Consider the following 72,089-nt stretch of genomic DNA (forward strand, 5'->3'; position numbering starts at 1 on the left):
GGCGCGTTCCATCAGAAATTACCATTTTTACAAACAGAAAAGTTGCAAAAAAAAAAATTTATTTTAAAATCACATCTCATAAAAAAAAAAACAACTTATAAAAAAAGACGGATTGGAAAAGTAAAAAAGAAGACCAAAATAAAGTTATTCAGGTATTTTTACAATCTTTTTAAAAATGCAGAAAAAAAAAAAATTATTAAAACCCTCGAAATGCATTGAAGGAATTTAAAATTACGGTATAAAAGAAAAAAAAGAAGAAGATTGTTTAAAAGTTATTAAAGATTTTTTAAAAAGTTTTATTAAAGATTTTTTCTTTTAAGTTTTTAATTTAATGAAAAAAAAATTAAAATTAGTGAAGGTAATTTTGCATCGGGGAAAAAAGTATTTTTTTAGTATTATTAAAGAATATAACCCTAATTTTAATAAAATTTCCCAGAACCAAATTTTCACTTTTAAAAAATGTTATAAACCCAAAGCGGAATTTCTAAAAACTTTTTGAACTTGTGCCAAGAACCTTCAAATATTTTTTTTCCTTTTCAGAAAACAATTTTAAAACGTTATAAAATGTTATTTCTGTAAACAGTTTGATGGTGTTTTGCCCCTTGAACTTTTGTTCTTTGTTATTTAATAACAGTACTTTTTTAAAAAACCCAAATCACGACACGGTGTTAAAAAAGCCCCGAGTGGGCATATACAATTTTTCTTAATGATCTTTTAAAAAAACCTATGGAAAAAAACCCAATTGATGGATTTGTTTTGTTAAAACCCGCCCCCCCCCCCAAAAATTTGTTTTAAAAGACTTCAAAAAAAAAAACAAAAAGGGAAAGAAAACAAAGTTGGTTTAGATTATTTAGAAACCCCTACACAAAATTACTTGAAGAAGGGTTAAACGATGTTTCAAGAGGTAAAAAAATTTTTTAAACTTTGATAAAAATTTAAAAAAAATGCTTTAAAATCTTTTCAAAAATTAGATAATAAAAAAAATTCTAAATCTTTTAATTTATTAGGTCTTTTTTTAAAGATTTTTTTTCAAAAAGTATATTAATTAGATGGTTAAAAAAGGGTAGAAGAGATTATCCCAAAATTTTATCTTGCATTTAGGAGAAAAATGAATCCAGATAAAAATTCATAAAAGAAATTCTTAAAAAGTGTTAAAAAAAACTTGTAAAATTTTTGCGATGAATATAAAAATCCGTTTTTGGAAAAATTTTCAAAGTTTAGATCCTTATCTTCTTTTAAAAAAAAAAAAACTTTTTTGAATGGGACTTGGTTGTTATTAATGAAGAAGAAATGATGAAAGATTATGTGTTGCCCCAGACCAAATAATTACGAAACAACCCAAAAAAAGTTTTTGACCGACTGTGTACTAATGAAAAAAAAAATATATAAAAGCCTTACAAAGCATCAAAAGTTTTGGTTTAATGCTGGGTTTAATAAAAATGTGTTGTAAAGGGAAAAACCGGGGAAAAATGTGGAATTTAAAAATTTAAAGGGAAAAAGAAAAAAATTTTAAAAATTTTATTTTTTTTAAAAGATAATTTAAAAATTTTATTTATTTTATTTTTTTTTTTAATTATTTTTTTAATTTATTTTTTTAATCCTTTTTGGTTTGAAGTTTTTTTTCAAAATATAATATATAGGGGAAAAATGGAGATTACAAAACAATATTATAAAAAATTTGAAAAAAAATTACATATAGACAAGATCCAAAAAGAATCAATTTATATTTAACTATAAAGATCTTATGAATACTTAATCGAATTTAAAAATTTTAAAAGGGTATAAAAATAAATGTTGTTTTAAAAAAAACTTTTGAAAAAAATTGATAAAAAATGTAAAATAAAATCAGCTTATTTTCAATCAAAGGCTTTAGAAATTTTTAACACAAACGAAATAAAAAAACTTTACTCAAGCTTTTGATGAAAAATAAATAGAATTGGTAATTGGATTTCTAAAGGAAGTGGCTGGGAATAAGTCAGTTGATTCTTTATATAATGATATAAGTATCCCCTTTGGCTGCTTCAAGTTTTTTTAAAATTTACAAAAACCCATTCAAAATTTCAATGAAGGATTAATAATATAAAGAATGATGATAATGAAGTTTTAGTGGTTTTTTTTTGCTTAAAATTTTTCCCTAAAAAAAAAGCCTCTAAAAGGTTTTTTCAATTTAAAAAACATATAAAGATTTTTAAATTTAGGGAAATTAAAATTTTCCCTGTTACATTCAACAAATCCTAAAATAGAAGTTTAATTTGAAATATAATTTAATTATTTGGATATGAAGAAAAGTATTTTTCCCTTGAAATATAAAAATATCAATACGAAAGAACACTTGCCTGTTGCTAATTACTAATGATAAAAAAAATGATAAAAAATGATAAAAAACTGATGATGTGAAGCCCTCAAAAACTGAGCCCACTTATGTTTGGAAAAAGACTTTAATAGTTAAATGAAAAAACAAAAAAAAAATAAAAACAAGAAACATTTTTTGTAGATCTTGCCTGCCTTTTACTCAAGAAAGTATTTAATAAAACATTTTCCCAAATTTTTTGTTTAAATGGACCCAAGGGTTTGAAAATGCCAAAAGGGGAAGTAAAGTCAATTTTTAAAAATTTCATAAGGTTTTTTAGCTCCCTTTTGTAATTTATGTGATTTTGAATCAATAACTAAAAAATTTTTAAATGTTTTTACCATCAACTAAATTTCATTTATGAACATATAAAAATTTAATATGTTGTGGTTGGTATAAAGTTTTTTGTTGTTTTGCGATAATTATAAACCAACCCAGTTTTATAGAGGTCCTAAATGCGTTTTAAGTTTATTGAAAAAAATGCTTGAGGGGGAATATTGTAAAAAAATATTTAAAGAACTTTTAACAAAGTTTTGAGAAGTCAAAAAAAAGAAAAAGTGTTTTAAAAAAAACAAATTTTTTTCTCATATCTTTAAAAAAGAATATATAGAAGGTGAAGTGTCAGTCGTGATCGTCATAAAACGGGAAAAATTCGGGAAGTGCTCCTCGAATGAAATTTTAATTTTTTAAAAAAAAACAAAAAAAATTCCCTGTTTTTTTTTCAAAATTTAAGAGGTTATGACGGTCATTTTATTATGCAAAAAATGGGAAAAAAATTAAAAAAAAAATTTAATGTTATTCCTAAAAATTGGAAAGATATATGGTTTATGATTTTGACTTGGTTTTTATTGTTCATTCCATTTTTTGTCTCAATCATTGGAAAACCTTGTAAAAAATTCCAGAATTTAAATATTATTTCAAAAATTTTTAATTGTAAAAGCATTAATTTTTTAAAAAACAAAAGGTGTTTTCCATATGTTTACAGGATTCTTTTAAAAAATTCAAAGAAACAAAATTCCTTCTAAAGAAGAGTTTTATTAAATTTTAAAAAAAATAATATTTCTGTTTAATGAATATGAACATGCTAAAAATTTTTGGGAAAAAAAATTTAAAAAATTAAAAACAATGGGAGAATTTGATCTTATTTAAAAATGACGTTTTTATTTTTAGCTGATGTATTCGAAATTTTAGAAAACCTGTTTAGATTTAAAAAAAATTTAGACCTTGCTTTATTTTAGTAGTCCTGGTTTGTTTGGGATGAAAATGTTAAAATGACGGGAATTAGTTAGTTTTAAATAACTGTATTGATATGTATCTTTTTATTGAAAAAGGACTGAGAGGAGGAAAAAGTTTATTTCAAAAGTACAGTAAAGCAAAAAATAAAATATAAAGGTTTTAAAATTCAAAAGAAGAAAGCAAATACATATGTACCTCGACGCAAAACCTTTCCCGGTTGGGCTATGGTAAACCTTTACCCTTGGAAACTTTTTTTTTATACCCCGAAAACAATTTAAGAATTAATTGCAAAAGGAAAAAACAACTTTTTTGTTGATGTGATCTTGTTCCAAAAAAATTTACATAAACCCCACAATGATTACCCTTTGCCCCTAAAAAAATTAAAATACCAGACGTGGCTTTTGTTATAGTAAAAATAAAAAAACAAAATTTGAAATAGAAAAAAAGTAATGAAAAGAATTTGGGTTCCAATTTAATGAAAAAAAAAATTAGGTTCTTATAAAAATTTGAACTATATACACAATTGGGTTAAAAGTAACAAAAATACATAAAATATTAATTTTGGACGAAGTTTGGTTAAAAAGTATATTGTTTTAAATTCCCCCCAAAAAAGATTAAAGCAAAAAATTCTTTTGAAAAGGATTTTTTAAAGTTAATGAAAAATTTCTGTTTCGGTACGACGTGGAGAATTTACGAAGGGGTTAATTTAAATTAACTCTGAGAAAATATTTATTAAAATACATACCCAAAACCTTATTTGTTATTTTCAACGATTTTTAAATTTAAACCTTTTGGTATTCATAGAAAAAAGAAAGTTTGTTTTTAAACAGCCCTTGGGTATGTTGGAATGTGCATTTTTGTTTAAAAAATTTTTTTGTATGATTTTCATTATAATTATATTGGGAAAAAGTTGGGGGTAATTGTAAATTTATTGTTTACTGCCTGATTCATTATGTTATGAATTAAAAACCAAAGATGCATATGAGGATTTTTAAAAGGAAAAAGTTTATTTGATAATAGTGTTACGATCAACTCAAATTTTTTTTGAAATAATAAAAAGTAATTAAAAAATTTTAAAAGTGAAGCTGTGGTGTAGTATTGTTGTTTGTTGGATTAAGAAGTAAAATGTATTCTATTATTAGAAAATAAAAATTTAAAGTTAAAAAATGAAAAGGAATTTAAAAAACTTGTTGTTAAGAAAACAATAGTTCAAAAAAAATTTACAAGTTTTCTTTGTTTAATTAAACCCCAAATAATCACACTTTAAAGTTATTGTTCTGATAAAACAATCTTTCCCATTTTTGTTAAAAAAAACATCTTTATATGTTATGACGATAAAAGATTATTCTTGTTAATGGTATGAACATTGCTTATTTTTAAAATTTAAAAACTTAAATTAAAATTTTTTTAAATTATAGAACAAAAATTTTTAATGAATTTCGTAATTTTAAAAGAATTAATATAAAAACATATCCTTTTAAATTCATTTGCAAAAATTTAAAATAGAAAAGTTCTTTTTTTTCTATTTTTTTTTTACTGATAACTTTAAAGAATTACATTTCTTTATTTTTTTTTGAAATTTTTAGCTTTCCTTTTTAATTTATTGCATCAAAAAATATTAAGATGCAATTTTTTTTAATTGCCACATTTTCCCACCCTAACAAAACCCAGGCTACTTTTAATTTTTCCCCATGAAATAATCCCCATCGTTCTTGGGTTAACTTGTTAAAAAAAAATGGAGGTTTTCTTATTATTTGCTTTTATTTGTTTTTCTATTTTTTACTTTTTCTTTTTTATTAAATACCCCATTATTTATTTTTCCCAGTTAATTTCAGTTAAATAAATGCCCTTTTTTTATTAAATAATTTTATTGTTTGTTCTTTTACTTTTGATTATGAATTTTTAGTATTTTATACAATAAATCATCACGGTATTTATCTTGAAACATTTTAATGAAAAATAAACAAAAATACCACAAAGATATGTTTTGTCTTGATATTAAAACTTTTTGTATTTTATTTTTGGTTTAATTACTTAATTATTCTTTTGGTGGAGGAAGCAAACGGACAAAAGTATTATTATTTAATTAAAAAACCCCAAATGTGTTCCGGCCCAACAGAGTCGCCCAAAATTATAATTCCCCTTTCAACCTTTTCTTTTAATTTTAAATTAAATTTTTTTTTTAATAACCCCAAAAATTTTTTAAATTTTTTAAATTGGGTTTTCCCCTTTTTAAAAATTTAAAATTTAGATTTTGGTTTGTTTTAAATTTTTTTTTTTTTTTACTTGGAATTGTCTGTAAGGTCTCCGTTGAGAATCAATCTGTAGCCCCTTTCCCACTTAAAAGATGTAATCAAAGGTTTTCCCTAGACTAGCACCCACTACCAAAAAACCCCCCCGTCTTGTTTTTTTTTTTTGTGTTAATTTAACACTCCGATCCTACTTTATTGCTTTTTTTGATTAGGTGTAAGTATGGTGATTTCATATTTCTCTTACTTAGCTACTGAAATATACCTTTCAAGTATTTTACTAACACCGTATGGCTCCCCAGACAAAGCACAATCCCTAGAGGGGGCTAAATTTTTGGAGCTATTTTTGCTCCCTTGGAAAAATTGTTTTTCTAACAAACCGCAAAAAGCCCCAAAAAATCACCATTTTGACTTGTGGAATTTGTTTTTTGAAATTGTAATTTCTAATCCTTTTATTTGCAACAGCTTTTTTATTTGATTAATTTGTGTTTTTGTTAAAAATAAAGGGAAGTTTCCTTTTAATTTTTCATGTTTTAATCTAAAGTAGCGGAATTTATTTTTATAAACTTGTGCTAAAATTTTTTTTTTTTTCCTCTGTAAGGGTTTAAATTTTTTATTCAATATAATTTGATGTCATTATATATAATTTATTTTATTTTTTTAAACAAAACAAATTCATTTCCAATGTTTTTTTTCAACGTTTTTCCCCCTCTTATATACAAATTGCGTAAACCGAATTTAGCGCTGGTGGGGAAAATTTTAAATTTTGTGTTATTAATGTGTTTAGGGTCATCGTATTACTTCCTTTTTTTTTTCCCAAATTAAAATGTAAATCCAAATTTCATAAAAAATTTGATTTATTTAAGAGCTTCCAGTAGTTTTGTTTTTTTGTTTAAATAATAATTTTACATCATCTATATTTTGTATACTTGGTTTCGTTTTGGAAAAAAAAACCATTACCCAAATTCAAAACGCAGGAGCTCAAAGGCAATTTTCATTTCTGAGTAACTTTAATGTTCTAATTAAAAGCGGGTTTGTTGTTGTGAAATTTTTTTGTCAGGGGCTTTTTAAATAAACAAATCATGTTTGGTTTTGTTAACCAGCTGTTTTTCTAAAGGTTATATTATTTTTGTGTTTCACTTTATTGCACTCATTTCCTAAGGGGGTGACCATCTTGCTTTTTTTAAAAATTTTGTTGTAAAATTGATCAAAACCCAAATTCATTGAAAATTAAAAGTGGAAACCATGAAATTAAAATTTTTTTACAATTACTCTCCGATCGTGCATTAGCCAAAAAAATTTAACTCATATCGTCAGTGCAGTGTTATTTTGAATTTGACTTGGGGGAAAAAATTGTTTTTTAAAACCCCGAAAAATGAATATTATTTAAAGGAATCTTGAAATTTTCCTCTTTATTATCTTGGATTAATGTCTTTTATAGCGAAACCCCTATTAATCCGCTTGGTCATTCCTCTTTCAGAACGCAGTAGTTCTAAAAAAATAAATCATTTGTTCCAGTTGATTTTTCATATCTAGTAGTTAACCAACTCTTTACATTTTACTTTGTATAAATTTTTACAAAACATAAAATTTTTCCATTTTGTTTAACCCCTAAATGATCCTTTAAAGAAGGCCCTTATTTAATTAAAGCAATTTGATTATACTCCCCGCCCCTAATTTTCCCTTAGCAAGTTTTTTTCTTTTAAAAAAATTATTCAAAAAAAGATTTAAACAATCAAAAATATGAACTTATCATTAATTGTAAAGTGATTTCCGTTTTTTTGTTGTTAACATTATTTTCCCCCGATATTTAAAGCTGTATCTAATTGAATAGGAGTTAATTCAATCTTTCGCAATATTCTTTTGTTCTAAAAAATGTATTATTATTATTTTTTATTTTTTTTTTTAGTTTTTTTTTGTTTTTATTTTATTTTTTATAAATTTAATTGTTAATACGTTTTTGTTGGCTGAAGTTCCGCACGAGCTTTAAAATCCCGATCTGACAATTTCTATTTTTTTATATGAATATCCCCCTCTTTTTATTTTTTTTTATTCTTTTCTTGTAAATTCCCTTTCAATTAATTACCAACTGTGGAGCAGGTTTCTTTTTTAAATTTTTCAACAATTTTAGCTGCAGTTAAATTTCCCAAATTCTGTTCCAAATTTTTTTTTCCCTTTCAGTGCTGCTTTTCCCGCGTTTCCAAAGCTTTTTTTTCCCGGTGCATTTAAGATGCAACTCCCTTGAAAGCAATTTTGTTTTAAAATGTCAAAGATACCTGTTCCCTGTTGATTTTTCTCCTGTGTGAGATAAAAATAAATAAAAATTCCTTTATTTTTATCATAAACTTTTTGCATTATATAAAATAAAATTTTTAAAAAAGTTTTAAACAAAGTTTTATAAATTTTTTTTAAAATTAGTGTAAAAATTGTTTCAACCCATTAAAAAATTAATTTTTCTACCAAAAACTCTTTTAAAATTTTTTAAATTTAATTTTATATATTTATTAAATTTTAGAATCCAACTCTTTGTGGTTTTTTTGTAAATGGATAAGTTTGTTAAATCTGCAGTATTAAGATAGATAAAATTTACTAAATTCCATCAACAAGGAATTACAATAAAAATCACAAAGAAGTAAATTGTATCCAAGGTTGTTATATTTTGGTGTTTTGTTCCCATTTGTTTTGCTAAATTTTTTTTTTCTAAAACCAAGCAATGTAGAAAATTTTTTATTTCAACCAACTTAAAATTATCTGTAATTGAAATCAAAAACTTAAAACTACTTAAATCAAATTCCAAATTATTGGAGCAAATTTTGATTTATCAAATCCATATCCCATTTTTTTTTAAAGTTTCCCTAATTTTTATTAAAATTTTGTGTAATGTAAGAACCATTTGTAAATTGATATCTTTCCTTCTTTCCCTTATGTAACGATTTTTTATTTTCATATTCATACTAAAATTATGCCAAAAGTAGGTCATGTGTTTTACTATCCAAACCCAAAAAATAAGTTTTTTTTTTTTCTAAAATTAAAAAACGCTAAATTTATTGTAAAATCACCCGGTTTTTTTTTTATTATCTTTAACTGTTTTAGAACTTAATACTATTTTTTGTTCCATTTTATTTTTTCAAAAAATTCTTTTTAATTTAAAATCAAATTCAAGAAAAAAAATTTTTATTAAAAATTTCTGTTGTTTTGGTAAAAGAGAATTTATTTTTAAAGTCTCAAATTTTTTAATACCTTTATTTTTTAGTTTTATTATTATTTCCCGTTAATTGAAACCCCCAAATTAACTCCAAGTCTTTTAAACCAATTTTTTGGATTACTGGAAAAACGTCATACTTGTCCCTAATTCTTTTTTAAATTTTATAGTCTTTTATTTATAGGTAATCCGCTTTTTGTTAATTCTTTAAAAAATTTTTATTGAAGAAATTTAATGCTTTTTCTTATTTTTTATCTTTTATTATCAAATCAATTAAATATCATTATTTAGTGTTTTTACTTCTTTTCCGTTTTTTTCCTTAGCAATAATTGTTTTGCCATAAAATTTATTTAAGTTAAAATTAAAATTTCCTATTGTCCATTTGGTGAACTTTAATTTTGGGGTTTGATGTTTTATTCCCGGCCACTAAATTAGGAGCTAAATTTAAAAATATTTATCAACCCTTTTTTGTACTTTTCCAGTTCGTTTTGTTTATGTTTTTAAATTTTTTGTTTTTTCGTTTATTGGATCTTTTGATTTGATTTTAAGTATCGACCCTTTAGCTTCACAAAATTGTAGTAAACATTACCCCTTTTTTTTTGGGGTGGTCTTATTATTTTATTAGGGTTTGTTCATCTGCAGTAAAAAAGTCAAAAAATTTCAGGGCGGTTTGGAATAACCATTTCTTTTAAAAAATCGTATCCAAAAACCCGCTTCAAATCATTTATGTATTTTTTTTTCCCTTTTTTTTAAATTCCTCAACAGGGCTTCATCTTCGGAGACTCTGTAATTGGTTTTGGTTTTGGGAAAAAAACTGGGGTACACCCTGGGATGTTTGTATGTCTTTTTATTTCTCACCTAATTACGCTAATTTTTGTTTATTTTAGTAAGCTTTTAAAGATTGATAATTGTTCTTTTTGACTTTTATTTTTTCAGTAAATTTGGGTTTTTAAATTTCCGTATAATATCCCCATTGTGCTTTTCTTTTTTTTTCTCATTATTTCTTCTCTAAGATTTCTCTCTTTTGCCCAAAATAATTTTTTTCTTATTTCATTTATTAAGTTTTTATTGCATTTATATAAAAATGTAAGATAATGTAAAAAATGTAAATAATGTGATAATGAAGTATTGTAAAAAAATGTAAAATTTTATAAATGGAAATTTCCAAAAATGATACAAAAAATGTAAAACCAATAACTTTAAACAATTTTATCTTTTATGCCCGATTCATGTTTTTTTTATGTTAATATGTTTATCGTCAGGATTGGAAAAACAAATCTTAACATAATTCGAAAACCTCTTTTTTATGATAAATTATATTATATGCTAAAAACTAGAAAATTAAATATCAAGATTTAATTAAAAACTTAAACCCAAATTTTCAAAAAAAATTAAATTAGATCCAAAAGAATTTCTTGAATACAGCTGATCCCCACCCAAATGAACCCTTGTGAGAAATTGAATCAGAAAAACAAAAAGTAGTAATATTTGTGATTTTGTATGTGAAAATAAAAATGTTCAAAAAGAAAAAACAAAATACTTTATAAGGGGCGCCCCAAAAAAAAGTTGTGTTATTTTTTAAGTCAGTCTTACTATAAAACCCAAAAGGGTATTCGGATTAACTGTTTTCATTATATTTTATTTAAAATCCCGGGTTTAAAAAGGAAAAAAATGGTTTTTTTATTAACAAAATTTTGATCGTGATACTTTCGCTAAGCAAAAAATCAAAATTGATTTCTTTATATTGAAAAACCCAAAGGGGTTTTTTAAAAAAACTTTATGGTAATATATAAAATTTTAAAGGGAGTTTTTAAAGACGTAAAAAAAATAAAATGAACCCGCAGTATAAGTAAAATTAAATTTGAAATTGTTTTTAAATGTTAGGTACTAAAAAGCAATTCAAAAAAACTTAAAAAGGAAACGGGAAACGTATCTTCACAGAAATAAGGAACTTATAACCAATGAATAGAGTTTTGTATGGGAGGTAATGAAATAAAAACCTAGGAAAACCCGATAAACCCCAAAGATGCGTTCCAAAACGGTTTGTGTATAAAAAAATTCAAAGTGTAATAGATGACTATAACTTTAAAACATAAAAATATAAAACAAAAAAACTAGAAGAAAAAGTAAGAATATTGAGAAATTAAAAAAAGATTTTAAAAAATTTATTATTAATTAATCAAATTTCAAGGGAAATTTAAGAAGAAATGAAGCTATGTTGATTCTATTAAAGAATTTAAGAGAAAATTTATTAGACAGATGCAACATTAAAAAGAAGTTTTTCGAGTTTAATTTAAACATTTTATTCACCCAAAAAAAGAATTAAAAGTAGTATGATTAAACATGAAGAAAAAAAGACAAGATTATTGAGGGGAAAAAGTTAAAAATATGTATCAGTTAGAAATAGAAAGAAATAAATAAATAAATACTGAAAAATGAAAATAAGCAAAAGATTTTTTAGAATTAATTTCAAATAAACTTGGAAAATAAATTGATTTGGAAAAGGCACTTCACAAAGGGTGATGTCATGACACAGCATTAGATAACCTTAAAAAAAAAATTAATTCTAAAATGTGACTTTTTAAAAAAAAAATTCGAAAAATTGGGTTTGTATTGTTGACAACCGTTAATTTTTAAAAATAGCAGCTTAAGTAATTTACAAAAAAATTACAAGATGATATTAAAGAATTTTTAAAGCTAAAGTTGAAAAACATAAAAAAAGAACTGGACTTTGTGTTTAAAAAATCAGTTAAACAAGGGAGTTAATTATGTAATATGAAGCAATTAACATAATTAAAAATCAGCTGAAATTTTAGAAAAAACTTTTAAAAATGATTAATAATGTCGATGCACTCACAAATTTTAAATACGAAGATTAAGTAAACTTAAAGGGTTTTTTCAAAAAGATATTAGTGAATTTTAAAAATACATTTAATGATAATTTAAAGTAAAAAATTTAAAAAAAAAATAAAAGATTTGGGTTGTAGTTGAAATATCGCTAAACAAGGGAATCAATCACTGCTAATACTCAAGTTTTTACTGCTAATACTAAAACAAAACCCCCTAATGCGGGGAAGAAATTCCCCCTAAACCCAAAAGAAAAAAAAAAAAACAAAAAAAAAAAAAAAAAAAAAAGGAAAAAGAAAATGTTTTCTACGCTTCTGAAGGTTTACAAAACAAAAAAAGACTTGTGGTTTAGCTGAAATAATTTTTTCAACTTAAAAAAAAAGAAGGAAAAAAAGAAGAAAGGCTAGGGAAGGGGACATGAAGGTTTCTCTTTGATACTATAAAAAACTCTTTATGATTACGTAAAATGAAAAAGTATTTTTAACCCTCGTGGTGCCCGGTATATTTAAATTGAAAAAAATTGCCCTTGAATATTTAAATGCTTTAAATTAAAACCCGGAATTTTTGTAGTTTAAAAATTTTATAAAAACCCAAAACCCAAAATATAAAAATTTTTTGCACAAGATGTGGTTTTGAGTGGTGTGTTTAAAGTTAAAAATCCGGGTGTATTTAAAAGATATTTAAAATTTTTATTAAACGGGGGGGCCAGGCCCCTAGGTGAACCCCAAAAACGTTAAAAAACCAATATCACATTTTATATTTGGGGGGAATTTTGAATATCTACAATTCTTGGATATATTGTATTTGATAATGTAATTAAAAGTGAGGACTTTGACATGACAGTTAAAATTTGTATAAGAAAAAATTTTTTAAATTTTTCAAACAAGGGACAGTGATTTATATTACCTCATGCGATTCGGCATCTACAGAATAAAATTTTCGCTTTTGGGGTAGTTACATCAAATTCTATTATCGGATGAAACCAAAAAGGGCAGTGATTGATATATATCTGGGGTTAAGTTAATAAAAAACAAATTATCAAAACAAACAAAAAATTTTGTGGTTATTATTGTTTTTTTTTTATAAAATGTTACAAAAAAGGTTTTAAAAATTTTATGATTTATTTTATAAAACTGAGAGTAAACAATGTAAAACTAATTAAAAAAAATTTAATCATGCTTTGCCTATGGTATACTCAAAAGGTTGAGTAATTTTTAGTTGTTTGTATTAAATTTGTAATATTTGTTTAAAAGTTGTTTAAAAAAAGCAAAAGGCGCGTTCTGAAATTTTTTTTAACCCCGGGCGCCAGGTAGAAATTTTTACGTGCACACCGCGCCGGGGGGTGAACCCTTGTCTTTCCTAAAAAGACCTATTGTAGGCTCACCATACAGCTGGTTTTTCCTAAATCATAAACCTGCCGGTTTTTCAGCCCGAAACACCTTCAACCCCCTTTTTCTTGCCCCCCGAAACCCCCTTGAAAAAAAGGGGACAAAAACGAAGTAAGGCAATTCAGTGCTATTACACTTGCGGAAGAATTTTTTGTCACAACCAGTCAATGTCATAACAGCAGGCGTAACCTTAAAAGAAAGGCGCCAGTACACACCAACTGCAAGCTACCTTTAAAAGACAAAAGGGAAACGTCAGATTGACTTTCCCGGAATAAGCATAAAGAAAAATCGTCTCAAGATATAAAAGTTGAAAAAGGTTAATTAGTGTATATTCTTTATTTAATTTTGTTATGGTTTGAAAATTTTATAATTTTTTTTTTTTATGTGTTATAATTTTTAATTCTTTTTGTTTAAAAAATAACAACTCCCAAAGTAATTTTTTTCTTCCAATTTAAATTTAAAATATTTTATGAATTTCAAATTTTCAAAGGGGGATATTACTTTTTTTTAATAAAAAGGGGTTAGATTTGTAAAAAACCAACCTTATTTATTTTTTTATTTTTAGCATTTGGTTCCCGGGCTGTGTTTTTTTTTAGTTGTTATTTTGCATTTTGGTTTCCCCGGGCTGGTTATTTTTTGTTTGAAATTTTCTTGTTTATGGTAATTATTAAAGTTTTATTTGGATTGTGTACATTTTGTTATTTTAATGTCTTTTTAAAGTTTTTTTATTATGTAGAAGGATTTCAAAAAAGGAAGTAAAAAAGGTTTTTTAAAAAGAAATAAATGTGGTTAATTCAACCCATTATTTTTTACTTTCCCGTTGTTATATTTGGCCAAACTTATTCTACATTTTGTATCTCGGTGTAGTGTTTAAAGTTTTTAAGTGGAAACTATTTTTAAATAAAGACATATGTTTTCTTCATTTTAAATCATCTTTAATTAAATCATCTTTAGTTAAATCAGAGGTTTTTATTGGGTTTAAAACCTGTGGATTTTAAATTGTCCGGCATTGGTCGGTTCGGACCAAGGGTTAAAAGGTCAAATGGGGTTAGATTGACTTCGCACAAACAATTACTTTACTACTTGTTACAACTAAAGGCTTTTTGAAAAGTCATCCCAGGTTAAAAACATAGTTATTTTAGTTTCATATGGCTATCAACATATAAGCTAAATTAATAATTCTCTTGCTGGACAATCGAGTTGAACTAGTAAAATATTCTGCATGTCTTGATTAGTTTGTGAAATATATTCATCTTTTATTCGATACATTTTTGGCGAAATATACCATATAAGGTAATAGGAAATACTGATGATGCCACATTGCTTAAGGTTGGACTCAGTGTTATTATATTTCCTGGTCCTTTCGAGTTCATTCAATGTATATAGACATCAGAGTTCCGCTTTAGCTAAGAACATGAAGGGAGTTGCACTTACCATTACTTCTCATGAGTAGGTTCGATCACTTTGAGCCTCTACGGGTTTTTCTTTGTTGCGTTCTGTGCTGCCAATGATCTTCTTATAGATTTTATTTGATAGCGTATTAATTTGCGTCATGTCTCTTACAGCCGTATCTATAAAATTTGCTTTATTTTCTCGGATCAAATTGATTTGTTACAAATAAATATTGAACATGCGTTGGAAAATACCACCCTGTGTCGTTTAATAGCAACCAATGCCCGTACATCGGAATATTTTATATTTGCTCGATCAGCACTTTAGATACCAGATTCATTTCTCAAAAAGCCAAATTTACTGTAGTTTTGGATACCAACCTGAACAAACTTCAATTGTTTAATTAAATCTCACGAGTATCCCATATTCAATACTTTTAAAACATCAAAAGGAAAATGTGGATATTTTATTAGCCTCTAAACATTGCCGGAATACCCATGTGTATTATTAATTTTGAACTAGAACTTTTCATAGCTAGAAATATTTTCTATTATTTAATTGTAAGTTGTCATGTGATCATCAATTATTAAAACTAAAAGTGAAACAGACGATATATAAATATTGTTCATCAATCATTAACACATAAACCTCCGTTTTGGATACTGACTAGACATAATAGGAAGTAAAATGATATTTACAAATGATTTGTGATAACTTGACTGACAGACATTGCGCAGTAAATCTTCAAATATAACGGAAATATCGATAAATATTTTGTTTTAATTTTCCATTCTTAAACGTTATATGAGAATAAAATGGTTTGTAATGTGCAACACGTTATGTCATTTATTTGGAATATAGAATCGGACTGATATTTCAAACACTTAAATGAACAAAATCTATCACCAATGGTGCCGGATACCCAAAGACAGCAGCTTATTGTCACAGGAACAGGGATATTGAAAATATGATGCATTGTATTGTACAGGGGGAAAATGTACAAAGATGCATAAAAATGTTATGCAAAACTGTATAAAATCTCCGAATTTCATTGCTCTACATTAAAACGAAGAAAATAGGTCAGTAGGTTAAAATCAACCTCACTGAAAGTCAGTTATTGGATGAATGTTCAAAACTGTACAAGTGGTCCAAATTTTATGGCAATTACGGTTTTTATGGCAATGTCTTAAAAAAGAAGAAAGTAGGTCAGTAGGTCAATGTCACGGTCGAGGACCATGTAATCACAGCATATGAAATTTGTTAGAAAATTATTGAAGTTGTTTTCCAGTCACTACTGGATGCACATACCATTAAACATGGTTTAAAACCCTGTAAAATATCCATTAACGTAGGAAAACCCGTTAATTAAACCCATTAATTCTTGCATCACTTTATTTTACAGGTTTCACAATATTAATGGGTTACATGTAAAAATACCATTAAAACACCCATTTTTGACCATGAATCATGCCATTAAAAATTTAGTTTGGTAGCTAAAAAAGTTAATGGCTTTGAAAAAATAGTGAAATTCTGTATATTTTGAATTTAACAGGATTATTCATGGCCCTTAAATTTGATTTAATGCCCATTAAATGTTCAGGTTGTGTACAATTTCATTTAAGAGTAAACTTAATGGCCCTTAACAGCAATGTAATGCCCATTAAATCCTAAATTCTGTAAAATGTGATTCGTATATATTCTATTTTTGGTTTTGGCTTGCTGTCCTATTGAATGCTTATAATTCCAGTCTCATATTGTTCTAAAATGGACTTTAATCACAATAAATACATACTACGCACACATCGTCTATAATATATCATGATGTTATATTTAGTTGCATTAAAGTTATTTCCCTTTGATGCAGTTACGCCATTTTTTTCAAATGTTTGCCAAATTGTGTTCTTACAAAAAATCGGATTTATTTCAATGAAAGTCGGATGAAAACATATTTATTTATTTGATAACATCAATCTACAATATTTTGGTAAGGGTAAATACTTATTGATGCATGCAACTTTTTCTGTTCTTTGATTTTCTTGTCCAAATAATCAGCATTTGTATAAGAAAATGGGTGGGGTAAGGAATTTACATTATAAAATGTGTTCAGACTAGTTTAGGTTTTCAAATTTTCCAATCCTTGAGTAGAAACTAAGGTTTATAGAGAAGTGAACAGTCACACATAATTGTGAAGATTTACAGTCTGATTTAAATTTATTTGGGGCATGGGCAGATCTTCGTTTCAATGAATCAAAGAGTGTGGTACGCTTGATTGGAGGTGGAAGAAGCTACTTGTGATGCAATCCCTCAAACATTTGCTCTTAGCTGTTTAAGTGCATGCACTTGAGCACAAAGTACTGAAGTAGAGCTAAATTGTGATTGCCCATTGTGCACTGACATCAACAGTTGCTTTTTGAATACACCTGATGCCTAATGTCTGTACCATAAAAAACTTGGTCAGAATGTTTGTCAATACTATAATGTTGAATAGTTAAAACTTCCCACATGGTCACTTGATCTATTAAACCGGTACCTGTAAACCCTTCTCAGTGCAACTCAATACAATACAATATCCATTTATTTTCCCATTTTATGAACATATGACAGAATAAGGATACAATATAACAAATGTTTGAACGACGTTTGTTACATGTGTTTACATTACAAAATAATAAGAGAAAAAAGAAGAAAACAAATATTCTTCTAGCATTTTACAAAACAGTACAATATGTATAGATACTATTACATGTGTAGTAATACGTAGTTTAAATCAATACGGCAAATATTAATATGAAGTTGATCATCTTAAGATGTCTTATTCTGATGGCAAATTTTCATGGCCCTTAATTTGATATACAATTAAAATATTATGAACCCATTAAAATTAAATCTGACATATTTAATGTGACCATTAATCAATTTTTTAATAATTCACGGCCATTAACAGAGTATTAAAAAAATTAATGGCCCCATTAGTTCTTACTAATTAATGTAGAATTAAGGGTTTTTTAATGGCACATTAATTTCATGCCAATTAAAATTTTTCATGGAGTTTTAAGGAGCCTGTTAAACTTATTTTTATGGTTTATTTTTAGCAGCTTTTCATGGGCATCAAAGTCATTTTTAATGCATGGCATTAAAACTATGGTCATGACAATCCCCTTAAATAGTAAGAAGTAATGGGTGAATTTTAATGGTGACCTGTTAAATCTCTGTTAAAAACGTTTGAAAAAATTAAGGCCAATTTCACGACCATTTTAATGGCATGTGCATCCAGTAGTGAGTGTAACTCTATTTATATTTGAAACAAATAAAGGGCCATAACTTCATAAAAAATCATTCAAATGGAAGGTGTTTCGCACATGCACAACTGCACTTGGTACCGATGATAATAATAACAAGGTTTAATAAAATTCTGACATACAATTACTGAGAAATAGCGCGGACAATTTTTTCCATATACATATGAAGAAAAAATTATAAAGGACCATACGTATGTGACAAATCATTCAAAATATAGCGTGCTTTGCACATGCACAACTTGACATTTTACAAATAATAATTACAAGGTTTGATAAAAGTCTGGCATATAAGGACCGAGAAACAGCGCGAACAAATTTTATACATATACATATAAAGAAACAATTAATAATGGGCCACACTAAGTAAAACATTATCCAAATGGAACCCACTCTGAACTTGCACAACTAGACCTGGTATTGATAAGTACAAGGTGTGATTGAAATCTGGCGAATAATTGCTGAAAAATAGCGCGGATTTTTTTCCATATGTACATATAGAGAAACAAGAGGTGTTTGTTGACAGTGCGCTCGACTATTCGAAGAATTAATGTAAGTATGGGTTTGGATAAGTCTTGCACTATATGGCATTGTGCCATGATGGTAAGCAAGTGTTCAAAGTTTTAAAGTCATATATAAAATAGTTTAGACAAAATATGGAATGGTATGCGAAACTTAACTAATTTCTATGTCATAAAGGGCCATTACTGAGATAAAGTCCTTATCCTAGTTATGTAGTCTTGCCTATATATGTAGACTATGATGGACAAAGTTTCAAAGCCATATGATGGACAGGTTAGGAAAATATTGACTGGTAAGAAAATTTAACTGATTTCTAAGTCCAAAAAGGGCCACAATTCAGCCCTTGAAAAGTTTAAAAGCCACATTTCAAATAGTTTTGACAAAACGCTAATTTGTATGAAAACTGAACCAATTTCCAAGTCCAAAAAGGGCCACAATTCTGCCAAAATAACTTACAAAGTTATGTACTCTTGCCTACAGATCTTAAAAGCCAGATGTCAAGTAGTTTTGACAAAACTTGAGACTTGTACGAAAACTGAACCAATTTTCAAGTCCAAAAAGGGTCATAATACAGCCAAAAAAGCTGACAGAGTTAGGTACTCTTGCCTATAGGTGGAAATCATGATGATAAACAAGAGTTCAAAGTTTCAAAGTCACATGTCAAATAGTTTTTATAAAACACTGACCTGTACGAAAAATGTACCAACTTCCAAGTCAAAACGGAGCCATAATTCAGCCAGATAGCTGACAAAGTTATGTACTCTTGCCTACAGATAGAGATAGTTATAATAAATAAGTCATAGAAGTTTCAGAGCAATATGGCAAACGCTTTACAGAAAATATGAAATGGTACGAAAACCTTAACCAAGATTTGTAAGTTAAAAGGGGCCATAATTCAGCCAAAATCCTTGATTTACTCTTGCCTAAAACTGGACATGGTGATGGTGAACAAGTGTTGAAAGTTTCAAAGCTTTATCTCAAAGGACTTTGTCAAAATGTGGACTTGTACGAAAAACTTATGCAAGGTGTGACGCCGACGCCGACGCCAACGCCGACGCCGTGGGGAGTAGGATAGCTCTACTTATTCTTCAAGTAGTCGACCTAAAAACAATAACTAAGTGATCCAAAAGGAACTCGCTTCGCACCTGCGCAACTAGACTTTGTACTGATAATAATAACAAGGTTTGACAGAAATCTGGCAAATAATTGCTGAGTAATAGCCCGGACAAATTCTGTCTATAGACGGACGGACCGGCGGACGTACGGATCGAGGTACGGACCGGAATCCAGTATAGCTAGATGCTAGTATCTGGGATTATAATGACTGGATTATAAATAGTTTTTCTGCATATATTTTTATCCAACATATCTTAGTATTTATTTGTTATTACTAAAATCATTGCAAATGTATTTATTAACTAGATATATGTCCATAGGACATAGGCTCATCCCACTCCTGTCACTGTGCAAGTTTCACGACTCTAGGTGAAATATCTTTAAAATGTTGGCAACACAAACTTTTAAGAACTTTATGTGTATTTTTCACTTGGTGAAGGACCAAACTCTGGCCTTGCTGAGTGAAATCCGTAAGAGAATACCAGGTGCACAACTTCACATACTGTATTTTTAAAATACATTGGGCAATAAGTTTTACTTTTTGATTAAGTCAAGAGCCATAGCTCTGGTCTTGCAAAGTGGAATAAAAATACTTGATAGTATTCCTACAATGTTTTATGACTCTATTTGGTTTTTTTAAGATATACGTAACAGAAACTTTCAAGCATGTGTATTTTTCACTTAGCCAAGGAGCATAATTCCAGTCTGGTTGAGTAACAACTTTACATGCTTTATACAATCCACTTATATTCCTACTTTTTGAGGTTCATGCAACATAAACTTGTATTCCATTTATGCATATTTTTGAAAATCAAGGGCCATAACTTTGGTCTGACTGACAGAAATCTGGAACTAAATCCCAGGTGCACAACTTCACATAAAATTCCTGTAATGTTTCAGGACCCGAAGTCAAATACTTTTTTATATAATTATGTGTGACACAACTTTTATGCCTTTTTTGCATAGTTTGGACTAAGACAAGGGCCATAAATCTGGTCTAGCTGAGTGATAGCTTTAACAAAATCCACAACTGGTGCACAACTTTATTATTATTATTATTATACCACATTTATATAGCACTCTTTTCATGCACTTGTACACGTTCAAAAGTGCTTTACAGAATAAATTGCAAAAATACAAACAAATACGTATACAAAGATAATGCATTCCACATTAACAAAAATCATGAATGAAAACAAGTATAATTTAAAAAAAAAAAAACAAGATAAAAAAAATAAATGTATCGGTCAGTTAACAAAATATTGTACAAAAAAGTGGGTTTTGAGCAGGCTTTTGAAAGCAGCTAGCGTGTCAGCTTCCCTGATTTTGACAGGAAGAGAGTTCCAAAGCTTTGGAGCAGTGCACGAAAAGCTGCGATTGCCATACATCATGGTATTAGATTTTGGCATAACCAGTGACAGCGTGTCTTGCGATCTTAGGGTCCTGACCGGTTTATACACTTCTAGCATATCCCTAATATAGGCAGGGGACTGATTGTGTAACGCCTTAAAGGTGTGGGTCAGAACCTTGTACTGCACCCTGTATTTCACTGGCAACCAGTGAAGCTCCTTCAGAACCGGTGTTATATGATTGCGACGGGGCGTCTTAGTGATTACGCGAGCTGCAGTGTTCTGGACATGTTGCAACTTGTTAAGTGTGCTGTTTGGTATACCACTTAACAAGGCATTACAGTAGTCTAACCGTGAAGTAACCAGGCTGTTTATAAGGGTTTTGTGGCATCACTGGTAAGATACCGTCTGATGTGACCTATTCTGCGAAGTTGTGCATATCCAGCCCGGCACACCGAGTTGACTTGTTGTTCCATATCCATACCGCTGTCAAATACTGCTCCAAGATTCCTAACACATTTCGTGGATTTTATCACAGAATCACCGACCTTCACAGAAACGTCATCAATGTACTTGGAGTTACGCTTTGATGTCAATAGCATTACCTCAGTTTTGTCAGCATTGAGCTTCAGCATGTTGGAATTCATCCACGAGACAATTTCAGTCAGACAGCTCTCAATGCGGCGCAAAGCTTCACTTCTGGCCACAGCCTCTATCGGCTTAAAAGATAGGTATAATTGAGAGTCATCAGCGTAGAAATGATGAAGAAGTCCATGACGTCTGCATATGGCACCCACGGGTTTAGTGTACATGATATAGTTCTTTGGACCAAGCACTGATCCCTGGGGCACACTGTATTTCATCAACGTAGGCGTCGACAACTCACCATCAACGCATACAGTTTGACAGCGGTCACTAAGATATGATGACATCCATGCAAGTGCTTTGTGTGTGACTCCAAAATGATGTTCGAGCCGGTGTAACAGTGTTTGGTGATCAATCGTGTCGAAAGCCGCAGAAAGATCGAGTAGCACGAGGACTGTTACAGAATTTGATCGAGAGATGTGAGGATGTCATTCTGTACCTTTATCAAAGCCGACTCAGTTGAATGAAACTTTCTGTAAGCAGACTGCAGTCCCTCATGTAGCTCATTTTCACTCAAGTGCCGCTCAAGACGCGCATCTACTACCTTTTCTAAGATTTTTGAAATGAAAGGGAGGTTAGATACAGGCCTGTAGTTTTTGAGAATGTTTGGTTCAAGACCTGGTTTCTTAAGCAGGGGTCTTATCCTAGCACTTTTAAACTCTTTTGGTACATAACCTAATTCCATTGATGTATTTATGATGTTTGTTATCAGCGGCAAGAGCTCATCGAGACATTTCTTCAGAAGCCATGTTGGTAAAGGGTCAAGTTCGCAGGATTTGTTTGGAGATTTTTGTATAATTTGTTCTACCTCTTCTATCGTTGTAGGAGCCAAATCAATAAGACAGTTTGCTACTTCTTGGTGTTCTGGACAATGCAAGTCTACTGAATCACGATCAGTTTGGCTATGCGAAATAATATCATTCCTAATGTTCTCAATTTTCTCGATGAAAAAGTCACTAAACTTCTGCGCAAGTTCCTTTGGTGATGTGTTAGAGGGACGGGAAGCATCTTGGCTGTCTCCTAGTAGATTTTTGGTTATCTTGGCCAAACTTTTGTGGTCAGTGCCACACGACTTCACCTTATCAGAGAAGTAGTCGGTTCGGGCCTGAATTAGGAGTTTATTCATGGTAGCACATTGGTCCCTATAAAGTTTACGTAATGAATAAATATTCCTGTAATATTTCATAATACTGGGTCAAATACTTTTTGTTTTTTGTTTGTTTGCTTGTTTTGGGTTTAACGCCGTTTTTCAACAGTATTTCAGTCATGTAACGGCGGGCAGTTAACCTAACCAGTGTTCCTGGATTCTGTACCAGTACAAACCTGTTCTCCGCAAGTAACTGCCAACTTCCCCACATGAATCAGAGGTGGAGGACTAATGATATCAGACACAATGTCGTTCATCAAATAGTCACGGAGAACATACGCCCCGCCCGAGGATCGAACTCGCGACCCCGAGATCCGTAGACCAACGCTCTTACCTATTGAGCTAAGTGGGCGGGCTTCAAATACTTTTTGAGATACATGCGACAGAACCTCATAACATTTTTGACTAAGTTAAGAACCATAACTCTGGTCTTCCTGTGGGAGGTCCAAATCAAATCTCCTGGTGCACCACTTTCCGTGCTGAATATCAACCTGGTGAGGTTTGCGTTTAATCTGTGTCAAATACTTTTTTGAGATATAATCGACAGATATTCGAACGGCCGGACTGCCAGACGGACGGACAAGGGCGACTCTAAGTATCCCGTCCCTCTACATTTTCAAAAAAAAACATTTTGTTTATCGAAATATACTTAGTAAAATCCATAAAAAAAAGACATTGGGAGCATAGAAAGCAACCAAACAAAATCACAGCAGACGACTTTACCGAGTCTGTTCATGTGAGGAGATGAACCGGATTTATTCCACATGATATTGAAATAGATTAAAAGACTAGTATGTTACCTCGATATAGAAATGCTACAGAATAAAATAAATTGAAATAAACTGTACCGATTATAAGCGGTCGTACTTTGACAGATTAGATCTAACATTTATATAGCTAACCTGATATACATAGACCGTTCGTCTGGTCTGCTGAAACTGAAACTGAATAATTTGATTAAACGCCTATTTTTTACAATGACATATTCAATGGCGTTGTACATAATATGATAATAATGATAAAAATAATATTAATAAGGACAATGATAATAGTAACAATAATAACAGCCTTTTTTAACAAACAGCCATGACTGCACCCCTCACCTTGAGGTCATTTTAACCGGAAGTAGACTCAATAACAGCATAGAAAACAGTTCAGAAAATATAATTTGATATTAAGACAAATTTAGATTTTTTTGGTATACTATTGGTCATATAATGCATATATCTTATTAATTAAGCCGATATCTGTACGGGAAATTGACATTTATGCCCAAAAGACTGAATGTCGGAATATTACCATTTTCAATTTCCTGTCCATCTTTTCGACGCTCACTCTTCAGTTCAGACAGGTAAAGCTATATTAAATGAATAATTTATATGATCCACAAAACATTTTTCTTTTCTAAGTCGAATTATTTTTGCTGATTGTAGACCCACAGGGCACAGACAGCCAATATATATACTTGTCTTGAAAGGCAGTCTTGAGAAAATGTGTGAGTGTTATAATGATCCTATCACATTCTCCAGAAATAAGTATCCAAAAACAGTTTAGTTGCGTGTAAGTGTTTCTTTAACTTAGCAATATTTGAAACGCTATGATTTATGAAATAAAGTGTGCTGGAATTTGCATTTAAAGGCATGTAAACAGTGTTTGAGAAAGTACTTCATATCTCTATGTATCATGTCTTCATGTTCTTCGTCTTTCGCTTAGTCAGAATTTAAAGGAACACAGGCGTATTTTAAAGGTTGTCAGTCACTTATGATCAACATTTTATAATAGTTTTAATTTGTAGTATTTTCTGTTAGAGATTTATTTCAGGACAATATGACTCATTTCATAGAGTTAGAAATGTAAGTTTTATTATTTTAATGGCAGTTTGTAATTACTACCCTTTACTACGAGAATATTGAAACAAAATTTGACTGTTGCTTTTAGTTCCAATATAATTTCTAATGTTTCCATTTGTATTTGATAGATATTGGACTATTCCAACAAAGTGAACCAAAAGGCAAGTTTTAAAAGAGTGTGTAGTTTCGAAATTTATATATTTCATATCTATCTTGGTTGCACAACAGGTAAAGGGAGGCAATAATATCTTTACCAAGTTGCACTTATTAAGAATTTCGGCTTAACCTGCATTTATATTTTTATGTCAATGTAAATATTTAACAAGTATAATACAATAATTCTTATAGTAATATGATTACTCTGGCAAAATATATTATAACTTTATACATATGCCAGAATGAGTTCATCTTGGCTGTGCAACCGGGACAGGAAAACCAATATTCAGTGAAATTCCAACATTTGTTTAGCAGTCAATGAACATAAATTCTCATTTGTTAAACTTTCAACCTAATCCATTACTTAATCAAAATCTGATTAACCACCTTTTTTTAAACAACACAAACCTATTGTAACAATGGTGTCAGCTGAGTGCCCCTTATTAATTTAGCTTAAATTATTTGATATCAAATACAAATTTTGTTTATGCACGCACTGCTATGTAGAGAGAAGGCATATGTTCTTTGCAATATTATTATGACCCGAACAAAAGACATATTTGTATATAATTTACTGTGGGACTTCTCTGGCTCTATCACTCTGGCCAGATCACTTGCAAGGAATGAATTTCGCGCTGTTTGAACATTTGAACGTGTTTTTCATGAAAAAGGGTGTTATGTAAATTTGGTATATTGTTTGACACTCTTGTAGCTCTAAGCATTATAAGTGGAAACGGATATAAATATATAAGTCCTTTAAAGTCTCATAATACATTTGCTTAAAATGTGACTGCCGCATTTTTCGTCATGAACATAAAATACATTAATTTCGTTTCCAATAATTGTTTTCTCTTATACTTGTCAAAAGTTTGAATATTGATGTCCATAGCAGAAAGTTTTTAATTGAATGTGTTGTTTTTATTACTTCCCTTTTTTCTAACTACAAAAGTTCATGTGCAGTATTAGTAGCGATTTTCTAACCATGTAATTATGCAGACAGTTGATTCATCTGTTTTTAACATAAAATTTGAAGCCTTATGGAACTGTTAACATAAAAAAATACATTAAACGAAGAATATACTTCCTCTTAATGGCATTATACAGCTCTGGCCGAAAAAACAAGACTAATATCAAGAACAGCAATATTAAATATGGCCATGTTAGCCACTACTTTTACAATCAGAAATATCCACAAGGATTAGCTTTTGTCTTCTTGACTACTTCTTTTAAATTCAGATTTATATAAATAAATTGTAAGAGGCAAGTATGCGGTCGCAACAAAGACGGACTGCCTGCAACAAATACTTACAGCTGAATTTAGAATACCATATTATTTTTCAAGATCACTTGACAAATCTGATTACTCTCTTTGAAGAGCTTTTATATTATTAATGATTTCATTTATATTCTGTCTGGAAACTAAAAGGTTGTTACAATATACTTAATCAAACGAGTTTCCAAATAAGAGGTAGAGAAATGTACAATAAAACTTTTGGCCAGAGATCAAACTACATTACCATATTTTTCTTCGAATCGGACGTCCAATATAATTTGACCTCAAATTTTCTTTTAAGTTTAAATGTCAAGAAATATAGCCAGTAATGAGCGTATTGTGAAAATCGTTTGATTTGATCACTGCACGCGAATAGACGATATCTTGAGTTATACGTATGGCTTCTGCATTATCTGTTCAAACCCGTTTTTATTACATTACAAACTTTGCCAAAAAGTATTGTTTTTAATCTGACATAAGATTTTTTACAAGAAGTCGATAAACTTTATGTTTGGAAAATAGTTTTACTCATTGCACTTACACAGAATGTATTGGTAACCGATATGCGTATGTCACATGTTTTGGGGAAGTTAACAACTTATTTGCGACCTTATGCAATCTGACTAAAGTTCTTGATCTAATCGAAGATCTTAGAATGACCAATTCACATTCGTCTTATACATATTTTGGATTTCCAATATTGCTATATCTATTTTCGCAAATCTATTTTTATTTGAACCAATCATACTGTCAGATCGAATGTCAAAGAGTAAGAAAAATGTGCAGTTAGTCCAGGGCTGGAACCCGGTACCCCTCGCTTACAGAGCTAGTGCCCTACCGACTGAGCTAACCGGCAATCTGACACTTTCCAACATAAAAATTGTAAATATCAAAAACCAAGGCTAAATATAGATTTTTAAGCTTGCAAAATGTTGTAAGTAAGCCCTTTGATTGGCTAGCGGAAGGGTCGTCAGAACGAGGCTATCAATAGCTCGCCCACTGTGTTCCTTTGTTTGTTCGTTTTGTCCTAATATGTTGGCTTTGTGTGTGTGCGCGTGTATGTGTGTGTGTGTGTGTTTGTGGTGTACGCGTCTGCGTGCTGTGGGTTTCGTTTTGGGGAGGCTGCGTTTTTAGTACGTGGCATTCCCTGTTTGATATTTGTCTTTGTTTTTTTTTTTCAGATGCTAAGCGTAGCGTAATAGATGTATTTTAGTCAGACCTTATGTTAAAAATATATACTCCTTTCGCCTTTTCAATTACAAATTTGTATACACGGTACAGGACAACACGTGTCTCAATTCCTTTGGGGTTGGGTGCGGGGGGGGGGGGGGGGGGGGGGGGGGGGCAGAATATTACTTTTTATGACATTTCCTATATATATCTATATATATGTTCACATCGGCATTTCGAGAAAAATAACTTATTTTATTTTATATGCTTAACTACAATTGTTTCTGCCACTCATTTGGAAATATCTGGTAGACCAAATGATATTAATTTTCCATTTAATATAAACTTAACACCAAAGCTGTTCACAATTTAAACTATTCATATGCATATACGACCAAGGTCGTATCAGGCGATGTTTTGAAATGGTACTCTACTTTTTTAAGTATTCAATGTTGTTTTTGTCTAGTTTCTTTTTTTTTTTTTTGTTAGGTCGCACCGACACAGTTTAGGCGACTTTTCAGCTTTAATGATGGAGAAATTTCCCATGTGCCCCTCCGTGCATTATTCCATCACGGGAGGGTACTGGGTAAAACCACCGACCCTCCGTAAGCCGCCTTGATGGCTTCATCACATGAAGAATTCCACGCCCCGAGTGAGGCTTGAGCCCACATCGCTGAGGGGCAAGTGATTCAAAGTCAGCGATCTAAACCACTCGGCCAAGGAGGCCCTCCTATTCAATGTTACTGTTGATCCTGGTCCTTCAGGACCACAGAGTATATTGAACTTTAACTCGAAACCAAAATCTGCTTAATGCTGATGCGAAGGGGATCCAAGGATGTTGAACAGCTCATAACACTTTTGAACAGACTTAATCTGAGTCTGCTATTTTGTGCTACTTTCTATACTTTCAAAAAATATTCTTGTAGATTTAATTATATATACTTAAAACCTGCTACTTCTATTGTCCTGTCAAATGTACATACATCGAAATGCCAAAATCTAACCATAAACATGAGAGTAAATGTGTCTTGAGAACCAACTGTTAATATATTTGTTATATTTTTAAGCAGCCAAAATGTCATAGTTATACTATACAATGTCATCTGTACTTTTTAGGAAATATGTATTTGATTTGATTTTCCCGAACACCGGATGCTTCCTGGTAAAACCATAAATACTTCATGAAGTTAAAATTAGATTTTTCTGTCTAGACGTGCACTATATCTTTTCTCAAACCTCTTTTTTCGGAACGAGAGAAGGAACCATCCTCATAACCATACAATTTTAAGAATATTCTAGCAGAGGTTGCAAAACAATATACTAAAACAGGGCACATTCAAATATTTGAATAAAATAATAAAACGTGCGGATATGAATGTTCCACTGTCATTATGTATGAAATCAATTTTCTTATCATCAATCTGTTCCTTTTTCATACAAATATATACTAATTATACTACATTGATTATTCTTATGATTATTATACTTTAGGGACAAAGAAATGAATCATTGTATTTAATTAAGATCTGGAAGTCATTGCGTAACCTCATTTATAAACAAGAGTGCCAGAATGTCACAATATACGCCCGTCACAGCAACTTTCTTTACACTAGCACCTGTATTTGCAAATGGAATTTTAATTCTGTTGTAGTAATTATTGTATTTTTGTTTTGTTTTTCATAAAAACTCCTTACCAGGAAGAGATACCTTAAAATACACCTAAAAATTGAAAGTAGTATCTATGTTGTACCACAGAAAAGTGGTCTTGGTTTTTCCCTACGGTCAATTATAAAAAAGTTACAATATAAGTTATTTATAGTAACAACTAAGGGAAGTGAATCTTAAAAAAAAAAAAACCCTAAAAATTGTAAGTCCACACAAAAATCCTGACAAGGTAGAGATAGGTCAAAATACACTTCAGAATTGGATGTTACATGCATGTTGTACTACAGAAAAGTGGTCTCGATTTTTCCCTACGACTAGTAATGAAAAAGTTACAATACAAGCTATTTATAGTAACAACAAAGGGAAGTAATTCTAAAGAAGGGACCTGCGCATGACACTTCGTCTCATGATGGTGTACAATTGTGCCAAGTTACATCGAAATCCCCCCATGCATGAAGAAAAATGCTTCGGACAAAATAATTCTTGTATCTGACCTTTGTCCTCTAAGTGTGACCTTGACCTTAGACCTAGGGACCTGTTTCTTGCGCAAGACACTCCATCTTGTAGTGGTGAACATTTGTGCCAAATATATATTATATATCAAAATCCCTCCATGCATAAAGAAGAAATGCTCCGGACAAAGTTTTTTTGCGCAAGACACTCCATCTTGTAGTGGTGAACATTTGTGCCAATTATATATTATATATCAAAATCCCTCCATGCATGAAGAAGAAATGCTCCGGACAAAGTTTTCATACTTGTATCCCTTGACCTCTAAGTGTGACCTTGACCTTAGACCTAGGGACCTGGTTCTTGCGCATGACACTCCGCTTCATGATGATGAACAACTGTGCCAAGTTAAATCAAAATCCCTCCATGCATGAAGAAGATATGCTCCGGACAAAGTCATTCTTGAATTTGAAATTTGATCTCTAAGTGTGACCTTGACCTTAGACCTAGGGACCTGATTTTTGCGCATGACACTCCGTCTCATAATGGTGAACAACTGTGCCAAGTCATTCTTGAATTTGACCTTTGACCTAGGGACCTGGTTCTTGCGCATGACACTCCGTCTCATGATGGTGAACAACTGTGCCAAGTTTCATCAAAATCCCTCCATGCACGAAGAAGATATGCTCCGGACAAAGTCTATGGACGCCGCCCACTCGCCCGCCCACCCGCCCGCCAGGGGCGTTCCAATAATACGTCCCGTTTTTCAAACGGGCGTATAATTAGAATAAAAGGCGGACCCGGTAATCATATCCTAAAGAGCTGGTCCAGTATTCATATCTTAAAAAGCGGACAAAGTGGTCCATTTGTAACATTGTCTGTCTACGAAACCAGAGGTTGTGAGTTCGAACCCTACTCCTCCAACAAAAAATTACTAACATTGGGTTTAAGTGTCCCGTGTATGAGTGCTTTACACCCGGCAAACTGAAGAACTAGGGAAGCATCTTAATTAAATTGGAGTGTCTTCAGTATTTTGTGCTATCCTCTCACATACAGTACAGTAACTTACAATATTCTAAAAGAATCACCCAAACGGGTTACAGGTGGTGACTATAAATAAGCTTACATACGAACAGATATCCTACCCGTAAGTAAATTCATAAAACCGTCGGCATTAATAAACAACCGTCAAATATGCTTGAATTTACGTATATCTGAAATCATTGACAAATATCTTATTAAACAAGTGGACCACATTTTAGCCACATTATTTGGTAATTTATTGATTAACAATTGTTTAAAATTTCATCCAAAAATGAAAAATTCGCGAAAATGTCATCAAGTGATTGATTCTTCTTTTTTTCAAAAGTGTCTAGAAATCAAGCACTCGACTACGTCTTTTTTTATCTGCGAAACATTTTCTAAGAATATTATATATAGTAAGTTTTGAATTAAATTCTACATTGTAGAAAAATTTCATCCGAATATGCAGATTTGCCTTCAGTGGTATTATAAGCCATAAGTGGTATTATAAGACATGAAACGACGTTTTGTTTTTGCAATTTGTTTATATACCGACAAGGTATACTATATTATGCTTGATTTGTTGTTAAACGGTACTAGATATTACTTTAATATTGAAAACCTTTGTTACTTGTAGACAGCCGTTATAGAAAGCACTACCAAATCATTTTACCATAGCCCACAAAAGGGAAGAAAATTATAAATTAGATGTTTTCTTATGTGCACAAAGCTAATATCTCTTAATAAAGCCTTACACAGAAATTCTACGAGCATCTCCCATGTCAGTCTTCGTCTGCTGTTTGGAAAAATAATAAAATGCAGTGTGTCTCTTGTGCCTAATAATTTTTTTTGTGTGTAAATACATGTATACATTTATAAATACAATTTGTACAGTTCGCAAAGAAAAATCTCAGGAAATAAACTTAACATCTTCATTGCCTTGGTGTTATTGACAAGGGAATAATACCGCAATGGAGGAAAGGTGTGTCATTAGACAATTTGTTGGAAAAATTTGTGAGACGAAACATCTTGCTGTCCTTTTCATCATGGTATTTATACAGAACGGTATGAAAGTATGTAGTTACACATATTCATATTCGATATCGTGTAATATTTTCTATATATTATTATACTGACATATATACCAGTGTACATTGCTCCTTTCAAATAAACAGTTGGAATGAACTACTTTCAGTTTGGAATCCGGATTATAACCTAGACAATACAAATTTACGTGTATACTGTAAAAGCAGAAATCTTCGCGAGGGTTAAATTTTAGCTATATTTGCGAGGCCCAACATCTCGCAAAAATTAATCATCGCGTAAATATTCATCATTAGTGTAAATCGAATTCAAGTATGATACAATTTGTACAATTTCGCGAATATTAAACGTTGCGACCATGCCCAAAATATCAAATGCGCAAAATATTGACCCTGCGAAAATATGTGCTTTTACAGTAATCAACAACAAATGCTAATATTTGTAGTGTGCAACACTTAAATCTATAGCACACATAAGCAAAAGGAAGTTGATAAACGAATAGTACCTGAACAATGATGATACATAGATATTACTCAGACACCAGGTGTTTTCAACAATCAATGTTAAAACAGGCTTTTTGTATCTGTTATTGACATTTCTCAAGGACGCAATACGAGTAAATAATTGACATGCGTATTGCCTTTCCGCAGTTGGTAATGGGACGTTGGCGAGATTTAATGAAAGAACCTAAGGCTATCCAAGAGGAGACGAGACATTTTCCGGTAATAATCTGACGTTGAGGTTGGGATGTAAAAATAAATCTGATATTTGAAATGCTGATAAACAAATATTATCAAGTATATGAGAGTCCTGATTATCTTTTTTTCTACTTACAATGTACCTCGAAAGACCTACGGCAATTGAACTAGGATAAATGCCGCTTGTTTTATAATGGACTAATTTTCTGATATAATTAAACAATAACGAATTCAGAGCTTCAATTTATGACAATGATTCGCCTATTTGTTCTTCATTTTTTCAACATTTCTAGTGTATGGTAGTTTAAAACGTGGCGTATTCCATAAACAATTTTGACCTCTACTCAAACTTTCGTTTTATTGTTTCCAGTAACGTTTTCTAGATACTTTCAAGTACATGTACACAATTGAACCTTAAAAAGGCAAGAGAAGTTTGCAAATATTTGTGTTTAACAAGTATACCACACGTATCCATGTACAAGATTAAGTTCTTGCTATTCCTTCCTTCTCTAATAATGTGTAAAGATTGTTCGCATAGAAAACCTCGAACCATTCAACTTCCATATGAACAATTATACATCTCTGTTACGACCAATATTTTGCCTGTACAGATTCTGCAATGGTTTGTTTTACATAATGAAATGATTATTACAAAGGGTGTGGTTTATGCCAGTAGGTCATATCTTGAAATAATTGACATTTTATTATATCAATATAATGGGTTCTTTAATAATCTACTTTACTTATATAAAGACAGTATAATTATTGCTAGGGAGTCTGATTTTCCGTAAACTTCACAACAAAAAGTACTTGTGTACTTGTATATCAGCCATGTAGCAATGTTGAAATTGAACCTAAATCACAGGAAATACATGGGATTGGAACTTATTTTGCAACAAGATAAAAAGTTTGGTAATCAAATTAAAGAAGTATTCTAACTCACTTGACAATAACTAGGTAAACGACACACTGTTCTATGTTGTACTACTCACTCAAGAAACTCGATGTGGGGTTGATATGTTTATATAATTTTTCCAGTATCTTAAAAGGTAGAAAAAGCATTAGTTCTATGTCCTCAACACTCTTTTCTATTATTTGCATTCTAAAACTTGATACTGAATTTACGCCTGTTTACGCATGCACTTTGATGAGATTAATATCTATTCTTGTTTGTAATTCGAATTCATTTTTGTATTTCGTTTAGTAACATTAGTGTCAATCATGAAGGTTACTTGAAACTTGTTTACAAAGCCTCTTCATCTTTTTTTATTGTATTTTATGGCTTAGTGACGTATGAAAACTGGTGGGTGGCACAAAATACCAATAACTATAACAACAATATGCCTGAAATGATGACGAAGGGTCACCTTGAGTCTTCCTAAACCATTAAAAACTGGAAAGTCGTCAAATGACTTAATGTAGTATCAATTTTATGCAAAACTTATATAATAATAAACTAAAAAAACACATTCATTTTATTTTTGACATTGTCCCTGGGAGGTATATTCAATTTGTAACATGTGTACAATTTCTCGTTCTTCTTTCTGTCTTCAATGTTAGCAATAGCCTTAGGCACCTAATGTCCCTACTGTCGCATAAATTGTAGACCATACTTTGTTTCTGTGCTATAACAGGTAATTTTAGTTCTTCGTAAATCATTCCTGATACATTTGTTTTTTCACATTCATTTCATTCGTGTTACATGTTTGCTTCTTGATAGTAAATTTCACCATGCTTTGTTTCTGTGCCATTAAGTGTCGAAGCACTAAATTCCTTTTGAAGAAACACAACCTTTCTAGCATTTGTGAAGACTTTGACTTTGTGCTCATGTTCAAGTTACGTATTGAAGTCTTTGCATTATAACGATTCCATATTGAGATAATGACACTAAGTTGAATATTTGTAATGACATTCTTTCAAATAAAGGATGTAAAGAAAGTGCATTCCGGTTTGAAAATCAGTTGTATTAATTGTACGGAAATGTAATAGACACTAAGAGAGGTCCATTCTACTCACTGTTATATAGCATGTATTTTTTTGTGTTTTTTTTTTTCTTGTAAAGTATGCCTTTGTTTTCAAACAACGTGAAAGAAAATGTCACTTTCTCTAAGTTTCGATTTCAAAGGCGTAGCTGATTCGCAGATTTAACAACACAAAATATTGAAATTCACTGGTTTTGTTTGACATTAAATCATCCTATTTTGTTTTGTACACACACAAATTGTTAAAGATCTGACTAAAATGTAAATGTTAGAATCAGTTAGAGTAGTAATGCTTTTTCAATTTTATAAGCTACAATTTTCTGAATTATGTGCATAACACAAATTGTTTTTCTTCAATACGAAAATCTGAAATACACCAGCAATGTGTCAATATATCATCATTTAATGTGACAGAACAATAATTGTTATACATATCTTACTTTGAATATTTCTGATTTATTGGTTTACTTTTCAAATTTGGAAGGACTTTATTTACTTCAATGAATTATACTAAGAATTTTGTAAAGCCTTGAAAAATATATTACAGAATCAGCCTCTTCTCAACGCAACGAAAGTATAAACAATGCCAATTTTGTTTAATACCAAATTATCTGCATTTTCATTTCTGGATTTCCTTCTGCACAGAAAGAAAGTTAGTATAATTATACTGTCTCACTTTTTTAAAACATGCTATTTAGCATAAAACCTGTAAAAAAGGATATAGAATTAAGCATAAAACTAGATTTATATTGCGTAAAATCTGTTTTCTTTCTCCATTTTTCCTATTTGGTAGTTATATATCGATACATAACTCTAAAAGACAAGCAATTTAATAAAACAATAAACAACTGGAATCGGCAACAATCGATAAGAAAATCCGCAAGAAAAAACTATTATGAGTGCTGATATGTGTCGTCTGCAACAATGTTATATAACAAAATTAATGAAACAGATGTTAACGACTAAAACAGAACTAATTTCCGAAAAATCAGCGCTGAGACAACAACTCTCAGTATTTTTTTTTTTTTTTGTTTTTCCCCCAAGATAGAATAACATTCGCCTTGCCGCAGCTGGTAATGGAACGTTGGCGATATCTAATTAAATAACTTAAGGATATTTCAGATGGGACAAGGCACTGTATTATAATAAGTATGTCCTTGAATGTTAGATAGATATAATTCCTAATATTTGATACGCTGATAAACAATTTTTATCAATTTAGACTTTTATGGATACTGGTTTTTATGGCTCAGTCGAGAACTTCTATGTAAATAAATTCTACCTCGCGATACCTTGCGAGACCTGTTTGAGTGCAACTTCAATGTGAACTAGTTTATTTAAGTATCGTAAACTGAGCGGTGTCCCATTGTCCTATATGTTGTTGTTTTTTTTTATTCCTTTACTTGTTCACATTTGTTTTGCAAATATCAGCCATAACACATCCATACAAGCACTACTTGGGCTAGTCTTTATAGAGAATAGTTCTCGGAAAATGATAATAAAAGATTTGAAATCTGAAATGTTTGATTTGAAACAATTTTGTTTCAATGCAGTCTAAGTACGTTTTTATACGAGATTACAAAAATGTTCACTAAAACGCATCTCGCAACATTTATTCAACACTGACTTCATATTTCTCATTTTGTATGGCCCGTTTATTTTTTCACTAGATAATCAAATCTCTTTAAGAAGTTAAATCTAATCTTCAGACAAAATATAAATTGAATAAGATTAACAAAAAAGCTTTCACCAAGTCAGACCAATCTATCTACAATTAAGTCCGGGATATAGAATTCGTTTGTAGCTTTTTGCAGACTGCAGACGACCATTATTATTGCAGCAGTATGCTTCCAGTCTTGTCTCATCTAATACTGCTATCAGAGTGGAACATTTTAGAAATTTAAGGAACTCTACCAGAATATAATAAAATAAAGAGTGCTCCTCGGTTAAGAAGACATCTGTATTATTTTACTAAAAGTCTACCTTCGATCATGTAATCTGAATTATAACTGTACAAGATCAGATGAAAATAATACGGAAACAAATTCTTAAAACACCGTTGCAATAAAAGACAGTTTCATTTAAATTTTATGTTAGATAAAACCATTTGCAGACGCAGTCTGTTTTACAGTTTTATGTATAGTTATTAAGTTTGACTAAACATTCATTTATTACAGATTTTGATACAATCAGTTAATGAAGTAAACCTTGTTTATCTTCAGACATTGACCTGTTTTATATTTAATGTATAAGCATTCATTGTATTTCCTCCAAACTTAAAATTTAATACAAAATATCTGCATTAGCAATATTTAATAGAATACTAAAACAAACCCTAGTAATTTACATGGCTGAAACACCATGCATGTTTCACTTTCTATGTTTCTCAAATGCTGGTTTACTTCCGTATAGGAATGGATTTTCCTTTTATCATTTATAACCCAATTAACAATTTTTACTATATGCCAGAAAGTTATTGTTGAAAAAACGGAAACATCATCACATTGTCAAAAAGAAGCCTCAAGCAACAAGTAGCAGATGACGTGAAATACAGACGTGATCCAGTAAATAAAATTGCCCATACATGTAAACTGTACGTTTTTACCTAAACAATTAATAGATGAAAACTACATTGACATTAAACTAGAAAAACACTGCTATTTACCAGTGCAATGCATATTAAGCGATCGGAACTGTCACATCAAATCACTTTGCTTTATCGAAAGATAAGAAACAAACGTACATTCAACTATTTCAAATACTGTTATTTCCAATGTCAGTTCCATAACATGCAAAAGTTTGCTTGAAGGAAATGAAAGATGCAGTGTATTTGATGAGTTAATTGGGTGTACAGGAAGTAACTTTGTTTGAATTGTGTTTAAACGATATTCAAAATCGAAAATGTCTTGATGCACATACTTTAACCCTTTGCCTGCTGGCGGCAATAATTCTGCCTTTGCGACTAGTGCAGACCAAGATCAGCCTGCACATCCGTGCAGTCTGATCATGGTCTGCACTGTTTGCTATTCAGTCAGTAAATTTTCAGTAAACACCCCTTCGAATAATAAATGATATTGCCCAAATTGAATGATGGACCAGTCCATTATAGAAATTTAGCAGGCTAAGGGTTAAGAGTAAATTGTTTCTCCTGCATACTTGTATTAATTTTACTTACAATGTAACTGGTAAACTTCTCATCAGTAATAATTGCAATTACAATTATGTATATTCCCTATGTAAGCTTTGCTTTAGTTACCTATGCGGGGCCACCGTGGCTTAGTGGTTAAGGTTGCTGACTTCGAATCGCTTGCCCCATAACGATGTCGGTTCGAGCTGTGGCGTTGAATTCTTTATGTGAGGAAACCATCCAGCTGGCTTACGGAAGGTCAGTGGTTCTACCTAGATGCCCGCCTGTGATCAAATAATGTACGGAGGAACACTTGCGGTCTTCCTCTACCATAAAAACATAGAAAGGCGCCATATGATCTATAATTGTGTCGGTGACATTAAACCTAACAAGAAATAGTTACCCGTGTAATAGTTTTTGAACAAACCTAGACAAAGTACCTCATATTTGTCAAAATTATAATACCAACTTAACAAGATCTGTTTGCAAACTCAACCATATATAACGGCCTACAAGAGGTAACTTGGTATGCAATTTTGACAGCTACAACGTACAAGCCCAGACTTTCTCCAATTAATGACTGAAAATTATCTTTAATATATTGCTCGTTCATGTGAATTCCTATAAAAAAATGAAAACTACAAAATAGTCCAAGACTATTCAAATGCTTTCCAAATTTGACAGAATTAATTGCAAACGGCAATACAGACTCTGGAATTGTTATGGAAGTATTTCATCTCTTAATAGTTCGTGATATAAAAACGTAGACTAACTGATTATTGGCTAATATCATGCTTGATTCAAACGTTCACTCATGACTGTAATTTATGTTTTGTCAAATCAATGGACTAAATAAAGAAACAGACTTCGAAAAATATCCCTTTAGGAACCCTTAATTTGTACCTCGACAATGATATACATTATGTTAATGTATTCTTTTCGTGACCTTTAAATATTACAAAATGACATCATTAAACCGGAAAAATCACCAGTAAATGCCACCTAATCAAAAGTGATTGGAACTGTCACATGGGTTTGATGTATAGTGATTTATTTTGTAAAGTCGCATTAAACTAATCGAGATTAGCAAAGAAGAGATTAGAAATACATGAAAAGCTTTTTCTCCTAGCATGTTCAATACGGAGAACCCACCTTTGTCATTGAAGTTTATCTTTGGAAACACGCAAGGCTCGTTTTCAGGAAATAATGAAAGGTAAAGGTGCTAATCACGAGTTACAAATTTGTACCAAAGAAGTAAGATTGTTTCGTTGGTTTATTGAACTCTTTTTATGTCGTTATTTAAGAAACAACTTTAGTTTTCTCGCAGATTTTTTTACTATACATTTGTAGTTACTTTCATAGTTACCACAAGGTTTAATTTCAAAGTTATGTTGCATCTTTATGTTCCATTTAGAAAGGAAAGAAAAAAGTAATGTAGATAAATGAGTATGTAGGACTAAAACGCAAAATCTTTAAAACATCCTTAGATAAATGTCCTTTTACTTATTCATTATTGTCTCATTTAAGGACACTTCAGATTGAGCCCTAGCATTAGTTTGGTATCTAGGTTTATTTCATTTCAAACTGGTTTTAAATAGTGTTCAGGATTGCTTATCAATGGTACATTACAGCTGAAACAGAACAATATATAAGTCTGGTTCCCTCTCCAATTACTCTCCAACAATATTGCCAGTGCTGAACAAAAATCGAAAAATAAATAGGGGTCATCTATGATGCAAGAAAAATATTTTTCAGTCAGACACACAGAATGCAAAAACAGCTAAACAATGAGACCCCATGCAAATAGTAGTGGTGATGTATGATCTAAGTATCCATAACAAATTCTGTCATGGTTTTATTTCATTATGAAAATGTTACCTACATGTCAAGCATACATCCGCCATGTGACTTCAACAAAACTTGCACAAAAATAAGGGAAATAGATGTACAGAGCAAAAAAACCTGAGATTTAGATTCATTACATACTCCATTTTTTACGGACGCAGAATTTCCAAAATGAACAAATGCTCTAAATCTTTAAATTTGGTTTTAAAATTTAATCTTAACTTTCCAAAGTTGCTAACAGAATATATCTATCAAGTACCACACCCATTTGACAAGTAAACAATGTTTACTATCACATTGAATATTATGTACATGCGTGATACTAAATGGCATAAAAACCGTCATGAAATGTCTAACTTTTGCTAAGTTAAGTCACATTAAGCAAGAGTTTATTTTTAGATAAACTATACACATAAACAGTTGTTTGGTTTAAATGTACACCGGCGTTCCTTTTTCAAGATACCGCATTCCATTCGGAATGGAGGCCGTTTGTTATGACCTGAAATAATGATACACATACTTTAAAGATTTCTGACATAAAATGAACGCTTAAAAATTGTTCAATTTACCATTCTTTTTATAATTTCACAAATAGTTCTACAGATCGGTGGTAATTCAATGAAGATATATGGGAAATAGTGCATCGTATATATTAATAGATAATGAAAAGTGACAAATACCACGTGGTTGTCAAGACTACATTTAAAATAGATCTGTTTCATTTAACAATCAGTGAAACGAACGAGTTATTTCTTAACATTTGAGTTGTAGTCCTATACGAGTTCTACATGATTAGGTTAAGACATAACAAGTTGATAAAAGAGTAAGCTATCACACCTGGCGAACCTAAAATCTTGCACTAGAAACTACATGCAATATATTCATGGTAAAACCCAGTATCCGAAAAAAAAAAAGAATTCTGATGACGTCATACTGCTAAAACCTATATGTACATATCGCCTCTAACGCAATATTCAAACAGGAATATCTGTAATAGTATCGTTTGATTTTACTGTCATCAACAAAACAGAAAATAACAGAACAGAAGAGATATTTTATTATCGTAAACAATACATGTATCTTGTTAATACAACATGAGATCGATAAAAACTGGAACTGTCCATTAGATATATACGGATAATGCTGTTTATCAATAATGACGGTTTATTATATATTATCGGTGAATTATCGAAATATTAGATTGAGATATATCTGGTATTTTAAAAATGTCAAATATATTTTTCACTGGAAAGAAACTAACAAATGGGTACATTTAGTCAAAACATGAACTAAAAAGAAAATTTGTTAGTTTTACATGTAAGATCAAAATATTTTTCACTCATGAACACCATAATTTTCACTAGTGGCTAAGCCACCCGTGAAAATATTGCAGCTAGTGTTCACTCTTGAAAGATATTTCAATTCTACACTGAAAAAAAATCCTCTATATAATATGTACGAGTAAATAACAAAGTTCTGTTCTCTTTTGTTCTGTTTTATGGGTTTCTGTTTTTATGTTTTTTCTTATTCTTGAATTTGTTATAAACACCAAATGTTGAACAGACATTAGAAAACGACACCCTTTATTTGTTCCCAGGCAACTAGTCCGTAGAGATCGACAAGGTGTAGATTAGCCGTGAAAGATAAAAGGAAACTTCTCAGATGTCTAATTTCTTTTTTATTTGCATAATCAGCGCTTTAGATTTTAGATCTGTTCATCGAAAAGATGGATTTTTTATTATAGCGGGGCATATCTAGAACATACTTAATACAGTTTATTGTAAACCCCGCCAACTGTGACTGTCGCCGAGGCGCCTTACGTCCCTCTTTAATTTGCTGCTTTAATAGGGATGCTGATTCGTCCCAGCGGTAGAGTGATTTACTATGTGGGGACTGGGGATGTTCAGTGACTAAACTGTAACAACACATATCCCTTTATTGATATATTATATCATTATGACATAAAACTTATTGAGGTTATAAAAACCAAACAACTATACGTTTTCAAAATATTATCGTAAACTGATACGTTCATATATAAGAAAATGTAAACAAACATGGCCGACGACGATTACTTAGAATGTACTTTTGACATACTTATCTATTCAGAAATGCAAAATACATATTAAAGACCGTTAGTTTAACGATTCGTTAAATTTAACGAAAGTTCTGAAAAACTGTACCAACGTTTTTGCTGCGTTCAAGAAAGTGCGCTACTATATTTTATCTACTGTTCTAGATTAAGGGCGTTTTAGATAAAGGGCATATATTAGAATCGAAATAATTTATACCTTAACCGTGTTTTAACACTATTATACACTCAGGCGTAATAGACATTTACGGATTAAGTCTACGTGGACTGTGGACACCTAAGGCGATAGATTTTTCAAGGAGACCGCCTCAACATAGTTTAATTATATTATGCGCGATATGAAAAAGAGTTTATAACGGCAATAGGGTTTGAGTTATTATATCATCACTATGCGGTAGGTGATATAGAATTTGGATGTGCCTGTTTTTAGCTCGACTTTTCGAAGAAAAAGTAGAGCTATTGCATTCGCTCCGGCGTCGGCGTCGGCGTCGGCGTCTCCGTTGGTTAAAATTTTTGATAATGTCAAATATCTCTATTACTGTCAAAGCTATTGATTTGAAACTTAAAATACTTATTTACTATCAAAGTCTACACAAGGAAGAACAATCCCCATAACTCTGATTGAATTTTTACAGAATTATGCCCCTTTCTAATTTAGCATTTTTGGTTATAGTTTTTGATAAAGTCAAATATCTCTGTTACTATCAAAGCTATTGACTTGAAACTTATAATGGTTATTTACTATCGAAGTCCACACCAGGAAAAACAATCTGCGTTACTCTGATTTGAATTTTGATAGAATTATGCCCCTTTTTATCTTAGAATTTGTGGTTAAAATTTTTGATCATCACTATGCGGTAGGTGATATAGAATTTGGATGTGCCTGTTTTTAGCTCGACTTTTCGAAGAAAAAGTAGAGCTATTGCATTCGCTCCGGCGTTGGCGTCGGCGTCGGAGTCTCCGTTGGTTAAATTTTTTGATAAAGTCAAATATCTCTGTTACTATCAAAGCTATTGACTTGAAACTTAAAATACTTATTTACTATAAAAGTCTACACCAGGAGAAATAATCCCTATAACTCTGATTTGAATTTTTACAGAATTATGCTCGTTTTTAACTTAGAATTTTTGGTTAAAGGTCTTGATAAAGTCAAATATATCTGTTACTACCAAAGCTATTGACCTGAAACTTAAAATACTTAATTACTATCAAAGTCTGCACCGGGAGAAACAATCCCTATAACTCCAATTTGAATTTTGACAGAATAATGCCCCCTTTTAAATTAGAATTTTGGTTAAAGTTTTTGATAATGTCAAATGTCTCTGTTACTATCAAAGCTATTGACTTTAAACTTAAAATAGTTATTTACTATCGAAGTCTACACCAAGAAAAACAATCCTCATAACTGTGATTTGAATTTTGACAGAGTTATGTCCCGTTTTAACTTAGAATTTTTGGTAAAAGTTTTTGATAATTTTTTGAATTAACGTCACACCGACACATGATAGGTCATATGGCGACTTTCCAGCTTTAATGGTGGAGGAAGACCCCAGATGCCCCTCCGTGCATTATTTCATCACGAGCGGGCACCTGGGTAGAACCACCGACCTTCCGTAAGCCAACTGGATGGCTTCCTCACATGAAGAATTCAACGCCCCGAGTGAGGCTCGAACTCACATCGATGAGGGGCAAGTGATTTAAAGTCAGCAATCTTAACCACTCGGCAACGGAGGCCCCCAAAGGTTTTGATAAAGTCAAATATCAGAGGATGGGAGCAAAATTTAAAGAACTTTACTGTTGAAGAGTCCTAAGAAAAATGACAACAAAGCGAAGAAATTCCCCGAAAAACTCTTAGTCCACTAAAATTATTAACAGGTACAGATGTGTCAAAATACACCTTAACTTTGCAGGTACCATCCATGTTGTACCAAAGAAAAGTGGTCTCGGTTTTTACCTACGGCTAATAATAAAAAAATTACAAAATAACCTATTTCTAGTAACATAAAAGGGAAGTAATTCAATAAAAAATATTGTAAGTGAACAAATAAAAACAAGAGCACCGCAATGCAAGGCAACATAAACACAAAACAAAGTGACAATGTGACTTTTAACCTCTAAGTGTGACCTTTACCTTGAAGCGAGCTATGTGCTCTGCACGTCATCTCAATGTGGTGAACATTTGTGCCAAGTTTATTTTAAATCCTTCAAGCAGTTTAAGAGTTACACATCGCACTCGAAACAAACTTATATGACCTTTGACCCCTAAGACGGACACACAGACAGACAGACGGTCAGACGAACACCAAAATACGTTCCTTCGGGCGTATAATAACAACAAAGGAATGGAGACGCAAGATATTACGTTTTCTACAGTTAACACAATGTTTTACCTGCTGACCTACATTTTGATCCCAGCTAACCCATTTAAGATTTATTTTCATTTTGGACGACGACGACGATGGAATACGGGTACATTGCGAACAGATAAGCTCATCTTTTCAACATTGTCGCAGATGCGCAACTTATAATATTGAAGAACCTTTCGGGAAAGTGTTATGACGCTAATCAAATACTTTTTGCGATATGCATAACAAAACACCTCTCTGGCGAACAGACAGACGGACAGACAAATCCAAATCTTATCCTGTGCGGTAACATAATAAGTCAGACCTTACCATCATTATTGGAATGTTTTCCTACCACACATAAATTAAAATTATCATGTTGAGACGGTCCCCTTGAAATATCGATCGTCTTAGGTGTTCACAGTCCACGTAGACTTAATTCGTAAATGTCTAATAGGTCGTACGCTGCGACCTCGTGAAATTATAACACCCGACATATAACCGCCCGTCGTGCATAAATAGTGTTAAAACACTCTTTTGCTATAAATCATTTCTTAAATGAAATCTTACTTAGCTGTCACTTCCAGTGAGGTTTCTCCACCTCTTATTGTTCAGCGCTCGTACGTAAATATATATTTAAAAGCTTCAGATTTAGACAATATATTATTAAGTAAAATTATGAACTTAATTTACGATTAAATTTTGTGAAAATCGTATTGGTATAAATAAATTATTACACCTCCTCTGACCTTTTTGCAATAAAGAATGCAGTCCTACTCGTATCCGTGCAAAAATGAAATATAAAGTAACAGTCCCACTTATTGTTTGTAAACAAAGACAATCAGCCTGATTTACCCTTAAAATCTGTAAAAGACGCTCCCCGGTGATGCTTCTGAAATCTGTAAATTCAGAGAAACTAATCTCAGTTTACAGTTAAATCAATATTTGCAATGTGAGATACATGTATCTATGCGACAAATTAGGGGTAAAGCAACATCTTCCCTATATATTATATCATTAGTCTCTTTTAACAAAATGCATGGGAAAATGTTTTTGCAAAAAAGATTACTACACGAAAAAGGTAAACTAGTTCAAAGGAATTCAAGCAGACGACAAAAACACATTACTTCCTGTAATTCGAGGGAAATGCGTTTTTAAACATTTTCCTACTTTTTATGTCGCATTTCTTTTTTGTAGAAAACTTTATCGTCAGATATATGAACATAAAAGCAATATATACTATTTGCAATCTTTTGTCTGCTTGCTGTGTCACAGTGAGTAATTGTACGATTGCGTTTGACTTTGGGTTAAATGTTCCTTAATCCCAGGAAGTTATGTATACGAGCATGCTTAAATCTTTCATTTCTGCTATTGTATATGGCCAGCACTGATAAGTGTCCGAAACGAAACGTTTATTGTTTGATAAATAAAAAAATAAATACCAGTACATAAAACATGTAATTAGAATACAAGGAACACAAATTCAAGAGAGGAATATTGCACCGAAAGTTTTTAACTTCCTGCCATTTTAATCTGAGGTTGTTTAACCACAAATGGCTTTGTGTTCGTGTAAAAACAGAGATGGAAGATAAATCAGTATTATGGTCCTTTCAAGGACTATGCGTTCTATAAAACAAATGTTTACAATATCAACACTTTAAAAGTACATTATATTGTATGACTTTATCAAACAAGATCTGGTCGTGCCCACACGTCAGTTACATGAAACAAACCATATCCAGTATGTTTATATACTAGTATTTGACTTGATTTCTTGTGTTTTAAATGTCATTATTTATTTATTTGTATATCATGTTGAACTAACAAAATATTCTATTAAAATGATAAAGATAAATTATTAACATGTAGAATTTTCTCCCACAGAACATTCCGTGTGCATCTACCCCTCAAACAAATGAATGTAAGCAAATATTTCAACGCTATGCACTTCGCTCCAACGAAGATTTCAGTCATTTTTATCATATATTTTGTTGCCGTTCTCCTATCGCCTATCTTGAAACAAATACAAAATGTTACATACTGGTGTCAAGGGCATGACATAAGATTCAAAATGGATCCAGCTCATAAAACTGTACTATTTGTATAAGTCGGGATGGAATTTGGTCCTTACACCATTTAAGAGCCTATCATAACATTGAAGACAATTTTTCGTAGCATACTGGAGTATGTACACACACAACATGCGTAACATTCTAATTTGTTTGCGTTCTAATTCTTTGTGTTTTAAGATCATGATTACAGCAAGTTTGCAATTTTTAGCTGACGATGGATGGTAATTTAAATCGTCTGTATGAACCTTAAGTTAATATCTTAGTCGTGACCATTTCCTTGCTACCAGGAGATTCGGTTCTATCATTCGATACTTCTACATAAAGTTTCTTATTAAAAAAATCTTTACAAATAAAACGAGTACAGATAACTAAGAAAATAATTGCCTTTGAAATTCGTCTACCATATCTTTTCAGAAAATCGACTGGCCAAAAAATCCAAAACCGGCGCTTGTCAGACCTTTTGAGCGATTTGACGAAGTTCCAAAAATCCATATGTACCCTTGCTCCGTTACGGACTCCTGTGGGATTTGTGTTTATTCCGAGTTCAAATATGTTTTCGTAGACGAAAAGTTGACATGTCGTGCTAAAGTCCATGTATTTTTAAATCGTTAGAAAGTACTGAAAATGACTCCCCATAGCCAAAAAAGTCCATGCGCACACATTTTGACGGGGTGACCCAGCGCGTGACCTCTGACTATAGACCTATGCAAAGGCGACTTTCGTTTTCCAGATTAGCATTTCTACTTTCATTTACTGTACTTCCGGAAATAGCTTAAGGTCGTGTAGTCATGACGTCATTTTCTGTGTTGTCAAAAACATACATATGTCTGGCGAAATTGCATGAAAATGTGCTCAGGGTCCTAAGGATATACATCCCTGATAAACACTGACTTCCTTTTAGTCCAGTAGAACTTGAACTGAACCTTGCAATAGGGTATATACAACGTATTTTTTTTAGTTTCCGGTTCTTTAGAATTCAGTAAATGAGAATCCATCAGATGACATCTTGTCATCTTTAGGGAAATGTTTTTATTTAAGAAACTTCAAAATGGCCGCCATCGTCAAATTTCAATGCTGTTTTCCTTGAAAAAAAAATCAGAAACTTTGTAGCGGGGTTCATTCAAGGTTCTATTGCTTTATGTTGTTCATTAGATGGAGCATACAAGTATCTCATGACTTTCGCGAGATCCTTGGGCATTTTTCTATTTAAAGAATCCAAAATGGCTGCTATAAGAACCATAGGATAGCGTATTTTTCATATTGTATTTCAGTTGATTGCTTAGTAACTGATAGAGGTGTTGTTTTTATTTGCAATATAATTTTCATAGAAATAACAAGCACTTGAAGCAAAATTACTCCGGGAAAAGAAACACATTTAAAGCATCACAAACAGATAGGTACAGAAGCAGCAGCAGCAGCAGTATCATCATCAACAACAACTTTTCTAAACTTAAAAATGTAAAAATATATATGTATCTACGTTACCAAATACAAATTACTTGCATTAAACAGAATTGAAAATTCAAAAACTCCGCATAGTTACAATCGTAAAAGATTGATATCATAAAACTACATGTAAGGCAAGCAATTATCTCCATATCATTAGGAGAAATGTCAAGAAAAATAATGAGAAAATTAACATACATTTGTAAGTCCCTCACTAGAGTATTGTTTGATATTTTTCAACTTTATATAAATCCATTAGCTAGTAAAATTAAAATGGTACACGGCATGTCTGCAACATGAAACAGTATTTTTCAAACGTTAAATACTGTATCAAATCCCCCCCACCCCACCTCCCCTTACTGTATTTTACAAAATCAATTGAACCTAAGCCATGTATCAACCGTAACGGGAATCTAAAATACCTAATTCAAAATTTAAGCACTCAACTCAAAGAACAATATAAATCTGGGAAGCCCTCCGCAGACATGTACAGTTCAACTCCAGTCTATCTGAAAATCGACTGGCCACTGTACCCAGTAATTAAGCTATGTCCTATCTCACTGTTCCAGTATACATTTATAATACTGGATTCTCACTGAACCTGAAAAGATAACTTATTAATTGCCATAATACTTGCGCTTTAATACTGTTATCAGTTACGATTATTTTCGAGTACCAAATGTAATTGATTTTTGAATGAGTTTTGTCATAAATATATGTTGTAAGAAACATTTCTAAGAAAACTAACACTGAATTATGAATAACAGGTTGACTTTTCCTATATTCACTTCATTTTTCGTTTGTGGCATCCACGGGTAACAGCAGCCGAACCGCACTATCATTTACATTACCTCCTTATATCCAAATACAGTTTGTGCATATAAGATAAACATAGTATTATCAATGATATGTGGACAATAAAAACAAAACTAAAAGCATACTGTAAACGTAAGATTACGTTATTTTCAGTTTTACGCGGATCAAGCCCCTTCTACCCTCAGTTACATTTGAATCATGCTATTTGGAAAAGCTAAAGATGGTGGAAAAAAAAACTACCGCAGAAATAAACAATGCTGTGATCTTAATTGAAAGTTACACAGTTATTTTCAGTTAGATACACATAACAAATCTTCTTATGCAATATTTGATATTTTGCAAATATCTTTAAAACTCCCAAAACTGCATATCTTTGTTTGAATTCTATTACGTAAATTTACATCAGCATGCTTTCTCTAAATTACTGCTATTTCAGTAATACGAAACAAAAGGTTATATCAACATAATGTAAATTATTATCAATATGTAAAGAAAGTCAATTTTGAAAATGAGAGATTAAATTGTGGAATGACTAAAACCTCAAGTTTACTAGATTACATATATGCTGAAATGCAGAAAAGATTTTCTGTAATTTTAATGACATTTTCACATTATGTAGTATTGCATGGGTCTAGAGTTGGTAAATATGTTTCTGTCAAACATTAAATTTGTAAGTGGATAGAACAAATAGCTTTGTATCATGTTATGGACCATAATTGCTGAATTTAGACTACAATGCAGTCCCTGCATTTTAAGGATAAAGGTGTATTAGACCTTGAGCTGACAATAACCCCCCATCCCCCCCTCTAGGGATATTTCTACGCTATGATTTTCTTAAAGCATATAATATGAGCTATCATTCCAGAAATTCTGCCACCTGGCAGTCGGGTTCTTTTTACGTTACAGCCCACTTCATACGTTACCATTAATAATTTCTAGAAAATACTGACTGGCGCTACAGTTAGCCATCAATAGTTTACTAGCTACACAATATATCAATATATAAAGACAGAATATACAGAATTATATTTTGCAGGTAAAATTGACACTTATAGGCATGTGCTTTACGTTATCAAATGTACGTTACCAAAAATGGTAATGAAAATAGAAAATATAACTACGTGATTTTACATTTTATTTGAAGTGTCTATGTCAGAAGTGTTATAAAAAGAGATTGTGATTATAACAGATAAGAGCTTATCATAATTATATTGGTTGTAAAATATTTCTAATTATTAAGAAAATATAAGCGGTAATGTATAATAAAAAAGATAAAATAATATAATGTTGACAATATGAGTTTCAAATTTATAATAATTATTATTTTAAAAAAGTATTTGGGATGTGGTAAAATATTTTATTTAAACAGATATGTAACATGTACAAATTTCATAAATATGTATTATATATTTTAAAACATAAATATATCACAAATTATAAATCTATGTAACGAAAATTACTAATTAGATAAATTATATATAATTTTCTTCAAACTGAATTCACCATCAATATTAACAAAAAATCATTTTTCGTGTGAAATGAAACTGATTTCATCGAGTTGAAAATGAAATGAAATGAAATAAATAAATAAATAAATAAATTACAAATGTGTGAACTGATTTGCAGAGAGCGAGTGCTCAAACTTGCTTCATATATATGGCACCTTCGAATTATCCAATCCATGATAATGCTACAGTCCAGCATATGTTAAAAACGTCAGTAGATGCAAGTAATGAAGTTGGTCAGAAATAAACTATAGTGACGTGTGACTAGGCTGTTGCAAAGAAGGCATATTCTTTGGTTCTGCAGTCTAGAGATGGGTTTGGTAACATAATTGTTAGAATGGGTGTGTTTCACACAATCTGCTCTATATTTGGGCCTTCCCCTCGATCTATATCTAGCATAAATTAATATGTACTTGTTTGAAGCAACCCGTCTGAAATATTTTTCCATTACAGCTTCTTTTTGTTGTGGGCCTACTATGCAAATGCATGGCTCTGGGACTGTGTTTTTAGTGTTCTGTTCTTCCGAGAAATCTTCCCTTACCTGTTATCTTCTGTAGGAAAATTAATGAAAGGCAATGGTCTTGCAGAACTTGTAATAGAATCAGGAATTTGTTCTAGTGGTTCACTTGATAAAGTATTACCAGGTAAACGCTACAACCATACCCTAAATGAACACAGGACTGCAATGGAAGCTCTTGAGTGTTTGCTTCTATGCAAGTTTGAAGAGACAGAACCCCGCAAGGAAAGCATTTCGGAAGACATTAATATTACAGAAACAGACTGAAAGTTCATGCAAAGAAAAGGTGTTTGAAATGATAACTCTCCTGACTTTGAAGAGTATTTCAACAGGTATGAGCAGTTCAGATCAGAAATAAGAAAGGTCGAAAGTGGCCAAACTGCTCAGTTTTGGTCAATGTATGTAGACACAATTCCTATGATAATGTTGCTCATCAAAGCAACACAGATTAATGCTCTTGATTTACATATAGCATCTCTGTACAAACTGTGCTCTTTGTTCTTCGCATTTGACTACAATAATTTTGCTCGCTATCTCCTCGTTTACCTGTTGACATCGATGAATATTGATCCAGGTGCAAAAGAGCTACTCCGAAGTAATGATTTTAGTGTATCTAGGTCTTCTGAACCGGCACTGAGAAATGCTGTAGATATTACTACAGAGCAGACAATTAACATACATGAAAAATCTGATCAGGTTGGCATACTTAGTTTCAGTAGAAACTATGCTGCATATTTCCACTGGTGCATGACTCGTCATTACAGAGCAAGGTGTGTTGAGGCAACACTTCAGAATGCATATAGAAGACATGTCCAACCACAAAGAAGTATAACCTGCTCAGATAGGCATGAGTGAAGAGGAAGTTAACATGGTTATGATGGCATAGAATCCTTCACAAACCCAGGCTAAAAAAAACAAAAAAGATAAAATTTATTGTGTGTCGTCTGGTATTCTTGTAAAAGCAGAAGTCGCTCATGACCTTAAGGCAACTGAAATAGGTGAAAAGACAATGGATTGATTATCAAAAGAATATTGATTGAAAAATTAGTTCCTTTCCAAGACCCCATTTAGAGAAAAAAACTTCAAACATTTTCCACAGCTGAAGTTAAAAGGAAAGTAGCCAATTCTCAAAACAAAATACTACAGATAAGAGCAGAATGTAACGTATATGAACAGTTGGTAATTTTGGCTGTTCAGCACAATATAGATCTAGAACTGACACTTTCTTTTCCTCTAGGGCCTGTCACCTGGCCGTTATAGCTACTGCGACTGGAATTCCAATGAAAGCAGACAGGTCAAATCTACTTCACTATGTAGAGGCTGCAGCCATCCAAAAAGATGACATTGTTTTGTTGACTGACAGTAACACCCTGCTGCAAAACTTAGTAACCATCCTTGCAACATTCCAAAGCGTAGCCGAAGCTGTGTTCAGTCAACTACCTAAGACAGCTCGAGTCGATTTTGTAACTGACACTTACAGTCCTCGTGACTGAAAAGCATTCATGTCAAATAGTGAAAACAGAACACAGTGATCAATCTAATTTTTGAACAATGAAAATGTGATTCCTATGCGCCAAAGTTGAAGAGAAGACAACTGTATTTTTTTAATGGTGAAATATAATTGACATCATATACGAAACAGACAGTGATTATGATGACTTAGGTGACTGAACCCCGCAACTTTATTGTTTCTCAAATTTGATTTATGTGAATTTATTTGGTTAAACAAATAAGCGGTTGTAAGCGTGTATTTTTCAGTTAAATTAAAATACACATTCAGTAACGTATTGTAACGTAGGTTACAATGTCAGTGCTGGGCTATGTGCATTTTTATATCAAATTAGTTCGAACTTGATAAGATACTCGCATTATCTAAGTTTGAACATCATTATAAGGATTACATAAACAATCTATTGACTGGGAAATGAAAATAATATATCGTGAATTTTAGTAACGTATATAATAATGGTAACCTACTTGTTCTTAAAACTGTTGAACGATAAATTCTTAAATACTAATGTAATGTGTATCTGAAAATACTATACTTTAGACATAGCTGATATTTTCTGACAGTTAAACCCATTGAATTAATGGATATTGAGTATTTTTATAAAACAGAATGGTAACGTAAATTACAAAATGAATTGATTAATTTAAAGAACAAAACTAAGCTAGAACATTGACAACAGCATATTCTGCATATTACTAAACCCAGTTGCTGATGATTTTGGTTGTTTCTACCATATAAATCACCACATTCCAGTTTTATCATTTATTAAACAATTGTTAAGGTAACGTAAATAACAGGCTGTAACTCATAAAGAACCCGCTTGCCAGATGGCAGAATTCAGAAATATGATCTACATACAAGGGGCTTCAAATATAATGGGGTCTACAAAAATCCCTAGAGGGGGGGAGGGTTTCACCTTCCAGCTCTAGGCCTATATATCTCAAGCTATTTTATTTCAAGTTCATCTTTGAGGTTATCATCTTGAAGTAAAACAATTATTAATTCACATTTCTCTCGTTTGGATATGATCATTTGATGTACAAACGTACTGGGAGGGCACAGCAAGAAGTGAATTGTGTGCACATTGTGTATGATGATATTTTAAGTTACCTTTGACCTATACTCATATCTTATCATTTTAATCAATTTAATCAAAGATTGACAATTCAATTCAATTCCATACATTCGCCTGCTCTAAAGGAGCAACATGTTGACATTAACTGTTATTCACAAGTTAACAGAAGACGATATCATAGCAATGACTAATAATTTCAACTCAGCATCGTACATTTAAACTGTTATAGAAATTATATCCTGGAAGTACTTTACCAATTTCCTGTCATTTAATATTATTCATGCTTATTTCATATTAATAATATTAGTCTTTTAAGTTGTTTAATGCGCAATATATTCATGTTTTCAGACTTAATAGTGTGCAAATTATAAGAAACCCTATCTATATAGATGTAAAGGGTATGTCACAGTACAATTCTGGTAAAAAATATTACGTTACGGTTACGTATGTAACATTTTTAAAGGACAAGACACTAATTATTTTGACTTAAATAAATACTTTACTGAAAAAGAGAAGTCTCATATAAATATATCTAAGAGAAATCCTACCTATTAAAAGCGCATACACTCAACTAACATATAACAAATACATAGTTGGTAACGTTTTGAGGTCATTTTCAAACAAAGTAATGATCTTCATACCTTTTCAGTAGTTTAACTGAACTTTTTGTTAAACATGCATATCTGTCATCACGTTTTGATTTTAAAAAAAAATGTTCTGTAAATTGCCTCTTACCAAAATTATTTAAAAAGGAAGAGAAATGTAACAAATCGTGTTATGCATGTCACATGGCTAATTATTGCGAAAAACGTTGACATTTTTAATTTAATTTAAACAGTAAAACGCATACTTGCAGGAACATTAGAAAATGTCACAAAGTGTTCATATTTTTATCATTTTACATCATGATATATTATCTTGAAATGTAATTTAAATTTTAAAGGATTGTATTTGTAACGTATTTTCAAGGGAACAAAACTAAATGTACTAAAATTAAAGACATTTATATATTTTGATCAGATTATGATTGAAACATTCTATCTCTGATGAAACGTCGTTAGAATTAAAGTATTGCAAGGGAGATTATTTTGAAACTATCTATATGTAAATTATAAGGTACCTTATTAAGAAAGGTCTTTTATCATCAAATAAAGGTTTCTAAAGAAATATAACCATACATTCCTTATACTTATTTCTTTAATGAAAATTAGCAATTTTACATGGGTTTCAAGATTTGCTGAAAACAAATTCTCCAATGATGATAAGATGTCATCCAGCAGTTTCTTGATCAATATATCCTAAATGACAGAAAACTGCAATAAAACCTTGTATATACACTACTCTTTTCTCTGTTATTCTACTAGACTATTTAATTACATGGTAAGTGTAGACCAGTCAACTTCATTCTAAACAATACTTTGTCTCTGTTACATTGAAACATTTTCTGTCAATATTTTTTTTCACCCGTTCTAAAACATGATAAAAGGTTTACACCTAATGATCGTCTTAAAGTCAATAAATCAAATACTAAAATGATGATAATTAACCCGTTTGTTATTTTATAAACATATTCACTGGTATTACGTTGTTTTTTTGTTTTTTTTGGACAAGATTTCTTTGACTTACAAAACAGGTCATATTTATTCATTTAAAACCTATTGTAACTGACATAGAGCATAGTAATTTCTGTAAAGCTAAAACTGTTATTTTGTTTGACGAACTATGAAAGTTTGGTTTTTAAACACTGCACTGCATAACAGCGAAAGAAAAGAAAAGGATTTTAGAAATGCATATACTTTTCCTGGAATTCAAAAATATTCTATAAAACAAAAATTGTGAATTGAAATCAGAATAATACAGATAGAGGGATAAATTATTTTCTTCCGATTGTGAAGAGCGAAACAAACATACCTATAAAGGTTTAGGAATAGCATTGACATGTACATTAAGTGACAGCTAGTGTTAAAGTAGCATGGATATTGTAATACAAATACATGGTAAAAATGAAAAAGCACAATATAAGTACATAAATACACAGCAGTATTGTTTTCCCTATATTTCTCTTTACAACATAATTATTTCTGACAGTACAGTATACAACTGTAAATGTAAACGCACATTAAGACATCAGTGAAATGTATTTTCGTCGACTGGCATGCGTAAGTAGAAGTAATTTGTCTCGTCGTCTGCATTTATTCCATTGAACGAGTTACTCTTTTGCAAGTGAAGTGATGGGATTTTACATGAACATGTTTTAAGTTGAATTAAAAAAGGACTGTCTTATTTAAAGACTTTAAACGTGGGCCTTTTTTCGCAAATGTTGCACATTTCCCCAATATTGTTTCAAAAAGAGTTTATTTCTTTATTTTTTAAATTTATATATTTTACAAATGTCAGTGGTCGAATTGTTTCCTTGACTGACAAATTTATCCTGCTGCTTGTTGCCGTTTACAAAAAAATTCTTTGAGGGTTAGATATTTCACACTTCATTTTCAGGCGGAAATGGCTGAGTGTAGAATTTCATTCTTTTTTATTAATAAACGACAGAAGATGGACATAGTTTACTGTCCAATTTTCGAACACATTATCCATACACGTTCGTCGAATACTTTTAAGGACTCAATCGGAAGTTTTAAACGTATAGGGAACAAACGTATAAAATCGTTTTTGGACATTATTCAATCAACCGTGATGACTAAGTAACCAGGAAATATTTTATTCGTATGCGTAATAGTTATCTTAAGTTGCCAATATGTATATAGGGTAAAACATTTCCTACGGGCAGAATTTCTTTAAACTTAGTGTAATGACTTGGAAACAAGTTTAAAACAGAAATATGTTTCAAAAATCATAGGCACCCAGGTTTGATCTTGAATTATCTTGATTCGTATCTTGGGTTGTTAATGGTATCCTTACTTTTCATTTAGTTACAAATTTGATTGCTGCTTTGAGACAATTAAGTACGTTGCAAGAAGTTTTTAATGTTTTCAGACAGAATATAAATGAATCCATTAATAATAGAATACCTCTCTGAAGCATCTAATCCGATTTGACAATTAATCTTCAAAAGACATTAGTATACCGAATTTATTTGCAGTTAGATGTTGCAGACAATCTTCTATCATTATAATAAATAATTAAATAATTTTCATTTAAGAGAGTCTTCAAGCTGCTTCGAACTTCGAATCCTTGTTGAGCTCTCTGTTAGCTATAGTCATCATAATGATAAATGTAAGTAAATTTGTTGTTGTTGTCATTACACTCTAAACTTATACCTAACATGTGTGTACATGGTGGAGGAAGACCTCAGGTGCATCTCCTTGCATTATTTCATCATGAATAAACAATTACGTAACATTTAAACAGAGAGATGAAATTTCTTTCACATACGAATAAAACAAACCCATTCAAACAGTTACAATAATACGAATAAGGATAAATATCAGAAAACTATATTGGATAAACTAAATATGCAATAATGTAACCGTCTCAAATGTCATTCAGATTTTCATATTGCAAACAAATAACGTTCTATCCTGTAGAGCACAACAGGATTTCCCCCAGAAAACATCTAAATTTGAAATACCACAGACAATTTCACAATCTTTTTCTTGTGAAATTAAAAGTGGAAGTGCTTAATGTCAGCTAGTAAGTTATAAATGTTGGGGTTAAAACACCTAATAGGGTCGAAGGAATATTACCATTCAGTTCACGTAAATGAATTAACTTTTGCCAGACGAACAGAAAAATGTTTCTCCCGGGGGTTCTGGAACAAAAGCCATTTTAACAGAAATCGAGGTTCAATCTGTTGCAAGCGCTAACCGAGTCTACACACACTATATTCCCAGTGACAGGTGTGGCCGCTAGACACTATTGACAGTGTGCGTTGATCAAACTTACTGCGCTATTTTCAGACAGAGTACTATTTTGCGTAAATAAAGCAAATGAGGTTTATTTTTCAACGTCTCAAGCATTTTATGAGACGAGGTTTTAAGGTTGTAAGTCGCTTTCTTTAGAAATGGAAAAAGCACATATTTTGCCAAAGTTATCTTGGGTCCCCTTTCGTTTTGAAATTGGTGATGATTAAATTCTGTTTATTTTTATGTAAACACTTCTTTCTTAATCACTTTCTGAAATATTCATTAGTAATTCTTGTGTTTCAAATATTATTATTTATTTACTTGTAGATCATGTTTAACTAAAGAAATATTCTATTAAAAATTATCAAGATAAATTATCAACATATGCTATGCATATATAGAATAATCTGCCACAGCGCATTTCGTGTGCATCTACCTCCTAAACAAATAGATGATTTGCTATTATATTATTAATAAGCAAATATTTTCAACGTTATATACTTTTGCTAGACGTTAAAAATCCGATTTGATCTCTAAGCCTTACAAAAGATGCAATAGCACATCGTTCAACGAAGATTTCAGTCATTTTTATAATATATTTTGTTGCCGTTTTCCTTTCATTTATTTTTAATATCTTAATATAAATACATAGATTCGCACATACTGGTGTTAAGGGCGTGATATAAGACTTAAAATGGACCAAGCTCATGAAGTTGACTTATTTGTTTAAGTCGTGATGGACTGTGGTCCTGACACTGTTTAGAAGCTTATCATAACATTCAAGACACATTTTCGTAGCATGCAGGAGTATGTACACACACAACATGCGTACCGACGCAGGGGTGATTTGAATAGCTCTACTATTTGAAAAAATCAAATAGTCAGGCTAAAAGGATATCTCCGTTGGAGTTAACTAAGGATTACAAATCAATTTTTTGCTGCTTTTTTAATCTGAAGCAAGTAACTTGTTTAATACGTTTCAAAGCTTTGCTCTGTTATTGAGCATAAAATGAACCATTTTGATATACAACATGTGTAACATTCATAGACACATTTTCGTAGCACGCAGGAGTAGGTCCATACACACACGTAACATTCTAATTCGTTTGTGTTCTCTTTCTTTGTGCTTTATGATCATAATTACAGCCATTTTGCAACTGTATTTTTATTAGCGGATGACCATTTAAATCGCCTGTCTGGATCTAAGGTTAATGTTTCAGTCACGACAATCTACACTGAACCAGGTCATTGGATTTACCCTTTCGATACTCCTACATAAAGTTTGGTCATCAAGAGGAACACTTAAGAAAATGACTACAGATTACTAGGAAACTTTTTGTGCCTGTGTAATTCATTCGTCTACCCAATCTTCAGAAAATCGGCGAGCCCAAAACGCTTGTCAATGTTATTTTGTTGACCACTTTCTGAACTACAGTGATGTTTGTGCGTCACTGACAAAGTTTGGCTTGCATTCTCTAAATGATTATCTCATTGTCTTTTATCTCGAGTTTTAAGTGGACACAGATATTTCTTACGCAACAGTGACAATCTAGAAAAAACACACATCCGTTCCAGAAATTTAAATGCAGTATATCTTTTTAAAATATTACCTGTTTAACTTAGCCAAACCATTTGATGCAGAATATAGTCCATATCATTTGATGCAGAATGTAGTCTAAATCATTTGATGCAGAATAATGTCCATACTATTTGATGCAGTATATAGTAACAAGTTCTTGAGTGGTGACTAACAATATTGTCACAAGGCAAATGCACTTTCTACATTAAAAATCTAGTATCAATATATATTTTGTTAATTTATTAAGGCAAATTGTTGCAAAACTGTGATCTAGCTCTAAAATGGTGTCAGGTCTATACAGACTGAGTCCAAAAACGACTTGCACAAATAAACCAGCTTCATGAGCTGGGTTTATTTCAAAACTAATGTCACGCCTTTGACACCAGTATTTGCCCCTTTGCATTGTAACTATCTAAATAAGCGATAGGAAATCGGCAACAACATATGAAAAAAATGGAGAAATATACGTTTGTCTTCCAACAAATACACGATGTGAAGTGTCACTGAGGTTTGAAGTGCTTTTATATTCGTGACAGAATTGTATAAACTAACGGAATAATTCGAAGTGAATTTAAAAACACTTCTTATTTGTTTACAAAAAAAAAAACGAAAAACTTTTGTCCGTTCACCCCTTAAGATGCATCGTGTTCAGATCCATTATTTATTTATGAAATTCAACGGTACAAATATTTTCTCATGTGTTTTCTAACCTATAAAAACCCATTTGTACCTTTGTGTTTCAGCTATTTCTATAAATGACATTCGCATGTTTCAGTAACAATTTAAACTGATAAGACAGTTAGTCAGTTTTTAAAAACAGGTTAAAAGAAGTAAATATTCTTTCCGTTAGTTAACTCTATTTTCTCTTTAAACCTCAGAGACAGCTCCAATCGTTTTCGTCAGGTATATAATTACAAGATGCACAAACGTACTTCTTTGAATGATACACATTCTTAATATGCACCGACTTCCTTTAATTGCATGGTATGTTTAGACGAGTCAGCTTCATTCTAAACAATAATTCGTCACTGTAACATTTAAGCACTTTCTATCAATATTTCTTCTCCCCTTCTATAACCTAATAACAGGTTTACACTTAATGGCCTTCTTAAATTCAGGTATCAGACACTGCAAATAAATCAAATACTGAAAAGATGGTAATTATTTCTTTCGAAAATATCTACATTGATATCATGTTATCATTGGAGAAAACATTTCTTTGTCTTGCAAAACAGGCAATATTTGCTGCGTAAAAACCTGTTTCAGTTGATCAAGAACGACATAGTTATTATTTTAAGGTATTAGACCCGTAATAGAGTACCTCCTTTTTGAAGAGTATTCAATTCCTACCATAAACCTACTTTGAGTGCAATTTTCAGGGAGTGGGGGGTGGGGAGGGCATAGGTTCAAGCCCCGCTGGGACCAAATTTTATTTTCCTTATTTTCCTTTTTTCTAGTAAGTTTTTACTTTTTTCAAGACTTATTATTGATTTATGATACAAAAGTGGAAAAAATTCATTTCTTGCTGTTCAAAGTGAATTTACCTCTGAAACAGAAGGGGTAGAGTTAGACATCTTTAAAAATACTGAGTTACATGCGGTAAAAGTTCTCTATTTGCCTTCACTCTTTAGAGTACATTTTGTGGAAAAATGTAGGTAGGTTTTACTTCTGCCCTAATGGTCTGTGGGCCAGTTTCTGAAAGTCCTCTAGTTTTTCGATTTCGTAACCCAGAAATTAGGCAAAGGTTCATCCACTTCAGCCATTAATACATTCATTCCGGGATTGTTTAAGACCGGATGTCGCTTTCTACCGTATGTCAAATAAAAATTATACACATTTTAGTAAACCTTGTGTATGAAAAATGCGGAATTCTCTCTCTTTGAAAGTATTGTTGGCTACACACGAATTCTTAACAGATTGTTTCAATACTGACTTTCAGATATTAGAGTTTTGCTTATGTAACTGTTCTAAATCAATTAAAGCTTCACTGTAACAAAGTTTTCCAAATTTTGACGATTTCTACCAAAATTTAGCGGTCAAAATACCCCACCCACCCGAGCTACATTTTTGCCATTTTAAATAACTCATAAAATTATCATATTTTACTATATTTTTTAATAAGACATCATCAAATAATTGTGTTAAGATTCACAATTTTATATATTTTCATGAGAAAATATGAAATATTGCAATCACTCTATGTTATAGACAACGTGCATGCAAATGTAATACATATAAATCACATGCTGTTTCTCAATAAATCAAGCCTATTTGTGTTTCATTCAGAAAGGTTTTGGGTACCAATAATTTTCTTCAATTTTAGATGTCAAAGTAAGCTTACATGTATAATTTTAACCTTTATTTGATAAAGATACTTTAAAATGTAACATACGTAACAGCCGCCACTCAAATTTCCACCTTGAAGAATTAGCAACATTGAAAATACTCCAGCAATTGCATTTGTATGCTTTTAATTAAAATAAACTATGCACACATGACCGTTATGATTTTGTTGGACTTAACCCTGTAACTATTCTCAATTATAGGATGTCGACAAACTACAGTAAAACAACGGTGCCTCTTTCAGCATCACTGTAAAGATAGCATAGATTTAATAGCATTTTATGGATTCTGCTTCAAAAGATAGCATATTGATAATTAACAATAGACTTGGTTACAGTTTGTACGCAGTCTGAATATTTTTGTCTTTCATTCAAAATAAATACAGAACGTATGGGTATCTAAGAATCAAATGTACGTTACCTAGGTTTTAGTTTATACTTATTTGTTATAGCTCGATTGTAATGAAAGCTTCAAGCCTTTTGAAACCACTCTTTGAGTCCGATTCCTGGAGAAACCAATACTGGTGCCATATGAGAGGTCATGGTCGTGATCCTAGTGAGGCTCGAAACCAGAACCACTGGATTGAGCGGCCGGCACCTTATCCACTAGACCACCTCTCCTACCTAGGTTTTAAAGGTCACCTATTCAATTTTATATTTCGTATATAATTATTCTAGGCTAATACATAAATCATGCTTACTGGCATCGCAAAGCACCAATTCAGTCAGTTTTTACAGCATTACAAAGATGAAATGAATAATATATTATGAAACATACGTTACCAAGATTACACAGAACATTAAGTAATATTAAAGCTACATTAAGTAACATTAAAGCTATTTTAGTTTTGGGGTTTCGATGGACTTAGGCGGTTTCAAGACAGAGGATTTTATATTTTAATGCGTTGTTTTGATATTCACGGAAGGTAAGATTGTATTCATCACTGAAATTATCGGTTTATATGCATTATGTGTTCAAAGTTGCTGATATAATTCCTGAAGTAAATAAACACGGCACATTTTGAACTTATGGAGCATCATACATATACAGTACAACATGGGTACATGTAGTGAAACAAATGACACTTTTTGTAAAACATGCTTTTTAAAATAGTTCTGTTTCTGACCATGATGATTTTCAAATATCACTTAAAATGTGGGACGGAATTACTGAACTGCGAATTCATATTACATTCCCTTAACGGAAACATAGATAAGACTCCTTGTTCATATCCTGATTGTGGTATCATTATTGTCAGTTCTGCGTTCTTACTAAAATTCAATATTCTGTTTTCAAAACTATTAACAAATACAAAGAAACTAGTTCGTTCAAAAATTGGTGTATTTCAACTGTTACATTTAGATTACCTTGGTATGTAACTATGTTTCAACCATTGAGTCTAGTAACTACCTTAATCTAATTTCGGTAACGTATGTTTTAGAACTACACAAGAGGACACATTATAACACCTATGTACACCATATGACAGAAATATACTCTAAATTTTGATATGAGAGGTTGCGTGGAAGTCACTTTTCGGTATCAGTATCAGAATAAGTTCATCATACACGTATAAATGCATATTTACATACTTACAGAGTCTGTACTATTTGCTTGGAAAACGCCAGTGGTAATTTGATATCTTCATGACATATCTGTAAAAACTCTTTTTAGTTAAGTGCTTTATTCCGTAGTAAAATCATTAAGCTACATCCTAAAAGGGATTGAAACATACGTTACTTTAAATATTAATTACAACAATACCAATAATTATTGCTCATACAACCAAATAAAAAAACAGATACGATACACGACTTTTTGATTCCAGGACTTGCTCAATTTATAGCTGCGAAGCTCTGTACTACCTGTTCATTATGTCAAGCAAATGCATGACTACAGATATATTCATAACAGTTTGGCACTATTTCAGAGGAATACGCATTGAAAGGATTTTGTTGAATGATGTATGATATATCTGACTATTTCTATTTCAAACAAAACAGATAAAACTTTCAAGCACAACCTAAAGGTACATCAATATATATGCATCTTAAATTGCTTTGATAGGTTTAGAACTGTATATGCTCATTTCTAGGATACACTGTATATGTAACAGCTATCAGGCAGCCATTCTGATACAAATTAATATTACATTTTAGCTACATTCAAAATCCTTTGAATGAAAATTGAAAGTAACATGTTTAGTTTTAAAAGAAATAAAAGCAGTATTTAAATCATATTACTATTATGTCTTTTATGGTACGCATTTTGAAAATGGCGCCATCTTGATTAAAACAATAGAAGTAGTTCATATTGGTAACGTAGTTTTCAATTGAACATTATAAATCCTTTAAAATGTTTAAAAAGACATAAGTGTTTGTACAATGATCTTTTTCACTACCTCAGAAGAAAGTGACAATTTCATTATATGTTCCATTCTCCATTTCTCATAATTCCACTAGGATACACTGTATATGTAACATCTATCAGGCAGCCATTCTGATACAAATTAATATTACATTTTAACTACATTCAAAATCGTTTGAATGAAAATTGAGAGTAACATGTTTAGATTTAAAAGAAATAAAAGCAGTATTTAAATCATATTACTGTTATGTCTTTTACGGTACGCATTTTGAAAATGGCGCCATCTTGATTAAAACAATAGAAGTAGTTCATATTGGTAACGTAGTTTTCAATTGAAATTATTTTAACTTCTATTACAGCAATGATTACTTAAATCTTGTCCATATGTATGTTTGCAAACTTACTTTTGGCGACCAGTTTGAAAATGACAGGACAGTATCTTTATTAGATTGATCTGGATAACCAAACTTCAATCCTTGGAAACTTATTTGGTTTGTTTTATAATACTGAATATCTAAACAGTAGTAGCTCATCAATATTTGTACATGTAGCTGTTTCAGGTGGTCATTTTGTGAGCGGTAAAATCCTCTGTAACATGTTTCAATCAATATCAAGTGATTCGTGTTATAGTTTTGACTTTTAAAGAGCTACGCCTCTTTCATATGTGCATGTGTGATCAAATTTAAAGCAGTTATTTGGAAATTTGGAAAGTGGTGGCCGTCTAAATTTGTATAGTCTGCGTAACTAAATAACCTAATTTGTTGGTAGTTTAACAAACATAAATTTTGGGTGATTTAATAACTACGTACAAAATGACTACTAAGAAGACCTAAGCTAGAAGAGAACTAAAGTCATCAAAATATAAAAACTTTTGTTGCATTAACTCATATGTATAATAATTTTGGATTAATTTGAAATAGCTGTCATCTTGAATAAAGACTTATATTGCTGGATCTGCTTCCATTTTGATGTTCTCCATAGGGAACTTCCATAAAACGTTTGCGGTCGTTTTAGTTTTTGCAATACTTTCATCATTTTTACTGCACTAGCAAAGAATAGGTCTGTCAGTATGCAATTCGCCCAGAAATAAAACATAAACCATAGGTTTAGCCAACTGATATTAAAGTGTAAAGGTGTCTGAAATTTTAGTTAATTATTCATTCATTTCGTTTTCATTACTGTAAACATTAGGATTCTGTTCCTTTATAAAGGATTAAAAGTTCTAAAGATTTCCCGCATAAATATATGTACTAATGTGGTGGGTGGGGTACATCAACCCCTACTTTTTACATTTTATTCAGTATATAATACATATCGTAGCTTTCTTTGACAACAAAAGTAAATCATTGATTATTTCAGACATTAAAAGATAAGATTTGTTATAAGAATAGTCGCATAAATGTCTCTTTTACCATCCAAATCGGCGATATCCCTATGCAATGCTAAATCGTATTTATTAGACACCAACGTTTTTAACATCCACCCTTAAAAGTTTCCTGAATGATAGTATAACATCATGGTATAGCTCAACCTTTGCCTTATTTCTGGGTTACGACTTTCAAATTGTTTGGCCTTGGCCCACGGACCATAAGGTTATTTTTGAATGAAGTGAGCAAACTGCAAAACAGACCTGCAGTATTCGACCTTAATTTTTTCAATGTTGGAGTTAGAATTCTGTCTCAATAAAAAACAAAGACAAATATCAAGCAGAGAATGCCACGTACCGAAAACGCAGCTTCCCTAAAACGAAACCCACAGCACGCAGACGTGTACACACACACACACACACACACACACACACACACACACACACACACATACACGCGCGCACACACAAAGCCAACACATTAGGACAAAACGAACAAACAAAGGAACACAGTGGGGCACCGCCTTGGAACGGTCAGTGGCAAAAACACCACTGGGGAGCTTAAACCGGTTTATAGTGCGCACCCAACCTCACTCTTACCCCCATCATGTTCCAAAGACACGGGGCAGTGTAAATAAAAGTAATCCCCTCCAGGTAAATCTCTAACACACGTAATGGAAACAAAAAGGCATGACATGTAAAACACAAAAATGCTCGTGTATAAATATATAAAAAGCGAACCTTTAGAACCAAAAACGTATGTACTCAATGCCTTTTCAGAAGACAGAGCAACAAGAGAAACACCCTTAAGAACCCGACGAAACAGGCCAGAAGACAGATATCAAAACAGTTCAGTCCTGGTAGGATTTAAAAACTGCTTATCATAGAGTCCTCCCCCTCTTCCGTCAGACACAATCAAAGAGGGAAGCGTAGTGTCCAACTGTAAACGGGTTGAACACTAAACATGCGGTATGTCTCAAATCAGTTGGGTCGTAACTTCTTGTAATAAAACGTTTTATAATTTTACCAAATACATTTGGAAAATTACCATGACCCAAGATCTTACGAAGTAAAATCCGTTTACTTGAGGCACCCTAGAAAAAAATGATATTGACAGTTTTATTTTGTGTTTTATAATTGTTTACCAATAGTTTGATGTTTCTTTTATCAAATTTAAATGAATAATGAACTCTCTGCAAACGATTTGAATAGTGGCCATCACTTTGAAATTTGTCTCTATTTGAGCTTGAGAAAATACCATAAATTATACAAAATTTCTAAACCGTCGCGGTAAAAGTTGTTTAAAAATTGCAACACAGTGCGAAAAACGGTCAACTTTAAGAATATATCAAGCATATGCCATTTTGTAAACATTACTACTAGAGGTCATACCTTAAAGGCCAATTCTAAAGTTGTTATTTTGTTTGACGAATTATGAACGTTTGTTTTTAACATTGTACTAGATAGAAATGGATTTTAGAAATGCATTTACGTTTCCTAAAATCAAAAGATGCGACACGAAATCTGACTAAATGATACAGATAGATGGATACATTCTTTTACTTCCTCCCATTATGAAGAGCCAAACATAAGTATCTATAAAAATTTAGGACTGTAAAAAGTAACAGCTAGTGTATAAATAGCACGGATACTGTAATACAAGTTATACATTGCTTAAAAAATAGAAAAGCACAATATAAGTACATAAATACACTGCAGTATTGTTTTTTTCTTTATTCTTCTCATACTACATAGCTATTTCTGACAATATAATTGTAACATGCAAATGCTCATTTTGACATCAATGAAATGTATTTCCGTCGATTGGCATGCGTGAGTAAGACGTAAATCCGTTTTATCGTCTGCTTCTATTCGATTGAACAAGTTCATCTTTTGCAGGTTTTTACAGAAATATGTTTTATGTTGAATTAAAAAAGGACTGTCATATAGATAAATAGACTTTAAATATAGGCCTGTTTTTTTCCAATATTGTTTCAAATGAAATTATTTCTCAAAATTCAAAAGTCGGTGGACGAATTGTTTCTTCAACTAACAAATTTACCCTGCTGCTTGTTGTCGTTTACAAAAAAAAGTATTTGAGTGGTGAATATTTCACATTTCATATTAAGGCGTAAATGGTCACGTACAGGGTTGCATCCTTTATTTCAATATACGACAGCGGATAGACATATTTCGGTGCCACATTTTCACACACTTTAACCGAATATATTTATAAAGTCTAAATCTGATTTTTTAAATATGTACGGAGCAAACGTATAAAATCATTTTTAGACATTTTTCAGTCTTCCTTGATAACTTCGTAATAAGAAAATTGTCGATTCATACGCGTATAAGTTATTTTTAAACGAATTTATGATCAAATTACAGGATAAACCCGAGGATTAATATCAAAATCCAGCTTGATCTAAAGTAAATACACAGTGATTCGTATCTTGGGTTGTTTCTGGTATCCTTACTTGTCATTTAGTTACAAATTTGATTGCTCCTTTGAGATAACTCAGTATGTTGCAAGAAATTGTAAATGTTTACAGACAGAATATAAATGAATCCATTAATAATAGAATAGCTCTCTAAAGCATCTAATCAGATTTGATAATTAATCTACATTAGACTTTAGTATACAGAATTCATTTGCATTTCTATGTTGCAGACACCATACTTTTGTCTTTTGTCACTTTACAGATAACTTCTTTATTTTCTGGGAGGGTGTTTAAGCGAATGAGAATCCTTGAATCTTTGTTTGTAAATCAGTTCGTAAAGTCGTCAATATCATATACGTCATTATGATGACAATATCGTTGCTATCGTTGTTGTTGTTAATGTGAACGCCCTGTAAATTATACTTCTCCTGTGGCTAATACCACAGTCACACATACGGCGCGGACAGCTACGTCTAGCTACGGAAAGAAACGTAGTAATCCGTATCGATCCGTACCTGAGCCGTACCTTAAAGTAGTAATCCGTACCAATCCGTATCAGTCCGTACCAATCCGTACGGCTCAGGTATGGATCGATACGGATTACTACGTTTCTACCCGTGGCTAGACGTAGCTATCCGCGCCGTACATGTATGTGTGACTGGGGTATTAAGTAAAAAAGTAGCACGTCCTTTCTAATGATTTATTAATTGTTCAAGTTCAAGGTTTAATTGCAAAAAATAAACATTTCCCATCATTTACTTGTATATAGTTTAGGTGGGGTCATTTTGTTCAGTCTAATAATCTGCTCCATATCTCTACATAACACAGCAATAACACATGAAAAAATATAGCCTTAGTAGTTAAACCTGTTTGGAGGCTTTACTGAATCATATAGAATATTCATTGAACATGGCAACATTTATCAGAGCATTGCAAGGCGGACAGGGAATTGACAATGGTGCCAACTAAAGATAATAAATGCTATACAGGCATAGACTGCAACCCAGGAAAGGTAATGAGAGCTGTGCAACACCGCTATTTCCCGCTAGCGCGGTACATGGACTCAAAAATCCCAATATACCGGAGCCACAACATTCAAAGCTCTTAACCATATCAGCTATGAAAAGCCCACCATTTTATGATTCCCCTAAGTGAATCTAGCTTGATAGATGATACTTTTCATTTTAAAGCCGGCGAACATATCTTTCGATCAACGAAAAATACAAATAAACAAATGCGCAGCTATCAAATTGTGCAGACAAAATTACTTTTACATAAAAGGAAAACAAACCTACATATTCGAACAGTTACAGTAATACAAATAAGGATAAATATTAGAAACAATTTACTGGATGAAACAAATCCTTTACGTATAAGAATAACTCATGCAACAATATAACTGCTTCAAATGTCAGACGGATTTTCATATTCCAAACAAATTACTTGTTATCCTGTAGAGCGCACCAGGCTTTTCCCCCAGAAGACGTTTCGAATGGAAATGCCACAGACAACTTTAACAATCAAGTTGTGATATTTGAAGTAGAATTGCCTAATATCAGCTAATAAATTATAAGAGTTGCTGTTATAATTATCTTTTCATAGGGCCGAAGGAGTATTACTATTCGTCTAAAGTACATTAAGTTGTGCTCGACGAATAGAATAATGTTAATCTCGTTCCTGAAACAAAGTCCAGTTTAGAGAAACCGAGGTTCATATTGTTGCAGGCTAACTCAATAATCGGTAATCGATTCTCTAAACGCTGAGTCCAGCACTGGACCGCTAGACACTATTCAAAGTGTACGTTATGTCAAGTTTTCGAACAATTTCATGGTTTGAGTTATTCAAAGATCATGGATTTTGAACGTTTGAAACATTTTGTGAGAATTTTTATCAAGTTTTTCGCCGAAAAGTCGTAGATTAATTACTCTAAAATTAAAGAAAAAACTTAAACATATTTTGCCAAGTTACCTCGGAATCCTATTTCGATTTGAAATTGATTGTTATTAAATGTATGTATATTTTATGTAAAAACTACTTTACCTTAAGCAGCTAATGAAATTTTCAGGAAATCTTATCATTTTTGACTTCGTTTACTGAGTCATTTCCTTCTCGTCATTTGTGATGAAACACTATTATTGTCAGTTAAGCAGTTGAAATGAGAAGAAACTATACAAAAGTTTTAATCTAAGTTTCTGTCAATTTCGTTGTGTATTGTTTTTGTTACTACGGATCATCAGTAGACAGTGCTGATACATGTACGTACTTCTTTTACGAACATGAGACTTCTTGTTTTCATCAATATTAGAAAATAAAAGACGTTGTTCGACATAAAAGGACATAAAAGATGGTGACTAACATTTTATAATGTGTTACGTTGTGCTGTAAAAGTTTAATTATTCGCCATTTTACGAAAGATATAACATTGGGGCATATCTTTTTAGTATTGCGTTGTTTCCTCTTACTTTTAATAGAAGATTTTCTAATAATTAATATAGCTTTAGTCTTTTTTATCTAACGTCGCACCGACACAATTACATCATCATTATACTTTCCATCTTTGATAGTGGAGGAGGACCCTAGATGCCCCTCTGTACATTATTTCATCATGGGCGGGCCCCTGAGTAGAATCACCGACCTTCCGTAAGCCAAATTGATGGCTTCATCACATGAAGAATTCAACGCCCTGAGTGAGGCTTGAACCCATATCGGTGAGGGGCAAGTGATTCAAAGTCAGCGACCTTAACCACTCGGCCTTGGAGGCTCCTAATGGCTTAAAGTGGTTTGGCAATACTGATATATGTCCGCAAATTTAATGAAATAATAAATCAACATCTGTCGATAAAATCCCAGTTTGCAAATGCTTACTTTACTTCCGTTATACTTCCCAAATTGTTATGTCTTGAAGAAAAAAAAAGTTCTTAGTTTATTAACTGAATAAGTGATCTTGTCTATTTCTATAAGCTTAATTATAAATTGGAATACGCGCTATGTCAAGAAAACTCCGGACAACTAAAGTTACAGAAGTGTTTTAGATATTCCAGCGTTGGAAATATATTGATGTCTGATTTTTAGCATCTGGATGGGGAATGTAATAGATAATTAGAAGAGGTGACCCATCCCAGGATAAATGCCGTCTAGGCCAGACATTGTAAAAAGCGTAATAATACGCTCTCTGTGGCAGTTGCGGATTTTCAAATTTTATTGGTATTGTCTGATAAACTTTTGTAAATCGTTCTATTCTGGTTCGTAGAGTCTTTTTATTTGATCATCCCGCGTTATTTTTATAATAGAATGTTTCTATAAAATTAATGGATGTCGGTAGAGAGAATACCGGAAGTGAGAAGCAGCAATATTGGACCAGTGCCGACAAATAAATGTAGTATTGCAAAATACATTCTTAGTTAATAACCTGTCTTTGTCGGTTCTGATGGCTTTTTCTTTCTTTTTTCTTCTTTCTTTCTTTCTTTCTTTCTTTCTTTATTTATTTATTTATTTATTTCTGATTACAAACGAATTGTAGCAAAATAAATACCCCGATCACTACTGAAAAGGATTGTTAGTACCACTTGATTAGGGCACAGAACCCTTATTTGGTGAAAGAAATGAGTTGGGTAACTTTTACAACGAAAGCATAAAAATCATAAAAATAGGTTTTGTGGAATCATAGGATTAAGTAATAACTTGTCAATGGTAATAAGCGCACGAACGAGGCGAAAATAGTTATGTATCTGCCCCCAACAAAATGAGTGAATTTAAGTCTTGATATTACATGTAAAATCGTCTTTCACCCAGTTCGAATATATAAAAAAAAACATTTAACTTCTCTATTGGAACGTGAATAAGGATAATTAAAAGGAACATAATACAAAACGATGATACATTTTTTTGCATAAAAACAGCGAAAAGTCTTACTGTAATACTCATATACCAGACAATTTTCACCTAAAAAGTCAACAACCATAAAATATTAAGTTATTTCATGAACGTTCGTCATAATTTTGTGAATTGTTATTAACAAACTATGATCTTTGTTAACATTTACAACCCTAAAACTTTAAAGCAAACGTCAGATAATAAAAAGAATTAAACATTTCTGGAACTTAGGAATATTTACTGCCACAGGCGTTGCATTTACATGAAGTCAAACGTAATCAAGTATGAAAGGTTGTTTTTATGTTTGACACTAATAACTTATATATATGACAGTTAAAGTTATCCCTACAAACATTCGGACATCAATGAAATGCATTTTTATCGAATTACATGTCTGTACAGGCAGTAATTTGTTTCCTCGTCTGCTTTTATTCCTTTTAGCGAATTCACCTTTTTCTAGTCAGTTAATGGGTTTTGCAGAAACGTGTTTAGGTATGTAGTACCTGCTTTATCACATATATGTTAATCAAAACGGCTATATAGTAAAGTTCCTCTAAAACCGGTGATACTGGGCTTGAAAAGTAAGGAATACGGTAATAAACTGAGGAAAGAATTACTTTATCAAAATGTTGACTTCACTATTAATTTGTAACCGTACCACATTTTTATAATTCTTGAATTCTTGTCTCACTAACACCGGTTTTAGTAGAACTTTGTTTTACAGATATATAGATGGCTTCCATGATCCGTAAAGACCTGCAAGCATAACAACACTTAATCCCTATGATGTTAGTATCTTTATATAACACAAATCGGACCTCAGTTTGTAACAGTATTCCTTACTTTTCATTTTGTTACTGTACCACAGTTTTTCACTTCTTGTTATTAGCTTTGCAGTCAATAAATATCTTGAAAAAACTTCTTAGTTTCCAGACAGAATATAGATGAATTCATTAATAATATAAAAGCTCTTCAATACACCTAACAGATCGGTCAATTTATCTTGAATAATTATGTTCTTGTATACCGAGATTGTAAGTAATGAATTATTGCCGGCATTCTTTCCCGTTTGCGGCCTCTTGAGAAATATTTATAGAAAACTTGTGTGAACTTGAGAGTTCATAAAAATAACAATCATTGAATTTTTATAGACCTTTCAGGAGTTAATAGCTGTCAGTATCATGATTATTCCTTATAAGCATGAACATAGGTATCTTTGTTGTTGTATTATCTCTCTGAACATACATTGTATTACTTTATATTTGGTTTAGAGAATGGCGTTGTTGTTCGGCCGATAAATAAGGGGATAGAATTAAATTTTGGCATATACCAAGTTCATATTTTGATTGCAAAACACGTTTCCCATCATTTACTTGTACATGAGTAAGGTGTATCATACAGTTCATATTTCAGTTATAGCTCGGCAGGACATCTGTTGCACACATAACAGTGTGTCAAACGTATAATAATATAACATTTCGCGCCCACTTAAAACTTGCAGCATTGTCGCATGCTGTTTTGTTACGTATTTTGTTGTTTGGCTTTTCTGAAAATTTAATTACCTCCTACCTTCCAGTAAGCAGTTGGATATTCATGCGAACCTATACATCGAAATTGATAATGTTTGCTAGACTGGTGTTTTTATTTTGAGTTTAAAAAGTAATCGAACTTGCCGCCAGATTTTGAATAACTAACTGTGAATTAGTATTTAGCGGGTTATTCGAATGTTCAACTAACCACTACTTCCTGCCTACCAACTTTACTGTCATAGAGAAGTATGGTGTTCCGATAGGGCCAGTGCTTTTTCCCAAGAACGCAATGCGCTAAGGTACGACAGTACAATGGCGAAGCGAGACAGTA

Source organism: Mercenaria mercenaria, chromosome 17 (assembly GCF_021730395.1).
Source record: "Mercenaria mercenaria strain notata chromosome 17, MADL_Memer_1, whole genome shotgun sequence".
NCBI classification, from domain to species: domain Eukaryota; kingdom Metazoa; phylum Mollusca; class Bivalvia; order Venerida; family Veneridae; genus Mercenaria; species Mercenaria mercenaria.